The sequence below is a fragment of the Gossypium hirsutum genome, chromosome D04 (genome assembly GCF_007990345.1).
Source record: "Gossypium hirsutum isolate 1008001.06 chromosome D04, Gossypium_hirsutum_v2.1, whole genome shotgun sequence".
In the NCBI taxonomy this organism is placed as follows: domain Eukaryota; kingdom Viridiplantae; phylum Streptophyta; class Magnoliopsida; order Malvales; family Malvaceae; genus Gossypium; species Gossypium hirsutum.
Genome location: NC_053440.1, coordinates 55,960,933 through 56,033,021, shown reverse-complemented (window position 1 = coordinate 56,033,021; position 72,089 = coordinate 55,960,933). Strand labels below are relative to the sequence as shown.

The 72,089-nt window shown below is 34.9% G+C and overlaps 1 pseudogene; it reads right to left on the bottom strand.

Annotated features, from left to right (window-relative positions):
- Positions 1–28,797: 28,797 nt before the first annotated feature.
- Positions 28,798–70,813, bottom strand: LOC107898041 (cytochrome P450 CYP82D47-like; annotated as a pseudogene).
- Between the last annotated feature and the right edge of the window lie 1,276 nt (positions 70,814–72,089).

The following is a 72,089-nucleotide window of genomic DNA, read 5'->3' as shown; positions in this document are numbered from 1 at the left end:
GCAACTGAAATTTGGGTGGATAATCAGTCTGCAGTTGCAATAGCCAAGAACCCTGTGTTCCATGGTAAGACTAAGCATTTTAAAATCAAACTGCATTTTGTTAGAGAGGCTGAGCAAGCAAAGGAAGTCAGCCTTGTGCATTGCAGCTCAGGAGCACAATTGGCTGACATAATGACCAAGCCCTTAGGGGCTGCTCGATTTGAATCTTTGAGAAGTGCAATTGGAATGTGTTGCATACAGTCCAAGGAGGAGTGTTGAAAGCTGGACTGCAATGCAACATGGAGCAGGAAGCATGCTACTATCGAGACCAGCAGCTATCGAGCTCAGCTCATTTTGCTTGGTGTGCACGGATGCTTTTCAGATCAAATGAAGCAACCGATATTGCTGTTTTGTTTTGATGTAACTTAGTTCAGTTTAATTGTAACTAGCTTTAATAGTTAGTTGGATTAAGTTTGTGATTGGATTGATGATGTAAAAGCTGATATGTCAGCTTGTTTTGTATTTGACTTAAGCTTGTATTAGTTTAGTTTAAGTGGGAGTAGTTATGCCATTAGGTATCTGTCAAATGAACTAAAGTTTGTAGCTCTTTTATATATATTCAAATCTTGAATGAAGAATGTAATGTTCAGTTACAACTTTGCTGAGTATTCATTTTTGATCAATTTTTGCTTTGCTTTGCTCTTTCTTTGCTTCGATTCTTCTTGCTTCAGTCTTGCAAACACTGTGTTGTAACTTGGTTTGATGCTTGCTGCTGCCATTGTTCCAACACCCAAGTCAGCTCTTCTAACTCGAGCCAACAAAGACAAATGAATGGGGTGAATGGGGTGTGTGATGTGTATACAATCATTTACTTTTTCCAATAAGGGAGGTGAATGGGGTGTGTGATGTGTTTCGGGTAAAGAGATTAACATCACCAATAATGAAGCATATTTCTGATTACATAACTAAGCTTAAGCATTAGAAAAGAAAACGACATTTTTTTTAAACCATGCAACAGCAGAAAGCAATGGTGCCTGACTTGAACAAAGTTGCACTAATAAAACCAGAGACCAACCATGATAATATCATATATTTTCATTCCTACACCCTTACACAAATAAGCTCCCTAGTTCCTTCTCATTGTAACCTTCATTCTGTGGAAGTTCTCACCGTCTTGTTGAGCATAAAGAGTGAGCCTAGCATCCATCATTGTAGAAGTCATATACTAAATGTATCAGCTTTCGATTCATTATTTATATAAATTTAGGCTTTTACTTACATCAAAGTATACGAGTTATGCATGTGTAGTCCATCACCCACTCAGGATTAAGGTATGCCACACTATAAACGTCAAAAGTGAATAAATCTATAAACGGGTCTAGGATCTATTCTACTTGGGTCCTATCTGATGTACTATTAGTCTAGTTTGTCACATTTATGTCTCTATCTTCTAGGAGTCAAAAGCTAATAAAATTTTCGAGTCAAACTAACGAATCCTATTATTTATACTCAATGTTGCATTTATATAGACCGATTATTTAACTAGTAGACAATATAATTTACTTAATAATTACATGTAAAGAATTATTTTAGGTGTGCAAGGTAACTATACATAATGCTACAAGACGATCATTGTCGCCATAATTTGAGTCAACTACATAAGCTATTACACCGCACACATAATTATAGTTACATAGTGCATAATTATACATCAAGAACTATCCTATATACAAGATAACAAAATGATATACCAAAAGTATGAAATAGAGATTCGGGAAGGAAATGAAGTGTACAGGCAAAGTAAGGCGGATAGGTTAATGGCTTTAATTTTTAACTTTTGAAAAGTTAAACATTTATTAAAAAAACGTAATTTTACCTTTTTTTATTCATATTTTTAGATAACTTGAATGGTATAATTTATATTTGAGTTAAATAAAAAATTAATTTTTTATTTAAATTAATCCGAATAACTCAATTAATTAAAATTATTTAATTCAAAATTTAAAATTTTTATAACATTTTTAAATTGAATCAAATTTTACTCGGAAATGAACTCAACATCTCATACAATTTTATTATTATAAAAAGTTGTCATGGTTGTATACTCCAACCCTCCCAACCAAATCTTCCCAATGGTAGACAGGAAAACAAAGGCGGTAGCAAAAGGACAATCCAACGCAAGGCTTCTCTCTCATGGTGGATGTGTGGACCCTAATTACCCCAAAGCAGCAGCACCATTTGTCAGTACTTGGTTTGAAAGCTCACCCTCGGCCGTTTTCTCTCTCTTTCTCTCTCCATCAAACCCCATCGTCTCTTTCTACCCCATATTTATTATTCTCCCCTATGAACGTCTTTAACCTTCCAAAACCCTCACGTGCTGTTCGGTCCTTATTCCGTGGGCCCTATTTATTCCGCCGTTTGGTTGAATGTAACGGGCATGCTATTACCGTCCTATTTTTTTCCAGGCCCATATTTCTGGTCTATATTTTTACACGAACCCTCCCATATTTCGGGCAAGCCATCGAGCAGGGCCGCCTGATCATGAGCACCTCTAGTTTGCATTAATTAATACCCTCGGACGGGTTTCGTCATTCGTGTTCTTCAATCTAGACTCTAGAATAAATTTTATGATCAAAATTGCAATTTTGATAAATAATAGGATAATTCTAGATTCCCATTAGGGTTTCGGTCTTAAAAGTGGACCCTTGATGAGGATTATATTTTGCTTTGAATGATAGTCTAATTAGTTCTTAAACATATGATATTATGCGCTAGTGATGAGATTTTTTTCTCTCGCAATTTAGGCTTCTCTTTGAAATGTGAAACGCTTGGTTTAGTTACCTAGAGACACAATTTACTTTACATAAAGTTTTGGTAATGTCAATCACCATAGGCCAGAAACATAGTTTAGAGTAAGCATCTTAATTCATACATTCTTAGACATGCTTTCTGTCTTTTATTTTTGAATCCTATGCGGTTAAGTATATCTATTCTGGGGCTTTTATCAATGACATGGCTTTAAAAATATGTAAAGCAATTGCAAACAAATGAGTGTGTCTTTGATGATGCACTGGGTATGGAATGTTTACTACAAAGCTTGCTTTGTTTGCACTTAGGTAAGTTGTAAGATTGTAGTTGTATTATAATTGGTGTTTCGTGCTTCAGTTGAAACAATGCCTTAAATTATGTTCTTGAATTTACTTTAGTCAAATATTTCAGGGTTTAAGTGTGAATAATATAAATTATGTATAATACTTCTTGCTTGTGATGGTGATCATCAAATGAAATTTATCTTTCTTGTCTTAAAAACTTCGGACTTGACAGATACTTGGAACTGACAAATTTGGTAAAGTAATTGATTTTTTGAGTCGGCAATTGCACCGTGATACACTGGTAATTGATCTGTATTTATTGTAGTTTTACCGAAGTAATTTCAATCTGCGGTTTCTTGTTCGCTTAGTATTAATTCTTTTCCTTTTCTATGCAAGCTTATCGTTATCAAAGGCAACATGTTATTCATATACTCCAACTCTATGGCATTTAACTTGGTCATATAATACATTTTCTGATGACTTAGATGGGATGCTTTTTCTGATTGTGTGTATTATCTTCATGTATAGAGATGATTATTTATCTTAAATCTGCAACTATTTCCCTTCATGTAACACTAGTATTGAGGCCTAGAATGGCAGAATCAGATGTGATTTCACATGAAATGGTCCATTACTTCTCAGGCTCAGTAGTTTGTCTGTATATTCTGATAGAAATATTTATTACAGTGGAAGTAATTCTTCTTTATGAACATAATATATCCACCGTTACGCACTTTTTGGTCTTTATGATGTCTGCTATATACCAGCTGTTGCACATTGCAATTGAAATGTAGAGAAGTTTTCGTCATTGTATTTAATGATTACTGAACAATGGAGTGAGCCTTTTTCTTAGAGGAGGATACCACTCGCCACTCCGTGTTGTGCTTGTCCCCTACTAAAGTTCAAAATACACATAAGTTACATAGTTAATAACTGGTGGTTAATTATGCCTAGTCCAACCCTTGCTGCTTTCGCATTGCAGAATTTTGGTTTTGATGGCAAACTGGTGATTAATTATGCCTGTTCTATGGCATGGGGCTAACTCTTGATGATGGATCTTCAGAGAGATGAGATAAAAACTGTGAACTCTGTAACTGTTTCCTACAATTCTCCATTATGCATATTCCTCATAGAACCATCTTCTATAAATTTTTTTCCCCCCTTTTTCTCTGAGAAACTGGTGATCCTGTAGCAGATACTAACTTCTTGCTTCTACTCAAGCAAGGGAATATTGGTGTTCTGAAGATTCTGATAATGGCGACATCAATTTGAACCGCAGTTGATGTACATCTATCACACTGTTTTTTATTTTCTTTTTTGTACATTCCACTTGTACGTTCCAACTTGTTTGTAATTCAAATCTGGAAAACTTCTCTTAGTTCACATGCATCGAGACGTAAATTTCTCTGTTGGATTTGGAGCAGTTGCTGAATGTTATTTGTTTTTCTTTTGGTTCAACGCTGAATATGTTTTGATGCCAGAGAAATTGTCTTTGGAATTCTTCCTGCTTACCTTTGCTCCCTTGAGAAACTATTACTCTTCAGTGCTTTTGATCTATATCCTTACCAAATGTTTGCCATGCATCGGAAACTTTATTGAATGTGCTTCAAATGTGTAAGATCATTGTACCCATTATGGCTAATAATTTTATAGTTCTGAGATGCCATTTTAGACTTGCTTCTGTGGGGTTAACTTAGCTATTTATTCAAACATTTATTGAGAAACTATTTTTGAAGTAAAATGACATTTTTAATCATAATTTACGATTTAATGTATTTTATATAATATTTATGTGAGATATACAATTATTTCCTTTACTGAAATTTGTTTCCAATATATAATATTATATATTTGAATTTGTAATAGTTATATTTTAAATATTAAAATATAGTCTATATTATTTGAATTAAATCTTACAAACAATTGACATTAATTGTTTAAAAAATTTAAATTTTATATCTTATATATCAAAATATTAATAATAAATTATAATAAGTTATTTATATATATACACTAAAATATCAAAAAAATAGATTATAATATTGTAGAAACAATCTTTTGGCCTAGTGACAGAGTATTATGTTGTAGGCATGAGTATTTGGGTTTAATCCTAGGTAACCCCATTCTTCATCCCCAAGTATTATATATTATGAATTTTAGTAAATTCATATAAGAATACTTAATACTAAGAATTTTATTAAATTATATATTTTTGTTAAATTATATTTAATAATAATTATTTTAAATTATATTTTATAGTATTATATATTATGATTTTAAAAAATTCATATATTTTATTAAATTATATATTTTTATTAAATTATATTTAATAATAATAATGTTAAAATATGATTAAATTATTTATTATTTATATTAATAATCTTATTAATATTTAATAACAATAACAATAATCATCTACCTAAAAAAAATTCTGCTAAGGGTATTTTAGTCTTTTTAGTTTTTTTCCTTATGTTATTACAACATCATTCCATTTAACCAAACACAAGAATACTATTACAGTTCTATTCCATTCCATTCAACCAAACAAAAAGATTAGCTATTACACTTCTATTCCATTACGCCTCTATTCCATTACAGCGAATCAAACGTGCTCTTATTCTCTCTCTCTCAAATCTCGGCCCCCATCTTTCTTGCTCCTTCCCATATTCTTTTTCTTCAATTTTTAAAACCAAACAACTTCAATCTTTTTTTTATTACTAAATTCTACTTATTGAAAAAAAATTATTTGTTTTTTTATTATCTTTTATACACAAATATATATAAAAAAATCCATTTACAAACATGAAAGGTGAATATTTAGAATCCAAAAATCAGAACTCCAATAACATGTTCTCAAAGCTCCACCACCACCAGCACCACCTTCATCAACATCAACATCAACATCAACATCAACCCCAACACCAAACTCACCCTTTCTCTCATCACTTCCAACTCTCTCGTGATTCTCAGACTCCCGACTCTGATGACACTACCCACACCCCTCCCAAAGATCTTACCACCAACCACAGCCCTTCTCTCCCCAGTGGTGGTGGCAACGGCTGAGATGACCGAATTTACAAAGCTGAGGTTTGGTTGGATTTTGGCCCAGGAGTTGGCGACTTACGTTTTCAAAGTCTCTTTTGATTTGCGTATATATATAGCCCGACCTTTTTGCAAGAAAGCTTTTTATTTATTGGTCCAATACTAAATTTAGACCTCCAACATTTACACATTCTGTCAATTTAACCCCATTGCATATTATCGGACGAACCCATTGCTTATTACTTTTTCAAACTCTGTTTTGATTTGTATATATAGATCGCCATTGCTTAGTATTGTTTTCAAGCAGGAAGTATACCGCTACGATCACGAAACCTCCACCTTTGCACATGGTGTGCTACTAGATTAACTGTGTCGATCTCCTACATTTCCTCAGCTCTGCTAAAACTAAACAAGTTTTTGTTTCCCCAAAACTCAGAACAATAGTGTAATATGATTTGCAGTCCTCAAGCAATCCTTGAATGCGTATTTATAGCCCAACTCAGCTCTTCTAACTCGAGCCAACAAAGACAAATGCATGTTAAACAATGCACATTGATCGCGATTACAAGCTCTGTTTTGCTATTTTGCTATTTTGCTAGTGAGATGCTCAAAATCCCCCGAACCCTTAGCTTATTATTATTTTAAAGATGTTCAAGATTCATGTTTTCAAACTCTGTTTTGATTTGTATATATATATATCGCACGACAGAGAAAACCTCTGCAATAACAGGGGAATGACGAATTCAACTCTCCAATACTTATTGGCCTAATAACAAATTTAACTCTCCAATATTTACACATTCTATCAATTTGATCCTACATCTACAAATTCAATAAATTTAACTTCAATGTTTATGAAATTTGTCGATCAATATAATTAATTTGTTTAATTGAAAGATATTGCGGCAGTGAGTGATGGTTTCAAGTTATAATCATGTGCTTTGCTCGCTCTTTAAGTTGAAGGAATGAATATCGAATTTCACCAACAATTTTTAAATCTACATTGATGAACCCTTATGGTTAAACTCTGCCACTAGTCCTTGTACTACACATAAGGTTTAGTTCCTATGATTTCATTTGGTCATCTATAGCCTCGGTAATTTATGTATTTTAAACTTTCAATCCTTATCAAACACCAACTATTAATTTCATTAAGTGATTAAGTTATGTTGTTTTCAAACTCTGATGTGACGAATATAATATTGCATATATAATGTCATGTCAACTTGTTGTTTCTATATATTACTCATAAAAAAGTTATCGTTGTAGTTTGCATCAAGATTGGAATTTTAAAATTCGAAAAATATTGAAACTAATAAATAATCTAATTGGTGAACATGTGTGGGGTGTGCCTCGCATTCTTTTTCCAATTAAACTTTGCTATTTTTTCCCATCTTTGTTTTGACATGCCAATCAGTAAGAGCTTTTTTTGAGAACGACAAGATTTAATCACATATGAGTTTTGGTGAGAGTTTTGTGGTGATTATAGATAGTATTTTATAACTCTTTTGTGAGTGCGCTCTGAGACTTAAGATTTTGTTTACAGGTTTGCTCTTTGGGATTTTGAGCTTTTTATTTGGGGTTTTAGGTAATGTACAGGTTGTACATCTAGGTTTATTTTCTCTATATTGTACCATTGTTTGTTTACTTATTTAGTGAAAAGCTAAAACCTTCTTTACCTGTAATTTTTTCCTCTTTGAGGGTTTTTCACATAAAATATTTACATTCGTTCTTCTCTACTTTTACAATCTCGTTATTTATACAAGTCGATCTCCAATAACATGGTCTAAATCGACCACTTTAGGCATTTTTTTTAGAAAAAGCAAAATATCGTTTCATTTTAGTTCTAATTCTAAAAAATTTAATAAATTTAGCGCTTGGCGTTCACAATTTTTTTTTCAATTTAGTTCTAATTCTAAAAATATTTTTTTTTTGAAAAAATTCATTTTTAACTCTTTATGAAGCCAGCCAATTTCATTCGTGATAAATTCCATTTGGACCAATATCCATCAAATTTAAGTGTTAGACAGAAGCTTTTAACTAATAAGTATAGGATAGATAAGTGAATTTTAATGACCAAATAGCACAATGTTGAAAGGTTGAAAGAGAAATAGGAGGTGGGAACATTGAAAATTGCTATCCAAGCTTACCCGTCCAAGGAAGTACATTGCATTTCTAGTTAAAACAGAAATACAACACAATCATTAATTAAACATCACCAATAATGACACATTTTTCTATTTAGATTTCATTGATAAGCTTAAGGATTACAAAAGAAAATCACTTTTTTTTAACCTTGCAACAGACTAGAGCAATGGTGCCTGGCTCGAGTAAAGTTGCACCTTGTCTTTTTATTTTGTGAATTCAAAGCAGAAACCAACCATGATCCTTCATCTCATAGACAGACTAGTCCCTCCGTATCACCCTCACTCTGTGGAAGTTCTCATTGGCTTGTTTAGCATAAAGAGTGAGCCTCGCATTGATCCTTGCTCTAACAAAGTCGCTCCATGCAGAGCAGCGGATGCAGTAGGTGTTGTCTCCTTCTTCACTCCGGCAGCACTCAAACTGCCACCTTTCATTCCCGTCTGTAACCGTTAAATCAGTCCGGCGACCAGAAAGTGTACGGCTATGATCACGAAACTTCCACCTTAGTACATGGCGTGCTTCAAGATTAACTTCGTCCATGATCACCTCCATTTCTTCAACTCCACTAATACAACTCTTTTCTCAAAACTCAGAACAATGTAATGTGATTGCATTGGCAACCCTTGAATGTGTTTTTTATAGCTGAACCAACCAGCTCTACATAGTCGAGGCGACAATGAAAAATGCATGTTAAACAATGTACGTTTATCGCGATTAAATGCTCACTACATTCTTTCCACTCCACTGTTTTGTTTTATGATTGCAATAACTAAAATGTCGACAACCTTAAAGTTTTCATGCATATCATATCATTCTATAGCGTGATTTGGCTTTCAAGTATTGCGCAGCTTTTTCACCCAACAGTGAAAGCCTCACGAGACCGCTCCATAGCTTGCTTGAGAAATCTCTAAAGCCTTCTACTTTTTGATTTTAAAGATAAAGAGATTTGCCCAAAACACACGAGTGAGTGCCAGGTTTTTTTTTTTAATTATGTATGTATGGTCCACAGATAAGACACACCCTTAATTTATACAAAAGGACAGAAAAAGGGCTGACTTACGATTGAATAAGTTTTCTTTATTATCAATTTGTTTAATCCAAAGATATTGCAGCGGCAGTGAGTGAGGTTATAATCCAGAAGGTTTTATTTTGATTGGGAGAACTAAAATCTCGAAGCTCATCCTTAAAGCTTTCTTGCATGTCTGCTGGTCTGGCTTTCATAAACTTACCAGCTTATCGTAATCTGTCATAACGCGAGACCGATATCTAGCTAGTGAGGCTTAAAAATCCCCAAAGCCATTGCTTCTTATTATTGTTATTTTAAAGACGTTTTTTGGAAGCATGCGCCTACCCACCTTTATCGATTGTTGTGAAAGAAGCCTCTCTTTGACTTTATCCAAACTCTGGATGGGGCCCAATGAAGCACCTAAGTCTCTATATAAGAAACTCATATGTCTCTTATTAGGCAGCAATTAGAAAAGGAGAGAGACTCATTTATAGCTTTGTAATTTCATTCAAAGTTATAAATACTTGGCCCTTATTCAGAAAATCTTTGCCTTTGTTGTTTAAAAACTTTCTAAGTTTGATATATAAAGAGAGAAGCGTAAGGCCTCTATCTAGCAATCATAGCCAAGAGAAGCCGCACCGGTGAAGTAGAGGGCGCAGGCTCTCGCAAGATTGAGACTCTCATATCTAGACGACGACTTGGAGAACTAAGTCATAAACTTATCAGGTATAACTCTCTTTCCCTAACTTTAGATAGTATATATAGAGATGCTCAAGCTTTAGTCAATAAACATCCACCTACCTGTTGATAAGTTAAATTAAAAAGGGGTTGAAAAGTCAAAAATGGTGGGAGGTGCAATTGGCACCGAAAGAAAAAAATAGTTGGCAAGTTGTTTAAAGTTGAAAGGGATAATTGCAATTTTGGTCCCTAATTTTTTAGGCCATTTGCAAGTTAGTCCCTGAACTTCAACTATAAATAGGCCTAACCATTTCTCATTTCAACCATCCCAACCAATCTTTCTCTCTTAGTTTTCTCTCTTCTCCCATTTGAGAATTCTTAAGGAATTCTATTTGTTTGTAATACTTTGGAGATAGTAAAGTTATCATCTGGTGTTAGTGCCCGAGGACGTAGGTATAATTTACCGAACCTCGTTAAAACTCTTGTGTTCTTTCTTGTCCTATTTTTCTTTCAATATTTGAGGGTATAATAGTAGTATTTAATTGTGCTATTAAATTACTATAGAAGGGATATTCTGTCTAAGGAAAGACTTGGTATTTAAGAGATCCATGTGATCCACCTCTCTTCCCTGGGAATTGAACTTTGTGTGATTTTTTAGTACAATAATTTACACGCTTCCGACCCTATTGGAACAACAAGTGGTATCAGAGCCGAAGGTTAATCGTAGTATGCTCTGTGGTTGCAGTTTAAATTGATCTTCCACATCAGAAAAGATTTCCTTAGGTATATTGAAAGATTATGGAGAAAACGGTCGGTGTAGGAGCTTCAACATCGTCCATGTGGACAAGACCGACAATTGCAAATGCAAGATTGGCCGTGGAGATCTTTGATGGCACGGGCCATTTTGGTATGTGGCAAAGTGAGGTTCTAGATGCCCTTTTTCAGCAGGGTCTAGACATTGCCATTGATGAAGAGAAACCAGATGATGTACAGGAGAAAGATTGGAAGGCGATCAATCGGTTGGCATGTGGCACAATTCGATCATGCCTTTCTCGAGAGCAGAGGTATGCTTTTTCAAAGGAGACTTCTGTAAATAAGTTGTGGGTGGCACTTGAAGAAAATTTTTTGAAGAAAAACAGTCAAAATAAGCTCCACTTGAAGAAAAGACTGTTTCGCTTCACATACGTCCCAAGTACCACAATGAATGATCACATCACCAAATTTAATCAGTTAGTCACTGATTTGCTGAATATGGATGAGACATTCAAAGATGAAGATTTGGCTTTGATGCTGTTGGGGTCACTTCCTGAGGAGTTTGAGTTCCTAGAAACTACTCTACTTCATGGCAGGAGTGATATATCTCTGAGCGAAGTCTGTGCGGCCTTATACAGTTATGAACAGAGAAAGAAGGACAAACAGAAAAACTCAATCAGAGATACAGAAGCTTTAGTAGTCCGAGGTCGTTCATACACTCGGAAGAAAACTCAAAAGGGGAGATCAAAGTCAAAGTCCAGACTCGGGAAAGATGAATGTGCTTTTTGTCATGAGAAAGGCCACTGGAAGAAAAATTGTCCAAAGCTGAAGAATAAGGGAAAAGCTGCTGTAGATGCTTGTATTGCTAAGCATGATACTAGTGACTCTGAACTATCACTGGTTGCATCATCATCGTCATTCCATTCAGATGAGTGGATATTGGATTCGGGTTGTACCTATCATATGTCCCCTAACTGGGAGTGGTTCTCTGATTTAGTAGAACTAAATGGAGGAGTTGTTTATATGGGCAATGACAATGCCTGTAAAACTGTTGGGATAGGTTCAATCCAATTAAAGAATCAAGATGGATCAACCAGAGTTCTGACTGATGTTCGGTACGTGCCCAGTTTGAAGAAAAATCTCATCTCATTGGGAGCCTTGGAATCCAATGGTTCAGTTGTTACTATGAGAGATGGGATTTTGAAAGTGACATCTGGCGCACTTGTGATATTGAAGGGCATCAGGAAAAATAACTTGTATTACTACCAAGGTAGTACAGTTATTGGAGCAGTCGCTGCAGCTTCCGGTAACAAAGACTTGGACTCAATGCAGTTGTGGCATATGAAGTTGGGACATGCCAGCGAAAAATCCTTGCAAATTCTGGCAAAGCAAGGATTGTTGAAAGGTGCAAAGGCTTGCAAATTAAAATTTTGTGAGCACTGTGTTCTGGGAAAGCAAAAGAGAGTGAAATTCGGCACTGCTATCCATAATACAAAAGGTATTTTGGAATATATTCACTCAGATGTGTGGGGGCCTTCCAAAACACCTTCGTTGGGAGGAAAACACTAATTTGTTACTTTTGTTGATGACTTTTCCAGAAGAGTTTGGGTGTATACCATGAAAACTAAAGATGAAGTGCTTGGAGTTTTTCTTAAATGGAAAACTATGATCGAAAACCAGACTGGCAAGAAAATCAAGCGGCTTAGGACGGACAATGGAGGGGAATATAAAAGTGATCCGTTCTTCGATGTGTGCCAAGAGTATGGTATTGTTCGACACTTCACAGTTAGGGATACACCACAGCAGAATGGATTGGCAGAGCGTATGAATCGAACATTGCTGGAGAAAGTTCGATGTATGTTGTCCAATGCTGGGTTGGGCAAGCAATTTCGGGCTGAGGCTGTGACATACGCTGGCCATCTTGTTAATCGTTTGCCATCATCTGCATTAGAAAGAAAAACTCCTATGGAGGTATGGTCTGGAAAACCGGCTACAGATTATGATTCCTTACATGTGTTTGGATCCACTGCATATTACCATGTGAAGGAGTCAAAGTTAGATCCGAGGGCAAAGAAAGCTCTCTTTATGGGACTCACTTCTGGAGTGAAGGGATTTCGTCTTTGGTGCTTAAGTACAAAGAAAATGATCTGCAGCAGAGATGTTATCTTTGATGAATCTGCCACATTGAAAAAGGTAGCAGATAAAGATATTCAGACGAGCAATACTCCACAGCAGGTGGAGTGTACTCCAAAACAGGTGGAGTTTGAGCAGATGGGGATTTGCCCAGTTAATAAGTCTAATTCTCCAGCCACAATGGAGGAATTAGAGGTTGAAGAGGTTCTGACCCAAGAACCACTAAGTACACCAGAACCAGTTGCAGTTGCAAGGCCACGGAGAGAAATTCGTAAACCTGCTTGATTTACTGATATGGTGGCTTACGCCCTTCCCGTTGTTGATGATATTCCTATCACTTATCAAGAAGCAATGCAAAGCTTAGAAAGTGATAAATGGAAAAGCGCCTTGGATGAAGAAATGCAGTCTCTCCGGAAGAACAATACTTGGGAGTTGGCGCAATTACCGAAAGATAAAAGGGCAATCGGATGCAAGTGGGTATTCGCAAAGAAAGATGGATCTCCTAGCAAGAAGGATATTCGCTACAAGGCAAGATTGGTAGCTAAAGGCTACGCTCAGAAGGAGGGAATTGACTACAATGATATATTTTCCCCTGTTGTGAAGCATTCCTCCATTAGAATTTTGTTGGCCTTGGTAGCACAGTTGAATTTGGAGCTAGCTCAACTTGATGTTAAGACGGCTTTCTTGCATGGTGAGTTAGAAGAGGAGATCTATATGACTCAGCCAGAAGGATACACAGATGCTGGTGGTAGAAATTGGGTTTGTAAGCTTAATAAATCGCTATGTGGATTGAAGCAATCCCCGAGGCAGTGGTACAAGCGATTTGATAGCTTTATGAGAAGGCAGAAGTACACAAGAAGCAAATATGACAATTGTGTGTATTTGCAGAAGCTGCATGACGGATCTTTCATTTATCTACTCTTGCATGTTGATGATATGTTAATCGCTTCGAAGAGCCAAAATGAGATAGATAAGCTGAAGGCTCAGTTGAATCAAGAGTTCGAGATGAAAGATCTAGGTGAGGCCAAGAAGATTCTCGGCATGGAGATAAGTAGAGATAGACAGAGAGGCAAGCTTTGTTTGAATCAGAAGCAATATCTGAAAAAGGTATTACAATGTTTTGGTGTAAATGAAAACACAAAACATGTAAGTACCCCACTTGCTTCTCATTTGAAACTTAGTGCTCAATTATCTCCGAAAACTGAAGAAGAAAGAGAATATATGGCGAAAGTCCCATATGCTAATGCAGTTGGGAGTTTGATGTATGCGATGGTGTGTACGAGGCCTGACATTTCACAAGCTGTTGGAGTTGTGAACAGGTATATGCATGATCCTGGAAAAGGACATTGGCAAGCTGTGAAATGGATTCTACGGTATCTTCGAAAAACCGTAGATGTTGGTTTAATTTTTGAACAGGATGAAGCACTTGGTCAGTTTGTAGTTGGATATGTTGATTCTGACTTTGCTGGTGATTTAGATAAACGTCGTTCAACTACGGGGCATCTGTTTACTCTTGCGAAAGCCCCAGTGAGTTGGAAGTCTACCTTACAGTCTACAGTAGCTGTGTCTACTACAGAGGCAGAATATATGGCAGTTACAGAAGCTGTTAAGGAGGCTATTTGGCTTAATGGATTATTGAAAGACTTGGGAGTTGTTCAAAGTCACATTAGTCTATATTGTGACAGTCAAAGCGCTATTCATTTAGCGAAAAATCAAGTCTATCATTCAAGAACCAAGCATATCGACGTAAGATATCACTTTGTGCGGGAAGTCTTTGAAAAAGGAAAAATTCTACTTGAGAAGATTCCGACAACAGATAATCCCGCAGATATGATGACCAAGGTGGTAACAACAATCAAGTTTAATCATTGTTTGAACTTGATTAACATCCTGAGAATTTGAGCACCTTTAGGTGTATGGCGCTCGAGAGCGCATTTGGAGGCACTACAAAAGATAGCTTTATCGAATTTGGGGAGTTGAAGGAAGTGTGTGAAGATGTGATTATCCTAATCAAATCTTCAAGGTGGAGATTGTTGATAAGTTAAATTAAAAAGGGGTTGAAAAGTCAAAAATGGTGGGAGGTGCAATTGGCACCGAAAGAAAAAAATAGTTGGCAAGTTGTTTAAAGTTGAAAGGGATAATTGCAATTTTGGTCCCTAATTTTTTAGGCCATTTGCAAGTTAGTCCCTGAACTTCAACTATAAATAGGCCTAACCATTTCTCATTTCAACCATCCCAACCAATCTTTCTCTCTTAGTTTTCTCTCTTCTCCCATTTGAGAATTCTTAAGGAATTCTATTTGTTTGTAATACTTTGGAGATAGTAAAGTTATCATCTGGTGTTAGTGCCCGAGGACGTAGGTATAATTTACCGAACCTCGTTAAAACTCTTGTGTTCTTTCTTGTCCTATTTTTCTTTCAATATTTGAGGGTATAATAGTAGTATTTAATTGTGCTATTAAATTACTATAGAAGGGATATTCTGTCTAAGGAAAGACTTGGTATTTAAGAGATCCATGTGATCCACCTCTCTTCCCTGGGAATTGAACTTTGTGTGATTTTTTAGTACAATAATTTACACGCTTCCGACCCTATTGGAACAACACTACCATCATCGGAAGTGATATAAAGAAGGATACTATTCTGATATTAAGAGAACACGATAATGATAAGAATCTAATCAACAATATCCAGGATTGATTTACACAAGCTTTAGAAAAACAAACTACTGTTAAGGAACTAGTACAAAACAACCAAAGCACGATCAGTAGGAACTTTAACATATACCATCCACCACACAGCTTTATAATAAACGACAAAAGACAATTAAGATGTTGAAGCCTTTTACAGGACAGTCAAAGACTGTATATGAAGGTTCTAGTAGTTCTGGAACCAATAAAGAAAAAGAGAATAACATATTCAAGCCAGTATTTAGCACCAAAAAGAAAAACGAAGAAATAGAACTAGCAGAAACAATAGATATAGAAAAAGATCTAGAAAACTTTAAACAAGCAAATCATAAACTTTTTAACCCACATAACCTATATACCAAGGGAAAATTCTGGGAAAAAACCCAACTCATACAAAAAATGGCAGAAACTCCTATAAAATGTGGAGATAATGACACAGTTATAATACCATTATTACGAAAAGAAACATGTAAAATGCTTCAAGAAAATCATATGAATTATACTCATTTAGGATTAATAGTAGTGGGGATAAAAGGAATGACACGACTAGATTTAGGAGCCCATGTAATAATGACCCTATTTGATGACTCAATAGAAGACAAACAGAAAAAGATTATAAGCTTTATGGATGTAGACATGAATAACAATAGAGGACTCTTTTATTGCGCCCCAGAATTCTTCCTCAGAACAAAAGACATTCATAACATAAAGTTAGGAATACTATCTTCAGGATATGGGTTAATTAATAGAGAAAACCTAGTCATAACCTTTGGATTTATTGGAAAAGCTACTCAAAATACTAATATTAATTATAAATGCGGAATAAAAGATGTCATCGAAGCTATAGCCTCAAAAGGAGTAAGGTTCATAAAACCCCCAAAATTTTCACCCGAGCTTCTAGCAGGAAAAATATGGAACTTAAATAAATTATTTGAAGAACAAAGACCCAAATTAACCCCCCAAGAAGGAGAAATATTTCAAGACTTACTAGGAAATATAAATATAAGATTCACAGACTATAACCATAGACATTCAATATCGACAGAATGCCCCACTTCAGCTGAAGGTACAAATCAGACTTTGAAAGAGACAACGAGTTAGTAGAAATAGATCTAATAGATGATGAACAAGATGAAGAAACAATAATAAGATATGTAGAATTCTTTAAACCCGCAAATACACGACGATTTTGATTTATGTTATAATGTCCCAATATGTAGAAACCCGTCAGGAATACATGAATATTTGATGCTAGTAAAAATAAAATAAAGGAAAAAGAAATAGAAGGAATGGCCCTAATAGATACAGGATGTACAAGGACCAAAATAAATGAAAAAAATAAACTAAAAGGATCAAGAATAAGATGACAAACGGATGGTTCGATAACATATACATTCCACCAAATAGACAAAATAGAAATAAAACCAATATATTGCCCTAAGAGACCTAACTATCCATAAATATATAACAATCTTCGGCCTCGACTTTATACTATATAAGAATAATATGATGATTCTAACTAAAGACTACGTAACTTTTAGTCAAAATCAAACTTCTTGTCATACCAAACCAAATCAAAATATTAAAAGACGTGATGAAGCCCATAAAGAAAATTGTCAATGCCAAAAAATATCAAAATGGAAGAATATATGGAAGAAGATCTTTGCTATATAGGATAAATCCTCAGGAATATAAATAAATAATAGATGTAGAATTAAAACAGATGCAGAATAGACTAGAAAAATTAGGGATAATTGGAGAAGAACCATTAGCCCATTGGGATAAAACAAAAACAGAATACAAACTAGAAATTATAAATGAAGCTAAAGAAATAAGAGCTAATGCGATACCTGCATCTAACCAAGAACTAGAATGGTATAAACAACAAATAACTTAACTAGAAAAGATGAAACTAATACGAAGAAGAGAATCAAAACATAGGTGTGCATTATTTTTTGTTAATAATCACTCATAACAAGTACGAAAAAAACCCAGAATGGTAATAAACTCCAAACCATTGAATGATAACACCTATTGTAATGGATATAAAAAGTGACATAAGCTATCTAATAAAAGAGAAGAAAAAATATGTAGATACTCATCATGTTCTTATAAAGAGAAGTGGAATATAGCTAGCATAGATGTCGAATTACTAGCCATAAGATATGCATTAGAATCATTTGAACTCTTTATACTAGGAAAAGAAGAATTTACCATAAGAACTGATTGTATTGCAATAGTAAAATATTATAACAAAATGAAAACAGAAAAGAATAGATCTTCTCTTAATAGATGGCATAATCTAACTAGTTATATAATAGAAAAAGGATTAAAACATCATATAGAACATATTATAGGAGAAAATTATAAAATAGTAGATATATTATCTAGATTATTACAATTCGAATAAAAGTTACTAATGGATATTGATTGCTGTTGATGCAACAGCAGAATCAAACAGACTCAGCAAGTATCTTGTCGAGCAAGCCTCGAATCTTGCTGAGCAAACAAACAATTTCGAGTTGAAGAAAGAAGAAAATAAGCTGAGGAAATTTGAGAGAATATTGATGAACAAAGCTGATTTCATTCATATATTGAACAATGGCATAATGCCAATACATAAACCAAGCAATTTGCTTGTCAAAATCTGCATAATGATATCTAATCATCACCTACTACCACTAATACATTGAAACTTGAAAAACTAAGCTTACACACTTAAACAAAGCTGACTTAACAGCTCAATTGTCATCAAAATTACATCAATCATAAACCTAACATAGTTTTAAATGAACTAAAGTACATTACATTAACTTAAGATTACTAGATGAACAAAATAGGAATAGTTCAGCTCGTTCCAGCAGCTCCTGCACGACTTGGTCTTCATGGCCTGCATGCTGTCGAGTTTGCTGCATGCTGAACCAACTTCATCACTCCTCCTTGGTTTGCATGTAGCAAACACCTAGCTTCTTTCTTAGATATTCAAACCTTGTGACACTAAGAGCTTTGGTTAAAATGTCAGCAAGTTGATCTTCTGAATTACAGTAGATCAGCTTTACTTCCTGAGCTTGCTCCATTTCTCGAACAACATGCAACTTGATGCTGAAATGTTTTGTTCTTCCATGGAACACTGGATTTTTAGCAATTGCTACTGCAGATTGGTTGTCACAGAAGATCTCAGTAGCTTCCTCTTGATGCACATTCAAGTCAGCCAATATTTTTCTTAGCCATATGGCTTGGTTGACAGCACTTGCTGTTGCCATATACCCTGCTTCAGCAGTAGATTGAGCTACTAGACTTTGCTTCTTTGAGCTCCAACAAAACATGGCTGAACCAAGGTTAAAAGCATACCCTGAGGTGCTTTTCATGTCATCTATCGAGCCAGCCCAGTCACTATCAGTGTAGCCAACCAGCTTCAGATTTCCTTCTTTGCTGTACTTCAAAACATAGTTTAAAGTGCCTTTGACATATCTCAGCACTCTCTTTGCAGCTTGGAAATGCTTCTCATTGCAGCAATGCAAGAACCTTGAGAGCAATCCTACAGCATACATAATGTCTGGTCTAGTGGCAGTCAAGTATAGCAAGCAACCAACTAGACTCCTGTAGGTTGTTTCACAAACTTTCTTAAAATCACCTTGGCTCGATAGTTTTTCTCCAACAGCAACAGGTGTTTTAGTTGCCTTGCTGTTTTGCATGGAGAACTTGGTCAGAATCTTTGTGGCAAAGCTTCTCTGGCTTAGAAATATCTCATTCTGTACTTGAGACACCTCCATTCCAAGAAAGTATGACATCTCCCCAAGATCAGACATTTCAAACACTTCCTGCATCTTGGTCTTAAAATCAGCCAGCACTACTCGATCTCCTCCTGTCACCAGAAGATCATCAACATACAGGGACACAATGAGTTGTATTTGTGTCCCTTGTTTCTTGACATACAGTGTTGGCTCACTCTTGCTTCGATCGAATCCTAGATCAGTCAAGTAGCCATCAATTCTGCTATACCAGGCCCTTGGAGCCTGCTTTAATCCATATAGGGCCTTCTTCAGTTTGTAGACCATATGCTCTCTGCCAGCTATTTCAAACCCTTGTGGTTGTTCAACATAGATGTCTTCATCTAAGAAACCATTCAGAAAAGCTGATTTCACATCAAGTTGATGGATCTTCCATTCAAGCTGTGCTGCTAAGGCAATCAGCAGTCTGATGGTGTCGAGCCTGGCCACTGGTGCAAAGGTCTCCAGGTAGTCCAAGCCATACCTCTGACTGAACCCCTTGACAACTAGCCTTGCTTTCAGCTTGTTCAAGGTACCATCAGCATTCTGCTTGGCTTTGTACACCCATTTCACCCCAATCACTTTCCTTTTGACTGGCCATTCAACCAATTTCCAGGTGTGGTTCTTCTCAATCATGCTGATCTCCTCAGCCATTGCCTGCTTCCACCCTTGCTGAGCCTCAGCCTCTTCAAAGTTGCTTGGTTCAGCTATGGCTACATGAGCCCTTTCATAAATTTCAGCCAATGGCCTTGTTCCTCTGACTGGTTCATCATCAATATCTATTTCAGGGACATCTTGGTCTGGCTCAGCTTGGTCTGTTGCAAGTTCTTCAAAAACTTCTTCAGGTTCATGTCTTTCCCAGTTCCAACATGACCTCTCATCAAATACCACATCCCTGCTTACTGACACTTTGTTTGTTGAAGGATCTAAAATCCTATAGCCCTTCTTAACAGTGCTATAGCCCACCAAAACACCAGGTCGAGCCCTTTCAGACAATTTGTCCCTTTTAACAGCAGGTACATGTGCATAACAGATGCATCCAAAGACCTTCAGATGAGCCAGTGATGGCTTGAAGCTAAACCAGGCCTCGAATGGGGTCTTTTGATCCAAAGCCCTGGTTGGAAGTCTATTTTGAATGTATGTTGCAGTGTTAACTGCTTCTGCCCATAGTGCTTTAGGCAGATTCTTCTGAATCATCAAGCACCTGGCCATATCCATCAAACTCCTATTCTTCCTTTCACTTACCCCATTCTGCTGAGGTGTATATGTGTTGGTAAGTTGATGTTTGATGCCTGCCTTATCACAGAAGGCTTGGAACTGAGCTGAGGTGTACTCAGTCCCATTATCAGACCTTATGGTCTTCACCTTGCAGCCTGTTTCAGTCTCAGCAGCAGTTTTGAACTTCCAAAACACAGTGGCCACCTCTGATTTCTGTTTTAAGAAGTAAATCCAGCAATATCTCGAGAAATCATCAATGAACAGTATGAAATACCTGTTTCCACTCAATAACTCAGTCTTCATAGGTCCACACACATCAGTATGCACCAGTTGGAGTTTTTCAGAGGCTCTCCAAGCTTGATTCGAGGGAAATGGGAGTCTGGCCTGCTTTCCTAGCTGACATACTTCACATACATCATCATGGTCTACTGAGTTGATGAAGTTTTCAGCCAGGTCTTCTCTGATCATTCGGGCCATCGATCTGAAGTTGGCATGTCCCAGTCTTTGATGCCACAGCTTGGATTCATCTGAAGTGGCTGTGTAGGCAATGTCTGACTTTTTTGTCCAGTCAACCACAAAGCTCTTATCAGCCATAGGGACTGCCATCAGTTTGGATCCACTTGGATCACTGATTTGGCATTGGTGGTCTTTAAACACAACTGAGTAACCTTTTTCCAGCAACTGAGCTATGCTGAGCAGGTTTCTGTCAATTTCAGGCACCAACAGCACATTTGAAATTACTTTGGTACCTGTAAGGGTGCATATCAGAACATCACCCTTGCCTTCAGCTTGAATAAAATGACCATTTCCTATCTTGACTTTAGTTCTGCAGCTTCTGTCTAAAGACTTGAAGATTGCAGCATCAGGTGTCATGTGGTTGGTGCATCCACTGTCTAGGAGCCAACCAGATGAGGACCTTTCCTGAGCAGCTGAGCATGACACAGTAAAGACTTGCTCCTCTTGGTCACTGTCCTCCTTAGCTACTCGAGCCTCAGCTTTCATCTGTTGAGACTGATTGCGCCTTGATTTGGCCTTGCTCTTACAGACTCTCTCAACATGACCCTTTTTCTTACAATGCTGACACACAGCATCTGGATTAAACCAGCATTTTTCTTCTGAATGACCAGCCTTTCTGCAGTGCTTGCAAGTCTGACCTTCTCTCCTTGCAGCATCATCCTTTGGCTTGTCTCTCCAGGCCTTCTTGCCTTTGTAGGCAGTATTTGTTCTTGCCTGAAAGGCACCTTCTTGGTGCTCCTCCAGTCTGCTTGCTCTCCTCTGCTCTTGAGCATATAGAGCATTGATCAACTCTGTCAGGGAGATGGTGGACAGGTCCCTTGAGTCCTCGAGAGATGAGATTTTTGCCTCATACCTCTCAGGCAGAGTTGCTATAACCTTCTCCACTATCCTAGCTTCATTGAACTGCTCTCCAAGGAGCCTGATGCTGTTAACCACAGCCATAATCCTATCAGAATATTGCTTGACAGTTTCTTCTTCCTTCATCTTCAAATTCTCGAAATCTCTCCTCAAGTTTAACAGCTGTTGTTGCCTTGTCCTCTCAGTCCCTTGAAACTCTTCCTGCAACTTGTCCCAGGCCTGTTTTGGTGATTCACAGGCCATAATCCTTGTGAAAATCACATCAGACACTGAGTTTTGGATGCAAGACATAGCCTTGTGCCTCTTGGTCCTTTCATCAGCATGCTGCCTGATCTGAGCCACTGTTGGATTAGCTCTAAGTGGCTCTGGTTCAACATCAGAGTTGACCACCTCCCACAGATCGAAAGCCTGCAGGTAGGTCTTCATTTTGACCACTCATATGTGATAGCCTTCTCCATTGAAGACTTGAGGTGCAGCTGGTGAAAAGCTTGATGAAGCCATGGATTTGTATAACAGGTCCCTTAAGAAATAAGCTCTAGATACCAATTGTTGATGCAATAGCAGAATCAAACAGACTCAGCAAGTATCTTGTCGAGCAAGTCTCGAATCTTGCTGAGCAAACAAACAATTTCGAGTTGAAGAAAGAAGAAAATAAGCTGAGGAAATTTGAGAGAATATTGATGAACAAAGCTGATTTCATTCATATATTGAACAATGGCATAATGCCAATACATAAACCAAGCAATTTGCTTGTCAAAATCTGCATAATGATATCTAATCATCACCTACTACCACTAATACATTGAAACTTGAAAAACTAAGCTTACACACTTAAACAAAGCTGACTTAACAGCTCAATTGTCATCAAAATTACATCAATCATAAACCTAACATAGTTTTAAATGAACTAAAGTACATTACATTAACTTAAGATTACTAGATGAACAAAATAGGAATAGTTCAGCTCGTTCCAGCAGCTCCCGCACGACTTGGTCTTCATGGCCTGCATGCTGTCGAGTTTGCTGCATGCTGAACCAACTTCATCAATTGCAGCATGACCACTCAAAGACAAGGAAGATTCCTGGAATCTTCTCGATTAGAACCAACAACAAAAGCTATAATCTCCTATACATCTTCAGAAGAATTTCCAAAAGGAGCAAGAAACCTCTGGAAACCTACGGGAAAGCCGCTTATACTTTCAGAGAAACTTACCTTCACAGATTATAAAGGTTCTAGTCAAGAATTTAACTTGACAGAGAATACGATTATAACATCTGCAGAAAGAATACTCATAGATAATATATTCATAGCTCATAAAAAGGGAGATATCAAACACCAGATAGCCTGTCTTAATGGGCTCTCCTTATATTTTCATAACATCCATAATAATGAGTTATGTTATATCTTATTCACAGGAGATAATAAAGGAATATACAAAGAATGGACTGAAATTATCCATTATACAAAATCCCAGAAAAACCCAAAACATAAAAAAATACAACTCTCTATCAGCTGCATACAAAGATGCCCAGATATACCTCGGACACAAATATAATGTATCAGAGAAACTCAAGACTAAATGGGTAGAAATATATGAAAATCCTCAACTAGAAATGGAAACTTCGGCAGAAAAGGCAACACTCCAAGATCAAATTATAAAACACAAAGAACAACAGCTCCTCTTGGAAAAACAACTCCAGACCGAACAGCAAGGAACATAGAGCTCATAAAAAGGATGGAAGATCTCCAAAAAGAGGCCAAGCATAAAGAAGAAATGATCTCATACGCCGGGGCCACCGCCAGACAACCTATAACAAAAGAAGACAAGAAAATAGAAAGACTCTCAGAAATTCAACAAGACTTATCAACCGTCATAAGTGGGCTAAACCAATTTGATGAGAGGCCCTCTGAAGGATGGGATCAATGGTGGCTCGAGATGGCATGTCGGGCTAACATAATAGAAAAGATTCCAGAAAGCATAAAAACTTAAGAAGCCCGAGACGAAGAATACCGAGACGGAGCCCTAGAACAATATGTGGCCTCTATAAAAATGTAAAGAGTGTCATGAGATAAAAGTTGTAGATGCTCAGCTAAAAGCATATTAACTGTATTTATTTTAAATTTTTATTTCTGGGAAAAGCGTCTTTAGGAAGCACACGCCTACCCATCTTTATCGATTGTTGTGAAAGAAGACTCTCGTGACTTATATTCAGGTTGTCGATGGCGCCCAATGAAGCACCCGAGCCTCTATATAAGGAACTTAGATGTCTCTTATTAGGTAGTAGTTGGGAAGGGAGAGAGAGACTTATTACTTTTTAATTTCATTTAAAGTTATAAAAACTTAGCGTTTGTTCAGAAAATCTTTTCCTTTGTTCTTCAAAAACTTTCTAGGTTTGAGATATATAGAGAGAAGCCTAAGGCCTCTATCTAGTAACCATAGCTAAGAGAGGGCGCACCGGTGAAGTAGAGGGAGCAAGCTCTCTCAAGATTGAGACTCTCATATCTAGACTACAACTTAGAGAACTAAGTCATAAACTTATCAGGTATAACTCTCTATTCGTAACTGCCAGGCAGATCCAACTATCTTGAGGCACTATTTACGATGTGTATGCTTCTTGCAGTATAAATCCGATTAGGAAAAACAAAAACACTGTAAGCACTGACCATTCTTTGGACCCTTCATATTCTGGTATCAAAGCTAGCAAATCAAACCTCAGCTCTGTAAATTCGTCGTTCCCCTGTTATTGTAGAGGTTTTCTTTGTCATGCGATATATAAATACAAATCAAAATAGAGTTTGAAAACATGAATCTCGAACCCCTAATTTTCTTTTTTGAGGGTATAACAAACCTCATCTTTAAAATAATAATAAGCAATGGCTTTGAGGATTTGTAAGCATCTCACTAGGCACTAGCAAGATAGCTAGACCAACAGACATGCAAGAAAACTTTAAGGATGAGCATCAAGATTTTAGTTCTCCCAATCACCAAAACAAACCTTCTAAAAAATAGAGCTTGTAATCGCAATCGATGTACATTTTTTAACATGCATTTGTCTTTGTTGGTTAGAGTTAGAAGAGCTGAGTTAGAATAGCCAGTAATTGAATAGTAATTGCCAGAAAAACTAAAAATAATAGCACCAATGAGAGGTTGCAAAGATATGAAGAGAAAATTTTAATTAAGGTTGACTAATTTTTAATTGAGATTTTAGGGATTAATGGTTAAAAAATTAATTAAATGATGTGTGAATGACATGTAAAATTTAGCTGACATGTCATTAAATGATTGGGAAGGGATACAGATAATGTGGCGTCATTATTTCATACAATTCTTTCCTATATATATACCGCACAACAAAAAACTAACACAAGCTTTTTTTATTATCTTAATAATAAATTTAGCCCTCTAATATTTATACATTCTATCAATTTGATCCTAAATCTACAAAAATTCAAAAAATTTATGTTAGTACAAAACTCCGGTGAGAAAAATCTTGAACACACGAACAGAACTCGAACAGAAAAAGAAGAAATAGGACAAGGCTCCAAGGCGTGTATCAAGCCACTATCTTTAAGGTTGTATTCGCTCCCACCTATCTTCGGTGTGCAAATGAGTTCCAAGCAAATTAACCTCGAGGATACAATGAAGCCAATGATTATTTGCGTTTTGCACTGACGAGAATAGTCCACTACGCACTGAGCAATGTATAACAAAAACTCAATTTCTACAAAGGATTTCTGCAGTAATGCTTTATAGAATAATCTAATAATATTAGAAAATGAAGTAAGGAAAGAAAGAATATTTAGAATTTGTTGGTGTGTTTTCCAAATGAAATTCCATTCCTATTTATAGGAATTTTCATGTCTCTTCATAGAGACATCTTTCATCAATAGGTGTCTTTCTGAATAATAATGTCTTTAAAATAAACACATAATTATTCATTTAATATTATAACTATTCAAATAATATTATTTAAATAGTTATAATTCTTTTCATAAAATCAAATAATATAATCTTTTGATTAATTACACCTATTCATTTATAGTTATTGGAACACTATAAATATTTGAAAATGTTCCAACAATCTCCCCCCATTTTCAAAATATTTTAGATTTTGATATTTTTGGAAATCAATTTGCATAAATGAAGTATCTTACGATTAAACCTTCACTTAGTGAATATATGTTAAAATTAACCGAAATTGCATGGTAGGCTAAACTTTGAACCAACTATTCCATTTGATTAACCATACACATCTCACACAATGATTTCAACATCGGTCAATGCATAGTATCTAGGGACACTATTATGGCCATGTGTCTATGTCCTCTTTTCATGAGTGCTATCAGAGCCAAGCCCTTAAGCTCCTAGAAGCGGCCACACTTCCACTCACATAGGTAGATCCTATCAAGAGTGTTCCCGTAATTAGAACACTCTAACATATTTATGTTATGGGTCCATTAAGAGTACATTACTCATTCTTCCCTGATCATTAAGGGTACCTAACACTTTAATCTTAGGATGAATTTATTTATAGTGCTACCAGTGACATACTAATGATGTACTTTGTCTCATTGAACTCAAGACTTGACGTTATACCAAGCGTTGAGTCGAGTTTCCATCATGGGTGACTCTAATTAATGGGCTTGTGTCTCATCCCTTTTGAGGTCATTTTTACTGTATCTCTAGCAAGACTTTTTGTCAAAGGATCGGCCAAATTTTCACTTGACCTCACATAATTAATAGTGATAACTCCATTAGAGATTAATTGTTGGACATAACTATGTCTTAATCCAATGTGTCTAGACTTTCCATTATATACTTGGCTATATTCCTTTACTAGAGTAGCTTCACTATCACAATGGATAGAAATAGGTGAAATTGGCTTAGGCCATAAAGGTACATCATAAAGCAAATTTCTTAATCATTCTGCTTCTTTAAATGCAATGACTAATGCAATAAATTCTACTGCCATAGTGGAATCAATAATACACGTTTGTTTCTTGGAACCCCAAGAAATGACTCATCCACCAAGAATGAAGATCCATCCACTAGTAGATGCATGATCTTCCAAACTTGTAATCCAACTAGCATCTGAATACCCTTCTAAAACTGGAGGATATCCATCATAACACAATCCATGGTTAATAGTTTTCTTTAAGTACCTAAGTACCCTATTCAAAGCTTGCCAATGCAAACTACTTGGATTACTTGTGTACTTACTCAATTTCCAACAACATATGCAATATCTGGTCTTGTACAAGTCATTATGTACATAAGACAACCAATTAGACTTGCATATTTCAATTAATTAATTTTCCTACCAACATTAGATACTAATTTTATTTGAGGATCCATGGGTGTAGATGCTGGTATACAGTTGAAAAGATAAAACTTTTTAAGCATATTTTTAATGTAATGTGATTGTGATAAAGCTATTTTGCTTTCATCTTGGGTTATTTTAATCCCAAGAATAACATGATTTACATCCATATCCTTCATAGCAAAGTTGATTGACAACAAATTCTTTATGTTTTCTATTTGTTCCAAATCCGTGCCAAAAATAAGAATGTCATCTACATATAAGCAAATTATGACACCTTTTCCATTTTCAAATTTGCTATATATGCACTTATCGGATTCATTTATTTTATAACCATTAGCTAAAACAACCTTGTCAAACTTTTAGTGCCGTTGTTTTGGTGCTTGTTTTAGCCCATATAAAGATTTAACAAGCTTACATACCTTATGCTCTGATCCTGGAACAACAAATCCTTCTGGTTACTCTATGTACACTTCCTCTTCCAATTCACCATTTAAAAATGCAGTTTTAACATCCATTTGGTGAACAACCAAATTATATATAGATGTAAGTGATATTAAGAGTCTAATTGTAACAATTCTTGCTATTGGAGCATAGGTATCAAAGTAATCAATACCTTATTTTTGTGTAAAACCTTTGGCTACCAACCTTGCTTTAAATTTATCAATGGTTCCATCAACCTTTATTTTCTTTTTGAAGATCCATTTACATCCTATTGGTTTAGAACCTGGTGGAAGATCAATTAAGATTCAAGTTTGATTTCCCATTATTGAATCCATCTCATCATTTATTACTTCTTTCCAAAAAGCAGAGTCTTGAGATTTCATTACCTCTTCAAATGTAGTAGGATCAGATTTCGTATTATAACAATAATGTATCTTATTGTATATGCTTTCACCTTTTCCTTCTACAAGAAACATAATGAAATCTGGTCCAAAATTTTTGACCTTTTTAATCCTCTTACTTCTTCTTAGTTCTTGACAAGATTCATCAATATTATCAATTTGTTCCAATGGAATCTCATTCTTATTTGAAGAATGAATCAATTGTTCTGGCTGTAATTGTCTTGATATAGAATTAAATCTATTTTCATCAAAAATAGCATCTCTTGATTCAATAACAGTATTAGTTGAAATTGAATCATTTGGTTCAATTATCATGAACCTATATGCCTTGCTATTATGTGCATAACCTATAAATATGCATTCAATTCCTTTTTCACCTAACTTTTCACGTTTAGATGTTGGAACTTTAACAATAGCTCTACAACCCCAAACCTTCAAATAATTAAGGTTTGGTTTCCTTTTCTTCCATTGTTCATAAGGGGTTATTTTAGTTTCCTTATTAGGGACTCTATTCAATATATGACAAGCTGTTAGAATAACTTCTCCCCCAAAATCCTTGTCGAAGACTTGAATATGATAACATTGAATTTACCATTTCAGTCAAGACTCTATTTTTCCTTTCAGCTACACCATTTTGTTGTGGTGTGTAACGGGCTGAAACTTGATGGACAATTCCAATGGATTCAAAATAACTTGGATATTTCTTTCCACATAATTTTATTCATGAGACCACATTATTGAACGCAAGCTTACTAATAACATACAGAAGGTAACTTTGGTTTAAGAGTAACCTCTAATGGTGTAGCTTTAGGAACAATTATTCTGGGCCTTTCACTTATGTCGACGCCTTTATCCGAGACCATTCCCCATTCAATCCATGAAGCAGTTGAGCCAAAGCTAAGTGTTGGAAATGAAGGGCGAAAGTGATACCAGGACAAATCCTTCTACCAGCACCAAATGGTATAAGCTCAAAATTTTGACCCCTCACATCAATGTTAGCATGGTCACTGAGGAATCTCTCAGGGAGGAAGTCTAATGGCTTATGCCAAATTCTGGGGTCACGGTGTAGCTTCCACAGGTTAAGCAATAGTTGAGTGCCAGCTGGAATGTGGAAATTGGCTACGGTGTAGTCATCCATAGCTTCTCTTACGACCGATACTGGCGCCGCTGGGTATAACCGCATTGTTTCCTTGATAATTGCTTGTAAGTATACCAAGTTAGCTATGTCTGATTCTTCCACTTGTTGTTGCTTCCAAACATGGATGTCAAGTTCTTCTTAAGCCTTCTTTAGAATATAGCGGTTATGCAATAGCAAGGAGATTGCCCATGAAAGTGTGGCCACATTTGTATCGATGCCACCCAAGGCAAGAGTCTACAATCACTATTTCGTAATCAAAGATAATGCTATAGCCTATAAACTACATGATTCTACTTAATAATAACATACCAGGCAATTAGGTCTAATGGTAACATCAGCCTCTTGAGTTGGTACATTGTTTTCATCCATGATAGACAACATGACATCAATGAAATCTTGGTTCCCTTCGATGCCTTTGTCGAGCCTCCGTTCGCAATGCTCGTTTACCCAGCTTCCTATTGCAAAATCCAACTCCTTTTCTGTCCTCTTTATTTTGCCTATGATCCCCATCACAACATCAAGCCAATCGAGAAAAGGAATTGTATTCGAGACCAAAAACAACCCAGCAAGATAAAAGAAATCACTCAAGGCCTTTAGGAATCGTCTCGATTCCTCGCTAGTACCATGATATATTTTTTCAGCAACCATTCAGACTATAATATTGGTTGCTAATTCACCAATTCTCTCCTTTATTTCCAAAAGTGCAACACCTCCGTTTTTCAATGATTGCACATACAATTCCTTTATAAAGCTACCGATTTTATTGTCGTCAACATGCTTGAGTAACTCGAGCCAATGACTAGAGAAGAGCTCAACCATTGCTAGCTTCCTCATATTACGCCAATAAGGTCCGTAATGAGCGAAGCCTAACATCTTATAGTCATACCCCATATAATTTACAGCTATGGACTTTCGATGTGTAGGGAAGACCTTATCGTTGGTCGTGAAACATTCTTTTGCAACTTCCAAGTTACTCACCACAAGTGCTCGATGAACCCCGAGACGGATCAAGAAGGTCGGTCCATGCTTTTAGCCATGTCTGCAAATATCCTATGTAGTAGCTAGATTTTTCCAAAAAGATGAAGATGACCAATAAAAGATAATGCCCCATCTGGCTCTGGGGGTCTCCTCTTTAGTCTCTGTTGCCTTTAACGAGGATGGTGACCACTAAAATGGCAATGGTTTTGGTGAAAGCAAGTGCAAAATGGAGCTGTTCTTGAAATTCCATAGCTTGTGCTTCAATGAAATGAACCATTTTGCTGCATGAAGGGCTAATCATAATGGTTTATTTTATCTAAACAAAATTCAGGACCCACTATGTGTAATTGTTGTGCGAGTCTTTGAGCCCCATTATGTGCGATTGACATGTAGTAGGTTTTCGTCCAATTTGTGAGCTTTAGTTTGAATTCTATTAGTTTTTATTCTGATTATGTTGTAATGATTTGATTCTACTTTGTGATTTCTTGAACAGCTCATGCTATAATAATTTGATATTTGTGGTTTCTCATACATGTATTTGTGTGTGTTTAACTTAGAATTACTCATATTGTCAACAATATTTTTAATTGACCTACTTTAAATTGAATTAAAATGATAAATAGGATTCATTAATTTAATTAATTTGATCTTTTTCTCGATTCAACTCGATTTGATCGTACATGCCACTGGTTGTTGGGGTTGAAAATGAGAAATATGGGCCAGCAAGTTTAGTGATAGCCCAAATTACAAAGGGTTGAGACAACTTCACTTGCTCTAACAGGGAATGCATTCATTACTTTATATGCCCAGATTTAAGGGTGAATTTACAAAAGTAAATCTATATAACATATAAAACAAACTGCCCTATTAGAAAAATTTAGGGTTTAGAAATTAGAAATAGAGGCAATTTAGGTATTAAAAATAAAGAGAATTTAAATACTTTGAAGAAAATAATTGAAAAAAAATATTAAATTTAAGTTATATATTTTTAATATTAAATGAAATTATTATTGTGTATTGATTTATTTCTTAATAAATTATTATTAGATAAATGTTTTTGAACATTAATTTCATTATAGGTTATTATTATATCTGTTATTTTTTATAAAATGCCTAGAACTACTCACAATCCATTTCCAACCCTTAAATAGGTTATTATTATGTCCTCATGCACTGACAACAATGTCAATGTCAATCAAGTTGGGACTTGGACAACCCAACAGTGACGTGCAACCCAAGAACCAAAATACTACGTGGTCGAATTTAATATTTAGGGGGAGGGGTTAAAGAGCAAGCAAATTAAGCACGTGGTTGTCACTGTTGCAAAATCCTTCAGTCAAACAATTAATTTTGTTGGTTGAAAATGAGAAGTATTCAACACTTTTTCCTTTAGTAGAGGATACTATAATATATATATGGAGCGTTGAAAAATGAAACTCGCGATCCATGTTTTTTGGCGTGTACTACTTGAGCTTTAAGATAACAATTATAATGGCTTTGGAAACTCACCATCTCTCGGGCAAGCTGGTGAGCCTCCCATATCTCCTTCTCTCTGAGATTTTGTCTGTCGATTGAGAAAAACCTTTGCGCAACACTACCAAATTGAGGCTAGCTGTTTGACCAAGTGAATTAAGGTTGAACATCTAGCTGTCCTTCTCGCGATGACCAAAACAAAGAAACTAGAAAGATTTGCAGTACATGCAAGAATGTCGCAAGATATTTAGCGTTTTCTCGCAATGCAAGAATGCTTCATCGAGCAAGTAGAGGTGGTTCATTCACCTATATAAACCCCCCCCATCCCATGGAGGGAGGGTGCTAAATTAACCCCACTCCTTATTCAGTCACACAAGTTTAGAGTTGATTTGAGAAGTGCAATCATAGTCGTATCTTATTTGGGGAGCTGAAGAAATGGCGGAGATAGGGACCGTTACTCTTGCAGCACACCATGCAGCAGGGTGGTATGTTGACACTCCACTTCCACATGGTTTCACGGTTACCGTCGGGTCTCAACGGTTCAAATTTCCTTGCAGACCTCGCGGAAACAGGTATCGCATAGGTGGCGAAAAGTGGAGCGCTTTTGTTAATTCAAATTTGGGAGCAGTGGTTACTCTTTATGCCGGAGAATAGGGTGAGACTTCCACAACCTACAAGTGACGGGGGGCCGGAGGGGAAGAGCTTGATAAGCGTCTACAAAGCTTCATATTAATATATATTAACTAAGTTTTTATTTTTGCTTTATTTTCTTTTTTATTTCTGAGGAAATGCTAGGCTCACTCTTTGTGCTCAACAAGACGGTGAGAACTTCCACAGAATGAAGGTGATAATGAGGAGCAAATAGAGAGCTTATTTATGTAAGGGTGTAGGACTGAAAGTATATGATCGTATCATGGTAGGTTTCTGCTTTTCTTAGTGTTCCTTTGTTCAAGCCAGGCATACAGAAGAGCTCCGGCTCCAAGATTTGCCTTTGTTTTTATTTTTATTTATTTAATCTACTATTATGTTATTTTAAAACAAAAGAAAAAAAAATCAATCAAGAATTTGAAAAAAAAAAATATTAGTAGATTTATTTTTATTACCTTAAAAAAAGTTTTAAAAAAAATTGATTGAAAAGAAAATTGAAAAATTAAAAAAAAATTGTCCACGTGGTCTGAGGTGATCCACACGGCTTGGATACATGGGTGTGTCTCAAGCCGTGTGCATACTGGAGTTAATTTTTTTAATTTTAATTTGACTCACATGAGCACAGAGAGTTACACGAGCTGGAGACACATCAATTACGATTATAGTCCTCATCAAATACACATCAATTTCCATAATAGTCTTTATCAAAGTAGCCTAAAAAATATTATTAAGAATATTCTAATAGAGTTTAAGATAATTCAATAATAACTAATATAAGTTTTCAGAAGTTCAATCCATTCTTCTCAATTCAAGGAATTCGATTTGCTTGATCCCAATCGATCTAATCTACAATGATTTGCTTCTCCAAATGACCAATATTCACATATGAGCCAACACTCGTCCACTAGATCAACAAGGTTATAACCCAACTATTTTTTGTTTCAAAAGATTGTCGATTTCAAATAATACAAGTTATGAAATCTAAACAATTTCAAGTATAATTGTAACTATCGGGTGGCCCAGAATGAGGATGATAGTGAGGAGGAACTAGATAGCTTATTTGTGTAGAGGTGAAGGGATGAAGTATATCATATTATCATGGTTGCTTTCTACTTTTATTTAAACCGAACCTTTTAAGTAGGAGACCGTCTAAGCCTAAGTCATACAATAAGTATAATCATAATATGTATTCCATTTATTATTTTTATGTATTCTTTTAATAAAATGATGCAATTTGATATCTCTTGCTTCCCATTTCTTAATTTAATAATTATGTTTTACCGTTCAACACCATTTTTTAATAATATTTTTGTGCAATAAGCAATGGGTTGGTTTGGGGTTAAATCGATAGAATATGTAAATATTGAAGGGTTAAATTTATTATTAGACCAATAAATAAAAGGCTCGTGCTAGTTATGTGTTGGGCGAAAAAGTCGGGCGATATATTCGTAAATCGTAAATCGCCAACTCCTGGGCCTAAATCCAACCAAACCCCAGCTTTGTAAATTCGTCATCTCCCCTGTTATTGCAGAGCTTTTCTCTGTCGTGCGACATATATATATATAAAACATGAATCTCGAACCCCTGTTTTTGAGGCTTTGGGGATTTTTAAGCTTCTAGCGATCTCGCGTTATTACAGATTATGATATGTTGGGAAGTTTATGAAAGCTAGACCAGCAGACATGCGACAAAACTTTAAGGATGAGCATCGGGATTTTAGTTCTCGCAATCACCAAAACAAAACCTTCTGGAAAACAAAGAAGAAAAAACAGAGCTTGTAATCGCGATCAATGTACATTGTTTAACATGCATTTGTCTCTGTTGGCTCGAGTTAGAAGAGATGAGTTTTGCTTTAAATGTCCACTCATTGGACAAATCCTTCTACCAGAACTGCAAATCACATTACATTCTTGTTCTGAGTTTTGGGAAAAGAAAACTTGTTTTAGTTTTAGCAGAGCTGAAGAAATGGAGCAGATCGACGCAGTTAATCTAGTAGCTAACCATGTGCACAGGTGGAAGCTTCGTGATCGTAGCGGTACACTTCCTGCTGGTCCGATAGTTTTAAGGGTTACGGAAGACGAGAAGCAATGGTGGCGGTTTGAATGCTGCTAGATTGAAGGAGGCATGCACTGCATCAGTGGCAGTGCATGGAGCGACTTTGTTGGACCAAGGGTCCATGCTAGGCTCACTCTTTATGCTCAACAAGACGGTGAGAACTTCCACAGAATGAAGGTGATAATGAGGAGGAACTAGAGAGCTTATTTGAATGAAAATATAGGATATTATCATGGTTGGTTTCTGCTTTTGTTACTGCAACTTTGTTCAAGCCAGGCACCATTGCTTTCTGCTGTTGCATGGTTTAAAAAAAACTGTCGTTTTCTTTTCTAATGCACAAGCTTAGTTATGTAATCAGAAATATGCTTCATTATTGGTGATGTTATATATTAGAATCTCTTTAATTGAGCTCAAACATATAAGAAACTTAGATATATATTATTAACAAAGACAGAGTTCGCCCAGAACACAACACAACACACAGCCCATTCACCTCCCTTAAAATATTGGAAAAAGTAAATGATTGTATACACATGATCCTTTCATGCTTTCTCCTTTGAAAACTTAGATCGGGTGCAATAGGCCTCGACAGGATCAATGCTATCTTCCTTTCTTACTTTGTGCTATTTCGTCACTAAAATCCACTCATCTAGCTAAGATTTATTTGAAGAGTTCGAGTTCCTGTGATCGGCTTGAAATTTTGTTATCCACTTTTCTCCTTTATTTATTGATGTTTGTGAGTCTCTATTCTACTAGCTCGTCATATTATTTATGATAAATTAATTTAACCATCTTGGTAAAAAAATATGAAGAGAACAATCTATTTTTAACAAACTGAGTAGTTATAAGTACTATACATAAAAAGTCAACAACATAACATATAAGCAATTGGTTATGCAGTTAAGTTCTCAATCATGTCTAGGTGTCATGGGCTGCAGTTTAAAGCCTGTAACCATAACATACAATGCATCTTTTGGAGGTCTATCATCCACATGAGCATCATTTGGCCCACGAGAGCTGACCCGATTCAAAGAGCTATTGGTGAAATTTGTCCATTTAAAGCCTAGATGGCTCTATAATGCAGATATGAAAACATAGGCTACCTGAGTAAATAGAGAAACTAATTTTAGAAGATTGAGGGGAGCCATATCTTGTAAGATTAGATATGTAAATCGATTATGTAATCTTGTAAATCCCTTGATTTTAGGGATAGACTAATCTCGTTCGTCGATGTAACTCGATCTAGACCGCCGGTTTTGGGGGAGTTCAACTATAAATAGAGAGTCTCCCCCTCCCTTGTAAATCATTCAATAGAATCCATTCATCCATTGTATTTTGTATTCTTTGAGAGGAAGTAATACAATTGAGATCATTTACTCAAGCACCTCTCATGCATAGTTTTCTGTGAGTTTCTGTTTTTTTGTGCCTTATTTTGGCTAAAGTTATTTTCGCTATATAAATTGATACATTGGGGAATTCTTTGTGAATCCTCACTTTGTGGTGGTTAGGCTGACTTTGGCGTATTTGAAACGAAAGGATCGCCTAAGTCCACACAGATTGCGAGATGAAAGTTCCAGTCCCGTGACATAGGAACCTTGTGTAGACCAACAATCCACTATCTTTTATCTCGTGCAAAATAATTATTTAAGTCTTACTGCTCACTAGTGTAGCAACCTCACCTTTACACTTAAGATCTAAATCTCTCTTTACTAAACTTTTCTCTGAAAAACTTAGTTTATAAAATCAAATGACTCACTTATTTTACCTACAAAATGCAATCTTTAAAGTAACTCACAAAGAACAGATAAAGTGTTAAACTCCCAATGCTCTATGCAAATCTTGAGTATGTAAGAACTTTTGGTTCCAGAACTAGTAGAACCTTCATATATAGTCTTTGACTGTCCTATAAAAGGTTTCAACATCTTAATTGTCTTTTATCATTTATTATAAAGTTGTGTGGTGGATGGTATATGTTAAAGTTCCTACTGATCCTGCTTTGGTTGTTTTGTACTAGTTCCCTAACAGTAGTTTGTTTTTCTAAAGCTTGTGTAAACCAATCCTGGATATTGTTTAGTTTATCCTGTTCTCTTAATATCAGAATAGTATCCGATGATGGTAGGAGGATGTTTATTAACTAAAGCTTGAGCATCTCTATATATACTATCTATTCTTCCTTTTATGTTTTCTATATTGAACTTCAACTACTTCTATAATTTTTTTAGATGGGAATTTATCAGCTTTATTTAATGTCTTTTCTGTCCTTTTAGTTAAGTCTTCTATTTGTGCCTTTATAAACTTTTAATTGTTTATTATCTTTTGTGATAAATTTATTTCTAATGAATTATTAGAAGATATTTTGATCACTGAAAGATTAATTAATAATTAGGTCTACAATCGTGTTTAATTATTTATTTTCTGGAGTATAGTTAATGTTTTGCTATATGTGAGTGTATTTTTTTCTCCTTTTCGTTTAAAATTACAATGCAAGATCTAAATAATAGAGCATACACAATATAAATCGTGTCTCAAGATAGTTGGGACTGCCTGCCAGTTAGGGAAAAAGAGTTATACCTAATAAGTTTATGACTTAATTCTCCAAGTCGTCGTCTAGATATGAGAGTCTCAATCTCGCTAGAGCCTGCTCTCTCTAATTCACCGGTGCGTCTTCTCTTAGCTATGATTACTAGATAGGGGCCTTATGCTTCTCTCTTTATATCTCAAACCTAGAAAGTTTTTGAACAAGAAGTTTTTATAACTTTGAATGAAATTACAAAGCAATAAACCAGTCTCTCTCTCCTTTCCTAATTGCTGCCTAATAAGAGATGTAGAGGCCCAATTTAGCCCCGGCCCAGGCAAACAAAAAAACAAAAAAAAATACAAGCCCAAATAAAATGGCCCCAACAGGCCCAAAACCTAAACAAATTTCAGTAAAAGAAGAAACCCTAGTGCCCCTTTGCGCCGCTGCCCCATGTGTGGTGTCAGCACACCCACCGCCCGAGGTAGCTTCCTTTCACCAAAACGGCAAGTTGACCTTGCCATGTACCTGCAAACAGAAGACAAAAGTGGAAGAGCAACAGGGACGATGGCAGAAACGAAAGCAAAAGAGCAGCAGAAAATCGCAATGTAAACGGCTATAAAAGCCGAATCAAACAAATGTAAAATGAGAGATTTTTACGAGCATTCAGAAATATAAAAACAGAATAGAAGTTTTAAAGGTTGATTTTTTACTGTTTCTTTTTATTTTTATTTATTTATTTATTTTACAATTTCGTTTTAACGAAAATAGCAAAAAAAAAAAAAAGGAAAGAGCGCACCTAAATCGCTCTGTGGCTCCGTCGACGGAGGTCCACTCGCCGTCGTCGGAATCGGGTCTAAATGGGGTGCAAGGCTCTTCGTTCCCTCCGTTGAATCCAGACCCCATAGCCCGCCTAGAACCGGGCTTTAAAAGCCCTTCATCACGCTTCGTCGGCCGTCAGTTTAGTGGCGGTGCGGTGGACGGATGAGCGGCGGTGTGAAGTCCAACCGTCGGAAGGCATGGGGGAGGCTTTGAGAGGGTTGCTGCAGTTTTTTAGTATGAAGGGTGGGAAAATGAAAAACTAAAAAAAAAAGGTTGTTTAAATAAAGACATTAAAACGGCGCCGTTTGGAGGAGGAAGACCTGTGCATGCTTGCTCTGATGGGTAATTTACGTCTTTGGTCCTTCCTTGTTATTCACGCATTCAATGGGGTCCTTTTCCTTTAATTTATTTGCGATTTGTCCCCAAATTTTGTTTTTTGTTTTACTCAATTTAGCCTTCTGTTTATATCTTGGTTATTTTATTATTAAAACTAATAAGTTATTATTATTATCATCAATATTATTATGATTATTATTAATATTATTATTATCTATGTCTTGTTAATTTCAAATTTTATTATATATATATATATATATACGCGCATACATACATATTTATAATATATATACGTACATAACCCCTTTTTTAATATATATAAATACTTATATGTTATATATACTTGGCACTTCATATATATATGTACGCATATGCATATATTTTTCAATTTATATCTATATATATACATACTTATGTTTTTTTGTGCTTTATAATTTATATATATATACATAGATATGCATATTTGTTTTTTATATATGTATATACATTCATATAATTTATAATTTATAATTTAAGTATATAGATACACATACATAAATATTTCATCTTTTATAATTCATATTGTTATCATTGTTTTATTTGATATTTATTTATTCATTTATTGAAGTGTTCATTATTTTTATGAAATGCTTTAGATTTTTTATTCATTGATTATTTCATGTATCTTTGATTCGTTTATTATGTATTTTATTTGTTGCTCATTTTAGTTGTGCTTGTATTATTTTACTTACATTATTATAGTTGTTATTCTATGACGCTCATTTTTATTTAGATTTCAAAAAAAATAAATTTTAAAAATATAAGTAATATTTGGTATTTTAGATCTTCGAGAGAATCGAGCTCTAACGTATTGGGTTTTGACTTTCTTCGTTGAATTTAAATAATCGAGATTACTCTTTTAAAAATGATAAAAGGCTCGTTATCGAGAATTTAATACGTTGTGTCCTAATGCATTGGATGTGACACGTTGTTTTCTCGAAATGAGGATTTTTCGAAATAAATGCAATATTCAATGTTTAATAGTTTGAGAAATTGTGCCCTAACGTATTGGGTTACGATTTCTTCATTTGATTTAAACATTTGAATATTCTTTTAAACTTTATTACACGAATCTTTTCAAACTCAAGTTTTAAACGATATCGGGAATTAAAAAAAAGATCGTGTCCTAACTTGCTGGTCGTGATCCTTTTTTAGTCCGAGATAACTAAATACCTTTTAAGTAAACAAATTTTTAGCATTCATTCGCGTTTCGGGAATTCGAGACATCGTGTCCTAACTTATTGGATATGATTCTTTTTCTCGATTAAAAAATACCTCATTTTCCCGAAATTTTCAACATCCCCATTTTCCCGAAATTTTCAACATCTTAATACAAGGATCGTATTTTTTTTAAAAAAATTCTTCAAAGTTTTCAAATTTCGACTTAAGACATTAACTAATCAACTAGGTATCAATTTTTGGGCGTTATGAGGGTGCTAACCCTTCCTCGTACGTAACCGACTCCCGAACTTATTTTTCTGAATTTCATGGACCAAAACCGTTGTTTTAATAAAATCAAATCGTTTATTAAAAACAACCACTTTTCAAGGTGATCCGATCACACCTCATCAAAAAATATCGGTAGCGACTCTCATTTTTTTTATTTTTTTCTTAAATCCAAGTCGACCCCGTTTCATAAAAAAAAATGGTGTCAACAAGAGACATATGAGTTTCTTATATAGAGGCTCAGGTGCTTCACTGGCCCCCTCGACAGTTTGGATGTTTCACAACAATCGATAAAGGTGGGTAGGCGCATGCTTCCTAAAAACATCTTTAAAATAATAATAATAATAAGCAATGGCTTTGGAGATTTTTAAGCATCTTACTAGCAAGATATCGGTCTCGCGTTATTAAAGCCAGACCACAGACATGCAAGAAAGCTTTAAGGATGAGCTTCGAGATTTTAGTTCTCCTAATCACCAAAATAAAACCTTCTGGATTATAACCTCACTCATTGCCGCCGCAATATCTTTGGATTAAACAAATTGATAATAAACAAAACCTATTCAATCGTAAGTCAGCCCTTTTTCTGTCCTTTTGTAGAAATTAAGGTTGTGTCTTATCTGTGGACCATACATACATAATTAAAAAAGAACCTGGCACTCACTCGTGTGTTTTGGGCAAATCTCTTTATCTTTAAAATCAAAAAGTAGAAGGCTTTAGAGATTTCTCAAGCAAGCTATGGCGCGGTCTCGTGAGGCTTTGACTGTTGGGTGAAAAAGCTGCGCAATACTTGAAAGCCAAATCACGCTATAAAATGATATGATATGCATGAAAACTTTAAGATTGTCGATATTTTAGTTCTTGCAATCACTAAAACAAAACAGTGGAGTAGAAAGAATGTAGTGAGCAATTAATCGCGATAAATGTACATTGTTTAACATGCAATTTTCATTGTCGCCTCGACTAAGTGGAGCCGGTTGGTTCAGCTATAAAAAACACACTCAAGGGTTGCCAATGCAATCACATTACATTGTTCTGAGTTTTGAGAAAAGAGTTGTATTAGTGGAGTTGAAGAAATGGAGGTGATCATGGACGAAGTTAATCTTGAAGCACGCCATGTACTAAGGTGGAAGTTTCGTGATCATAGCCGTACACTTTCTGGTCGCCGGATTGATTTAACGGTTACAGACGGGAATGAAAGGTGGCAGTTTGAATGCTGCCGGAGTGAAGAAGGAGACAACACCTACTACATCCGCTGCCCTGCATGGAGCGACTTTGTTAGACCAAGGATCAATGCGAGGCTCACTCTTTATGCTAAACAAGCCAATGAGAACTTCCACAGAGTGAGGGTGATACCGAGGGACTAGTCTGTCTATGAGATGCAGGATCATGGTTGGTTTCTGCTTTGAATTCATAAAATAAAAAGACAAGGTGCAACTTTACTCGAGCCAGACACCATTGCTCTAGTCTGTTGCAAGGTTAAAAAAACAGTGATTTTCTTTTGTAATCCTTAAGCTTATCAATGAAATGTAAATAGAAAAATGTGTCATTATTGGTGATGTTTAATTAATGATTGTGTTGTATTTCTGTTTTAACTAGAAATGCAATGTACTTCCTTGGACGGGTAAGCTTGGATAGCAATTTTCAATGTTCCCACCTCCTATTTCTCTTCCAAACTTTCAACATTGTGCTATTTGGTCATTAAAATTCACTTATCTAGCACTTAAATTTTATGGATATTGCTCCAAATGGAATTTATCACCTTTTACATTGGGTGCAAAGAATCAAATTGGCTGCCTTCATAAAGAGTTAAAAATGAATTTTTTAAAAAAAATATTTTTAAATAATTTTTAGAATTAGAACTAAATTGAAAAAATAAATTTATTGAATTTTTTAAAATTAGAACTAAAATGAAAAAATATTTTGCTTTTTCTAAAAAGAATATGCCTAAAGTGGTTGATTTAGACCATGTTATTGGAGATCAACTTGTATAAACAACGAGATAGTAAAAGTAGAGAAGAACAAATGTAAATATTTTACGTAAAAAACCTTCAAAGAGGAAAAACTACAGGTAAAGGAGGTTTTAGCTTTTCACTAAATAAGTAAACAAACCATGGTACAACATAAAAAAATAAACCTAGATGTACAACCTGTACATTACCCAAAACCCCAAATACAAAGCTCAAAATCCCAAAGAGCAAACCGATAAATAAAACTTTAAATCTCATAGGGATTCGCAAAAGTGTTATAAAATACTAATTATAATCACCACAAACCTCTCACCAAAAGTCATATATGATTAAATCTTGTCGCTCTCAAAAAAAGCTCTTACTGATTGGCATGTCAAAACAAAGATGGGAAAAGATAGCAAAGTTTAACTGGAAAAAGAATACAAGGCACACCCCACACATGTTCACCAATTAGATTATTTATTAGTTTCTATATTTTTCAATTTTTGAAATTTCAATCTTGATGCAAACTACAACGATAATTTTTTTGTGAGTAATATATAGAAACAACAAGTTGACATGACATTATATATGCAATATCATATTCGTCACATGAAATTTTCAAAAGAACATAATCACTTAATGAAATTAATCGTTAGTGTTTGATAGAGATTGAAAGTTTAAAATACATAAATTCCCGAGGCTATAGATGACCAAATGAAATCATAGGAACTAAACCTTATGTGTGGTACAAGGACTACTGGCAGAGTTTAACCGTAAGGGTTTATCAATGTAGATTTAAAAATTGTTATTCATTCCTTCAACGTAAAGAGCGAGCAAAGCACATGATTTTGAGCATCTCACTAGCAAAATAGCGATCTCGTGTTATTTACAGAGGTTTTCTCTGTGAGATGCGCAATCTTTTGGGCCAACAAGCTAGAAATCACGCTTCCATATGAAAACTTATCCAGTTTTCAGTTCTCGCAATCACCAAAACAAAACCTTCTGGAACAAAAAAAAAAACAAAAACAGAGCTTGTAATCGCGATCAATGTGCATTGTTTAACATGCATTTGTCTTTGTTGGCTCGAGTTAGAAGAGCTGAGTTGGGCTATAAATACGCATTCAAGGATTGCTTGAGGACTGCAAATCATATTACACTATTGTTCTGAGTTTTGGGGAAACAAAAACTTGTTTAGTTTTAGCAGAGCTGAGGAAATGGAGGAGATCGACACGGTTAATCTAGTAGCACACCATGTGCAAAGGTGGAGGTTTCGTGATCGTAGCGGTATACTTCCTGCCGGCCGGATTGTTTTAAGGGTTACGGAAGACGAGAAGCAATGGTGGCGGTTTGAATGCTGCCGGATTGAAGGAGGCATGTACTGCATCAGTGGCAGTGCATGGAGCGACTTTGTTGGACCAAGGGTCCATGCTAGGCTCACTCTTTATGCTAAACAATACGGTGAGAACTTCAACAGAGTGCGGGTGAGAACAGGGTAGAGAGAGAGTAGAGGTGCTCATGGGCCGGGTTTGGGCCGGGTCCTAGGCCCGGGCCCGGGCCCGGCCCAAAATATGGGCCTAGAATTTTTCTCAGGCCCGGCCCGGGAAAAAATTCATAAGCCCGGGCCCGGCCCGTTTTTTAAATAAATATCAAAAATTTATTTTAAAAATTAAAACAAAAATAAAAAAATTTATTTTAAAAATATTTTAAAATTAAAAAAAATAAAAGTATTTAAAAATATTTTTAAAATATTTTTAAAATTAAAAAAATTTAAAAAAAGTATTTTAAAAGTATTTTAAATTTTAAAAAAATAAAAAAATTATTGTATTCGGGCCGGGCCGGGCCCGGGCCAAAAAATGGTGCCCGAGGCCCGGCCCGTTTTTTAATCGGGCCTCATTTTTTTGCCCAAACCCATATTTCGGGCCTATATTTTTACCCAAACCCTCCCATATTTCGGGCAGGCCGTCGGGCCGGGCCGGGCCGCCCGGCCCATGAACACCTCTAAGAGAGAGCTTATTTGCTCAAGGGATGAAGAATATCATGGTCTTTCAAAAAAATTATAAGTATTAACTGTCTGCTCAATTTACAACTTTGTTCAGGGCCGGCAGTGTTCTTCTTCTTCATCCTTTTCTGTTGCATTGTTAAAAAGGTGTTAAATCTAAATGGAGAATGCTATATGTCTTTAATGTAGCTCAAACTATAAGATTATTAAATATCGACTAAATTGACAATTGCACGTATACTAATTGAATTTAATCAAATAAATTTAAGTGCTATTGTTTGAGCTTGACTAATTCAAACGGCATTGAAACTAAAATTGATCAAATTAAAATATATGGACTAAATCCATGACTTCTACAAAGCCGAATTTAACCTATATTGAAAAAGGGTTTGAAAAATGAGCATCGCACCTCTCAAGCTTAAGGTTGTGAGAGATTTCATTATTGCAAAGGTTTACTCTGTTTGGTGAAAACGGTGCCAAAGATCACACTATATACTCGCTATTTGACCAAGTTTATGATCTGATTATTGAAACCAAGAAATATAGGCCTGCTTGCCATCCACCCCAGAATAAATGGAGTCTTCCGAAAAAACCTACTAGTGGAGGAAGACCTCCTAGAGATAAGAGATATAGAGCCAAAAAAGGATCTTTTGTATATAATCTTACATAATATCGAATGTTATCAGTGTCGATACGTAGACCAAATAATACAATGCAAGCAAAAGTTCCTGGATTCATGGAGATATAGAACAACATATAAATTATCATCCTCGCCTATCCACCATTCAAGTCTCCAACAATTAAATATGCAATCATACGATTTATGTTTTCTTGAGTAATAGCAATGAGATCCCTAATATCATGCTAAGAATAGTTAGGATTTTCAGAAAAAAATGTGGAACCATTTTACTTGAATTTTCTTTATTGATAAATAAAAAACACGTCTTTTTATATACTTCTTTTAAATGTTTAAAATTTAAAAAATTGAAATTCTTTTGGATTTCTATTTTTTTTTTGAATTTTTGTATTTTTCACTTACATGAAAATATAATATAAGATAGTGATAAATTAGAAATAAAAAGTTGAGAGACAATTTGTTGCAAATGAAATAGAAGAGGCTAAATAAAAAATGTGTAAAAGTTGAGCGTTAAATTTATTATTATGTCATGTATGTAAAACACAAAATAAGCATTTAATGGCTTAATTTTAATGGAAGGTCATTTTGCTCATTCATCTAATGTGTAGAGACCAATTTGCTCATTTTTTCAATAATAAGAACATAATTTAATCTGGGATATAGTACATGGACTTACAATACTTTTACCTTGATTAGAGATATATAAATTGAGGGTATTTGGGTCTCCAAAATTTTTAACTTTATTCCTCCAAACTTTTATAATTGTATCTTGACCTCCAAAATAAAATTTCTGGTTTTGCTCAGACTAATTACGAATCAAATTTTAATACAACTAAATCAAATTTTGAGAATAATGCAGGTATGATCATTTTCCACTATCTTAGATTATACCATTCTTCTCCAAGTTAGCTGACTCACTTTCTCATGCTCTCACAACATGGCCAGAAAGAGGAGAAGTGATCGTGCAATATGTACGTATATATGGTCATATATGTTATTACAGTGACGTGCAACCCAAGAACCAAAATACTACATGGTCGAATTTAATATTTAGTGGGAGGAGTTAAAGAGCAAGCAAATTAAGCACGTGCATTAAGGTTGAACATCTAGCTGTCCTTCTCGCGATGACCAAAACAAAGAAACTAGAAAGATTTGCAGTATATGCAAGAATGTCGCAAGATGTTTAGCCTTTTTCTCGCAATGCAAGAATGTTGCATCGAGCAAGTAGAGGTGGTTCATTCACCTATATAAATTAACCCCACTCCTTATTCAATCACACAATTTTAGAGTTGATTTGAGAAGTGCAATCATAGTCGTATCTTATTTGGGGAGCTGAAGAAATGGCGGAGATAGGGGCCGTTACTCTTGCAACACACCATGCAGCAGGGTGGGATGTTGACACTCCACTTCCACATGGTTTCAAGGTTGCCGTCGGATCTCAACGGTTCAGTGTTCGTTGCAAACGTTCCGGAAGCAGGTATCGCATCTGTGGCGAAGACTGGCGCCGTTTTGTTGAATCAAATGTGGGAGCAGTGCTCACTCTTTATGCCGGAGAAGGGGATAACGCCACCTACAGACTCGAAGTGAGGCGGTGAGCTTCATAAGGGTCTACAAATTAAAGAAATGCTACCCGTGGAGCTTCATAATATATATATGAATTTAATATTTCATTATGCATTGTTTGTTTGTTTTTAATTTCTGAGAAAATGCAAAATGCTTTTGTTTTTCATTTTCTCAGGATTAGTAATGTTTAATGATAGTGTTGTATTTCTATTTTAAATGGGATTTTCTTTTTTCTCTTACCTTGACACCTTAGGACTTTATGGCTCTTCTGTTTTTGTGCATACGGTTGTTTAATTTGATACATCTTGTTTATCTTAATAAACTCCAATGGTGGCTTATGTATAAAACTTTCGTTAATTCTAATTAATTAAAATACGAATTTAATCTAACTATCTTAATACACATGTTGCTATCTTCATTTCTTACTTTGTGCTATTTCGTCATTAAAATCCACCATTCTAGTTAAGATTTATTTGAAGAGTTAGAGCTACAAAATGCAATCTCTAAAGTAAAAAAAATAAAAAATCAAATGTTAAATTCCCAATTCTCTATGCAAGTCTTGAGTGTATAAGAATTTTTGAATTTGTTAACATACACATCAATTACAATCACAGTCTTCATCAAAGTAGCCTAAAAAATATTATTAAGAATATTCTAATAAAGTTTGAGATAATTCAATAATATCTGATATAAATTTTCAAGTCATTCAATCCATGCTTCTCCAAATGATCATGCTTCAAATATGAGCCAACAATTAATCCACAAGATCAACAAGGTTCTAGCCCAACTGTTTTTTGTTTCAAAAGATTGTTGATTTCAAATAGCACAAGTTATGAAACCTAAACAATTTCAAGGGTGGGATGTTGACACTCCACTTCCACATGTTTTCACGGTTGCCGTCGGGTCTCGACGGTTCAGAGTTCATTGCAGACTTTACGGAGGCAGGTATCGCATGTATGGCGATAACTAGAGCTCTTTTGTTGAATCAAATGTGGGAGCAGTGGTTACTCTTTATGCTACAAGTGACGGGGGGCCGGAGGGGAAGAGCTTGATAAGCGTCTACAAAGCTTCATATTAATATATATTAACTAAGTTTTTATTTTTGCTTTATTTTCTTTTTTATTTCTGAGAAAATGCAAAATGCTTTTATTTTATTTTATTTTTTTGCATTTTTTTCAGTATTAATAATATTAAATGATTGTGCTGTATTTCTATTTTAGTTTATATTTTAAATAGGAGTTTATGAGAAATTAATTACTTTTAAAATTCATACTTCACTCCGCTCTAATGAATAATAGTCTTCATTGGATTAAAAAATTGGACTTGATGAGATGTTTGCATTAAACTTGAATTTTGTTAATTGACAAATTTTTATAAATTTTTTAAATTTGATAGATTTAAAATTAAATTGACAGAATGTATAATTATAAAGGAGCTAAATTTATTATTAAATGAAGAAAAGAGCTCGAGTCAATTTTTTATCGGACGATATATATATATAGAAAGCAAAACAGAGTTTGAAAACATGAATCTCGAACCCCTGTTTTCTTTTTCCAGGGTATAGCAGACCTCATCTTTAAAATAATACTAAGCAATGGCGATATATACATACATATCAAAACAGAGTTTGAAAAAGTAATAAGCAATGGGTTCGTCCGATTATTTGCAATGGAATTAAATTGATAGAATGTGTAAATGTTGGAGGGCTAAATTTGGTATTAGACCAATAAATAAAAAGCTTTTCTTGCGAAAACGTCGGGCGATATATACAAACCAATCAAAAGAGAGTTTGAAAACGTAAATCGCCAACTCCTGGGCCAAAATCCAACCAAACCTCAGCTTTGTAAATTCGTCATCTCCGCTGTTATTGCACAGCTTTTCTCTGTCGTGCGACATATATATATGTATAAATCAAAAAAACATGAATCTCGAACCCCTGTTTTTGAGGGCTTTGGGGATTTTTAAGCATCTAGCGGTCTCGCGTTATTACAGATTATGATATGTTGGTAAGTTTATGAAAGCCAGACCAGCAGACATGCGACAAAACTTTAAGGATGAGCATCGAGATTTTAGTTCTCGCAATCACCAAAACAAAACCTTCTGGAAAAAGAAGAAGAAAAAACAGAGCTTGTAATCGCGATCAATGTACATTGTTTAACATGTATTTGTCTTTGTTGGCTCGAGTTAGAAGAGCTGAGTTTGGATTTAAATACCCATTCAGAGGACCAATCCTTCTACAAAAACTGCAAATCACATTACATTCTTGTTCTGAGTTTTGGGGAAAAAAACTTGTTTTAGTTTCAGCAGAGCTGAAGAAATGGCGCCGATCGACGCAGTCAATCTAGTAGCTAACCATGTGCACAGGTGGATGCTTCGTGATGGTAGCGGTACACTTCCTGCTAGTCGGATTGTTTTAACAGTTACGGAAGACGAGAACCAATGGTGGCAGTTTGAATGCCGGAGTGAAGGAGACAGGCACTGCATCACCGGCAACGAGTGGAGCCGCTTTGTTCAACCAAGGATCAACGCTATGCTCACTCTTTATGCTCAACAAGACGGTGAGAACTTCCACAGAATGAAGGTGATAATGAGGAGGAGCTAGATAGCTTATTTATGTAAGGGTGCAGGACTGAAAGTATATGATCTTATCATGGTTGGTTTCTGCTTTTATTAGTGTAACTCTGTTCAAGCCAGGCATACAGAAGAGCTCCGGCTCCAAGATTTGCCTTTGTTTTTATTTTTATTTATTTAATCTACTATTATGTTATTTAAAAAATAAAAAAAAATCAATCAAGAATTTGAAAAAAAAACATTATTAGTATATTTATTTTTATTACCTTAAAAAAAGTTTTAAAAAAATTGATTGAAAAGAAAATTGAAAAATAAAAAAATTAAAAATTAAAAAAAATTGTCCACATGGTCCGAGGTGATCCACACGGCCTAGATATATAGGTGTGTCTCAAGTCGTGTGAATACTGGAGTTAATTTTTTCAATTTTAATTTGACCCACATGAGCACATAGAGTTACATGGGCTGGAGACACATCAATTACGATTATAGTCCTCATCAAATACACATCAATTACAATAATAGTCTTTATCAAAGTAGCCTAAAAAATATTATTAAGAATATTCTAATAAAGTTTAAGATAATTCAATAATATCTAATATAAGTTTTCAAGACATTCAATCCATTCTTCTCAATTCAAAGAATTCGATTTGCTTCATCCCAGTCAATCTAATCTACAATGATTTACTTCTCCAAATGACCAATTTTTAAATGTGAGCCAACACTCGTCCACTAGATCAACAAGGTTATAACCCAACTTTTTTTTTTGTGCTATTTCGTCACTAAAAACCACTCATCTAGCTAAGATTTATTTGAAGAGTTCAAGTTCCTGTGATCGGCTTGAAATTTTGTTATCCAGTACTTTTCTCTTTTATTTATTGATGTTTGTGCGTCTCTATTCTACTAGCTCGTCATATTATTTTAGATAAATTAATTTAACCATCTTGGTAAGAAATATGAAGAGAACAATATATTTTTACAAGAACAAACTGAGTAGTTACAACTACTATACATAAAAAGTCAACAACATAACACATAAGCAATTGGTTATGCAGTTAAGTTCTCAATCATGTCTAGGTGTTACTGGCTGCAGTTTAAAGCCTGTGCCCATAGTATACAATGCATCTTATGATTAAAAAGAAAATTAGAATTAGAACTAAAATCAAAAGATTTTTTTTGCTTTTTTTTTAAATATGCCTAAGGTGGTCGATTTAGTCAATGTTCACCAATTAGATATTTATCGGTCTCTATATTTTTTGAATTTTAAAATTTTAATTTTGATGCAAACTACTGCCTTTAAATCTATAATTACCTTTTTTGGTGAGTTATATGTAGAAATTGTTGAATACTTCTCATTTTCAACCAACAAAATTAGTTGTTTGACTGAAGGATTTTGCAACAGTGACAACCACGTGCTTAATTTGCTTGCTCTTTAACCCCTCCCACTAAATATTAAATTCGACCACGTAGTATTTTGGTTCTTGGGTTGCACGTCACTGTAATAACATATATGACCATATATATATATATGTACATATTGCACGATCGCTTCTACTCTTCTGGCCATGTCGTGAGAGCATGAGAAAGTGAGTCTGCTAACTTGGAGAAGAATGGTATAATCTAAGATATTGGAAAGTGATTATACCATTATTCTTAAAATTTGATTTAGTTGTATCAAAATTTGGTTCGTAATTAGTCTGAGCAAAATCAGAAATTTTATTTTGGAGGTCAAGATACAATTATAAAAGTTTGGAGGGAATAAAGTTAAAAATTTTGGAGGCCCGGATACCCCTCAATTTATATATCTCTAATCAAGGTAAAAGTAATTTAAGTCCCTGTACTATATCCCAGATTAAATTATGGTCCTATTATTGAAAAAATGAGCAAATTGGTCCCTGCACGTTAGATGAATGAGCAAAATGACCTTCAGTTAAAATTATGCCATTAAATGCTTATTTTGTGTTTTACATGCGTGGCATAATTACAGATTTAACCCTCAACCTTTACACTTTTTTTATTTAGCCTCTACTATTTCATTTGCAACAAATTGTCTCTCAACTTTTTATTTCTAATTTATCACTATTTTATATTATATTTTCATGTAAGTGAAAAATACAAAAATTAAAAAAAATTATTATCCCAAACATTATAAAAGAAATAGAAATCCAAAAGAATTTCAATTTTTTAAATTTTAAACATTAAAAAAAAGTATATAAAAAAACGTGTTTTTTTATTTACCAATAAAGAAAATTCAAGTAAAATGGTTCCCCATCTTCTTCTGGAAATCCTAACTATTCTTAGCATGATATTAGGGATCTCATTGCTATTACTCAAACAAGCATAAAACGTATGCCTGCATATTTATTTGTTGGAGACTCAAATGGTGGATATGCGAGCATGATAATTTATATGTTGTTCTATATCTCCATGAATCCAGGAACTTTTGCTTGCATTGTATTATTTGGTCTACGTATCGGAACTGATAACATTCGAGATTACGTAGGATTATACGCAAAAGATCCTTTTTTGGCTCTCTTTAGCTCTATATCTCTTATCTCTAGGAGGTCTTCCTCCACTAACAGGTATTTTTGGAAGACTCCATTTATTCTGGTGTGGATGGCAAGCATGCCTATATTTCTTGGTTTCAATAATCGGATCATAAACTTGGTCAAATAGTGAGTATATAGTGTGATCTTTGGCAGCGTTTTCACCAAACAGAGAAAACCTTTGCAATAACGAAATCTCTCACAACCTTTAGCTTGAGAGGTGCGATGCTCATTTTTCAAACCCTTTTTCAATATGGGTTAAATTCGGCTTTGTAGAAGTCATGGATTTAGTCCATATGTTTTAATTTGACCAATTTTGGTTTCAGTGCCTTTCGAATTAGTCAAGCTCAAACAATAGCACTTAAATTTTGTTTGGTTAAATTCAATTAGTATGCGTGCAATTGTCAATTTAGTCGATATTAAATAATGTTATAGTATAGCATTCTCTATTTAGATTTAATTGATGGATTATAAAAGAAGACACCTTTTTAACAATGCAACAGAAAAGGAAGAAGAAGAAGAACACTGCCTGCCCTGAACAAAGTTGTAAATTGAGCAGACAGTTAATACTTGTATATTTTTGAAAGAAAACCAGAAAGGCAGAAACCATGATATACTTCATCCCTTAAGCAAATAAGCTCTCTCTCACCCGCACTCTGTTGAAGTTCTCACCGTCTTGTTTAGCATAAAGAGTGAGCCTAGCATGGACCCTTGGTCCAACAAAGTCGCTCCATGCACTGCACTCAAACCGCCACCATTGCTTCTCGTCTTCCGTAACCCTTAAAGCTATCGGACCAGCAGGAAGTGTACCGCTACGATCACGAAACCTCCACCTTTGCACATGATTTGCTTGTAGATTAACTGTGTCGATCTCCTCCATTTCTTCAGCTCTGCTAAAACTAAACAAGTTTTTGTTTCCCCAAAACTCAGAACAAGAGTGTAATGTGATTTGCAGTCCTTGAATGTATTGGATTACAATAAATAGAGCCCAAGTCAGCTCTTCTAACTCGAGCCAACAAAGACAAATGCATGTTAAACAATGCACATTGATCGCGATTACAAGCTCTGCTTTTTTTTTTTTCCAGAAGGTTTTGTTTTGGTGATTGCGAGAACTGAAAACTGGATAAGTTTTAATGCATATCTGCTGGTCTGGCTTTCATAAACTTACACAGGATATCGGAATCATATGGAAGCGTGATTTCTAGTTTGTTGGCCCAAAAGATTGCGCATCCCACAGAGAAAACCTCTGTAAATAACACAAGATGGCTATTTTGCTAGTGAGATGCTCAAAATACCCCGAACCCATTGCTTATTATGATTATTTTAAAGATGTGGTCTGCTATACCCTCAAAAAAAAGGAACAGAGGTTCGAGATTCATGTTTTCAAATCTGTTTTGATTTGTATATATATATTGCACGACAGAGAAAACCTCTGCAATAACAGGGGAGATGACGAATTGAACTCTCGCCTAATAACAAATTTAACTCTCCAATATTTACATATTCTATCAATGATCCAACATCTACAAAATTCAACAAATTTAACTTCAATATTTTTAAAATTTGTCAATCAACGTAATTTCTCCAGGCCTATCGAAGCTGATCTAAGTTTTCAAAAGGAGAAAGCATGAAAGGATCATTTGGAATTTGCAACATGTGTATTAAGATAATTAGATTAAATTCGTATTTTAATTAAATAGAATTAACGAAAATTTTATACCTAAGCTACCATTGGAGTTCATTAAGATAAACAGGATGTATCAAATAAAACAACCGTATGCGCAAAAACAAAAGAGCCATGAAGTCCTAAGGTGGCAAGGTAAGAGAAAAAAGAAAATCCCATTTAAAATAGAAATACAACACTATCCTTAAACATTACTAATCCTGAGAAAATGAAAAACAAACAGACAATGCACAATACAAATATTAAATTCATATATATATTATGAAGCTCCACGGGTAGGATTTCTTTAATTTGTAGACCCTTATGAAGCTCACCGCCTCACTTCGAGTCTGTAGGTGGCGTTATCCCCTTCTCCGGCATAAAGAGTGAGCACTGCTCCCACATTTGATTCAACAAAACGGCGCCAGTCTTCGCCACAGATGCGATACCTGCTTCCGGAACGTTTGCAACGAACACTGAACCGTTGAGATCCGACGGCAACCTTGAAACCATGTGGAAGTGGAGTGTCAACATCCCACCCTGCTGCATGGTGTGTTGCAAGAGTAACGGTCCCTATCTCCGCCATTTCTTCAGCTCCCCAAATAAGATACGACTATGATTGCACTTCTCAAATCAACTTTAAACTTGTGCGATTGAATAAGGAGTGGGGTTAATTTACCACCCTCCCTCCATGGGATGGGAGGGGTTATATAGGAGAATGAACCACCTCTACTTGCTCGATGCAGCATTCTTGCATAGCGAGAAAAAGGCCAAATATCTTGCGGCATTCTTGCATATACTGCAAATCTTTCTAGCTTCTTTGTTTTGGTCATCGCGAGAAGGACAGCTAGATGTTCAACCTTAATTCACTTGGCCAAACACCTAGCCTCAATTTGGTAGTGTTGCGCAAAGCTTTTTCTCAATTGACAGATAAAATCTCAGAGAGAAGGAGATATGGGAGGCTCACCAGCTTGCTCGAGAGATGGTGAGTTTCCAAAGCCATTATAATTGTTATCTTAAAGCTCACGCCAAAAAACATGGAGAGCGAGTTTCATAACGCTCCATATATATATATATTATAGTATCCCACAGAGAAAACCTCTGTAAATAACACAAGATGGCTATTTTGCTAGTGAGATGCTCAAAATACCCCGAACCCATTGCTTATTATGATTATTTTAAAGATGTGGTCTGCTATACCCTCAAAAAAAAAAACAGAGGTTCGAGATTCATGTTTTCAAACCTGTTTTGATTTGTATATTTAAAAACACTTTTAATGGTAGTGCTTAAAGTGCAAACTTTTTTTTCTTTTTGTGCCTAAACAAAAACTTCTGAACGTTCGATGACCGATTGTAGAATTTACCCCTTTAATTTATTGTACAAGTCCTTGTGCTATATTGGTCCTATTATTAAAAAAATAGACAAATTGATCCCTGCATATTAGATGAATGAGCAAAATGGTATTCCGTTAAAATTATGCCATTAAAATACTTATTTTGTGTTACATGTGTGGCATAATAACAAATTTAACCCTCAACCTTTAGAATTGGCTCTCAACTTTTAATTTCTAATGTATAACTATTTTATCTTATATTTTCTTGTAAGCGAAAAATACAAAAATATAATGGAATTGATGTAGTTTGGTTCCACAAGTTCAAAGATGTATATGTCCTTTAATTCAATATGGGAAGCAGAGTAGGCAGCATGTTTATGTTCCACCATCAGTTTCCCGAAGCCATGCCACTCTATTCTTTATTTATTACTCGAGAAGTCAACCTGCATGGCATGTTGGCTGAGTGAGAATTGCGGCATGACCTTGGAATTTGGCATAAGACATTATATTTCACGTTCCTCACTGGCCATGCTAACATAGATGTTAGGTGTCAAAACATTAATGTATCACTCTTGAGTTTTGGTTCTCGAAATGTCTCTGCCTGTACCACACATACCTAACCCGAGATGAGTTTAATTGTTATTGAATTAATAATTTAATATAAATATATATAATTATTATTTAACATATATAATTAATATAATATTTTTTATAACATAATATATTCATGCCGAGTTTGAGCAAAAAATTTTGTCCAAGGCCCAACTTGATTGACATTGACATTGTTGTCAATGCATGAGGACATAATAATAACCTATTTAAGGGTTGGAAAGGGATTGTGGGTAGTTCTAGGCATTTTATAAAAAATAACAGATATAATAATAACCTATAATGAAATTAATGTTCAAAAACATTTATCTAATAATAATTTATTAAGAAATAAATCAATACACAATAATAATTTCATTTAATATTAAAAATATATAACTTAAATTCAATATTTTTTTTCAATTATTTTCTTCAAAGTATTTAAATTCTCTTTATTTTTAATACCTAAATTGCCTCTATTTCTAATTTCTAAACCCTAAAATTTTCTAATAGGGGAGTTTGTTTTATATATTATATAGATTTACTTTTGTAAATTCACCCTTAAATCAGGGCATATAAAGTAATGAATGCATTCCCTGTTAGAGCAAGTGAAGTTGTCTCAACACTTTGTAATTTGGGCTATCACTAAACTTGCTGGCCCATATTTCTCATTTTCAACCCCAACAACCAGTGGCATGTACGATCAAATCGAGTTGAATCGAGAAAAAGATCAAATTAATTAAATTAATGAATCCTATTTATCATTTTAATTCAATTTAAAGTAGGTCAATTAAAAATATTGTTGACAATATGAGTAATTTTAAGTTAAACACACACAAATACATGTATGAGAAACCACAAATATCAAATTATTATAGCATGAGCTGTTCAAGAAATCACAAAGTAGAATCAAATCATTACAACATAATCAGAATAAAAACTAATAGAATTCAAACTAAAGCTCACAAATTGGACGAAAACCTACTACATGTCAACCGCACATAATGGGGCTCAAAGACTCGCACAACAATTACACATAGTGGGTCCTGAATTTTGTTTAGATAAAATAAACCATTATGATTAGCCCTTCATGCAGCAAAATGGTTCATTTCATTGAAGCACAAGCTATAGAATTTCAAGAACAGCTCCATTTTGCACTTGCTTTCACCAAAACCATTGCCATTTTAATGGTCACCATCCTCGTTAAAGGCAACAGAGACTAAAGAGGAGACCCCCAGAGCCAGATGGGGCATTATCTTTTATTGATCATCTTTATCTTTTTGGAAAAATCTAGCTACTACATAGGATATTTGCAGACATGGCTGAAAGCATGGACCGGCCTTCTTGATCCGTCTCGGGGTTCATCGAGCACTTGTGGTGAGTAACTTGGAAGTTGCAAAAGAATGTTTCACGACCAACGATAAGGTCTTCCCTACACATCGAAAGTCCATAGCTGTAAAGTATATGGGGTATGACTATAAGATGTTAGGCTTCGCTCATTACGGACCTTATTGGCGTAATATGAGGAAACTAGCAATGGTTAAGCTCCTCTCTAGTCATTGGCTCGAGTTACTCAAGCATGTTGACGACAATAAAATCGGTAGCTTTATAAAGGAATTGTATGTGCAATCATTGAAAAACGGAGGCGTTGCACTTTTGGAAATAAAGGAGAGAATTGGTAAATTAGCAACCAATATTATAGTCTGAATGGTTGCTGGAAAAATATATCATGGTACTAGCGAGGAATCGAGACGATTCCTAAAGGCCTTGAGTGATTTCTTTTATCTTGCTGGGTTGTTTTTGGTCTCGAATACAATTCCTTTTCTCGATTGGCTTGATGTTGTGATGGGGATCATAGGCAAAATAAAGAGGACAGAAAAGGAGTTGGATTTTGCAATAGGAAGCTGGGTAAACGAGCATCGCGAACGGAGGCCCGACAAAGGCATCGAAGGGAACCAAGATTTCATTGATGTCATGTTGTCTATCATGGATGAAAACAATGTACCAACTCAAGAGGCTGATGTTACCATTAGACCTAATTGCCTGGTATGTTATTATTAAGTAGAATCATGTAGTTTATAGGCTATAGCATTATCTTTGATTACGAAATAGTGATTGTAGACTCTTGCCTTGGGTGGCATCGATACAAATGTGGCCACACTTTCATGGGCAATCTCCTTGCTATTGCATAACCACCATATTCTAAAGAAGGCTTAAGAAGAACTTGACATCCATGTTGGGAAGCAACAACAAGTGGAAGAATCAGACATAGCTAACTTGGTATACTTACAAGCAATTATCAAGGAAACAATGCGGTTATACCCAGCGGCACCAGTATCAGTCGTAAGAGAAGCTATGGATGACTACACCGTAGCCAATTTCCACATTCCAGCTGGCACTCAACTATTGCTTAACTTGTGGAAGCTACACCGTGACCCCAGAATTTGGCATAAGCCATTAGACTTCCTCCCTGAGAGATTGCTCAGTGACCATGCTAACATTGATGTGAGGGGTCAAAATTTTGAGCTTATACCATTTGGTGCTGGTAGAAGGATTTGTCCTGGTATCACTTTCGCCCTTCATTTCCAACACTTAGCTTTGGCTCAACTGCTTCATGGATTGAATGGAGAATGGTCTCAGATAAAGGCGTCGACATAAGCGAAAGGCCCGGAATAATTGTTCCTAAAGCTACACCATTAGAGGTTACTCTTAAACCAAAGTTACCTTCTATATGTTATTAGTAAGCTTGAGTTCAATAATGTGGTCTCATGAATAAAATTATGTGGAAAGAAATATCCAAGTTATTTTGAATCCATTGGAATTGTCCATCAAGTTTCAGCCCGTTACACACCACAACAAAATGGTGTAGCTAAAAGGAAAAATAGAGTCTTGACTGAAATGGTAAATTCAATGTTATCATATTCAAGTCTTCGACAAGGATTTTGGGGGAGAAGTTATTCTAACAGCTTGTCATATATTGAATAGAGTCCCTAATAAGGAAACTAAAATAACCCCCTATGAACAATGGAAGAAAAGGAAACCAAACCTTAATTATTTGAAGGTTTGGGGTTGTAGAGCTATTGTTAAAGTTCCAACATCTAAACGTGAAAAGTTAGGTGAAAGAGGAATTGAATGCATATTTATAGGTTATGCACATAATAGCAAGGCATATAGGTTCATGATAATTGAAACAAATGATTCAATTTCAACTAATACTGTTATTGAATCAAGAGATGCTATTTTTGATGAAAATAGATTTAATTCTATATCAAGACAATTACAGCCAGAACAATTGATTCATTCTTCAAATAAAAATGAGATCCCATTGGAACAAATTGATAATATTGATGAATCTTGTCAAGAACTAAGAAGAAATAAGAGGATTAAAAGGTTAAAGATTTTGGACCAGATTTCATTATGTTTCTTGTAGAAGGAAAATGTGAAAGTATATACAATAAGATACATTATTGTTATACTACGAAATCTGATCCTATTACATTTGAAGAGGTAATGAAATCTCAAGACTCTGCTTTTTGGAAAGAAGCAATAAATTATGAGAATACTTTTACCTTGATTGGAGATATAAATAGAGGGGTATTTGGGCCTCCAAAATTTTTAACTTTATTTCCTCCAAACTTTTATAATTATATCTTGACCTCCAAAATAAAATTTCTGATTTTGCTCAGGCTAATTTCGAATCAAATTTTAATACAACTAAATCAAAATTTGAGAATAAGGGTATAATCATTTTCCAATATGTATCATAGATTATACCATTCTTCTCCAAGTTAGCTGACTCACTTTCTCAAACTCCAGTATTCACACGACTTGAGACACACCTATATATCTAGGCCGTGTGGATCACCTCGGACCATGTGGACAATTTTTTTTAATTTTTAATTTTTTTATTTTTCAATTTTCTTTTCAATCAATTTTTTTAAAACTTTTTTAAGGTAATAAAAATAAATATACTAATAATGTATTTTTTTTCAAATTCTTGATTGATTTTTTTTATTTTTTAAATAACATAGTAGTAGATTAAATAAATAAAAATAAAAACAAAGGCAAATCTTGGAGCCGGAGCTCTTCTGTATGCCTGGCTTGAACAGAGTTACACTAATAAAAGCAGAAACCAACCATGATAAGATCATATACTTTCAGTCCTGCACCCTTACATAAATAAGCTATCTAGTTCCTCCTCATTATCACCTTCATTCTGTGGAAGTTCTCACCGTCTTGTTGAGCATAAAGAGTGAGCATAGCGTTGATCCTTGGTTGAACAAAGCGGCTCCACTCGGTGCCGGTGATGTAGTGCCTGTCTCCTTCACTCCGGCATTCAAACTGCCACCATTGGTTCTCGTCTTCCGTAACTGTTAAAACAATCCGACCAGCAGGAAGTGTACCGCTACCATCACGAAGCATCCACCTGTGCACATGGTTAGCTACTAGATTGACTGCGTCGATCGGCGCCATTTCTTCAGCTCTGCTGAAACTAAAACAAGTTTTTTTCCCCAAACTCAGAACAAGAATGTAATGTGATTTGCAGTTTTTGTAGAAGGATTGGTCCTCTGAATGGGTATTTAAATCCAAACTCAGCTCTTCTAACTCGAGCCAACAAAGACAAATACATGTTAAACAATGTACATTGATCGCGATTACAAGCTCTGTTTTTTCTTCTTCTTTTTCCAGAAGGTTTTGTTTTGGTGATTGCGAGAACTAAAATCTCGATGCTCATCCTTAAAGTTTTGTCGCATGTCTGCTGGTCTGGCTTTCATAAACTTACCAACATATCATAATCTGTAATAACGCGAGACCGCTAGATGCTTAAAAATCCCCAAAGCCCTCAAAAACAGGGGTTCGAGATTCATGTTTTTTTGATTTATACATATATATATATGTCGCACGACAGAGAAAAGCTGTGCAATAACAGCGGAGATGACGAATTTACAAAGCTGAGGTTTGGTTGGATTTTGGCCCAGGAGTTGGCGATTTACGTTTTCAAACTCTCTTTTGATTTGTGTATATATATCGCCCGACTTTGTCGCCCAACAGATAACTAGCACGAGCCTTTTATTTATTGGTCTAATAATACATTTAACCCTTCAATATTTACATATTCTATCGATTTAACCCCAAACCAACCCATTGCTTATTGCACAAAAATATTATTAAAAAATGGTGTTATAATTAAGAAATGGGAAGCAAGAGATATCAAATTGCATAATTTTATTAAAAGAATACATAAAAATAATAAATGGAATACATATTATGATTATACTTATTGCATGACTTAGGCTTAGATGGTCTCCTACTTAAAAGGCTCGGTTTAAATAAAAGCAGAAAGCAACCATGATAATCTGATATACTTCATCCCTTCACCTCTACACAAATAAGCTATCTAGTTCCTCCTCACTATCGTCCTCATTCTGTGCTACCCGATAGTTACAATTATACTTGAAATTGTTTAGATTTCATAACTTGTATTATTTGAAATCGACAATCTTTTGAAACAAAAAATAGTTGGGTTATAACCTTGTTGATCTAGTGGACGAGTGTTGGCTCATATTTGAATATTGGTCATTTGGAGAAGCAAATCATTGTAGGTTAGATCGACTGGGATCAAGCTAATCGAATTCCTTGAATTGAGAAGAATGGATTGAACGTCTTGAAAATTTATATTAGATATTATTGAATTATCTTAAAATTTATTAGAATATTCTTAATAATATTTTTTAGGCTACTTTGATAAAGACTATTATGGAAATTGATGTGTATTTGATGAGGACTATAATCGTAATTGATGTGTATTTGATGAGGACTATTATGGAAACTAATAAGTGTAGGATAGATAAGTGAATTTTAATGACCAAATAGCACAATGTTGAAAGGTTGAAAGAGAAATAGGAGGTGGGAACATTGAAAATTGCTATCCAAGCTTACCCGTCCAAGGAAGTACATTGCATTTCTAGTTAAAACAGAAATACAACACAATCATTAATTAAACATCACCAATAATGACACATTTTTCTATTTACATTTCATTGATAAGCTTAAGGGTTACAAAAGAAAATCACTTTTTTTTAACCTTGCAACAGACTAGAGCAATGGTGCCTGGCTCGAGTAAAGTTGCACCTTGTCTTTTTATTTTATGAATTCAAAGCAGAAACCAACCATGATCCTTCATCTCATAGACAGACTAGTCCCTCCGTATCACCCTCACTCTGTGGAAGTTCTCATTGGCTTGTTTAGCATAAAGAGTGAGCCTCGCATTGATCCTTGGTCTAACAAAGTCGCTCCATGCAGGGCAGCGGATGTAGTAGGTGTTGTCTCCTTCTTCACTCAGGCAGCATTCGAACTGCCACCTTTCATTCCCGTCTGTAACCGCTAAATCAATCCGGCAACCAGAAAGTGTACGGCTATGATCACGAAACTTCCACCTTAGTACATGGCGTGCTTCGAGATTAACTTCGTCCATGATCACCTCCATTTCTTCAACTCCACTAATACAACTCTTTTCTCAAAACTCAGAAGAATAACGTAATGTGATTGCATTGGCAACCCTTGAGTGTGTTTTTTTATAGCTGAACCAACCAGCTCTACTTAGTCGAGGCGACAAGGAAAAATGCATGTTAAACAATGTACATTTATCGCGATTAAATGCTCACTACATTCTTTCTACTCCACTGTTTTGTTTTAGTGATTGCAAGAACTAAAATGTCGACAACCTTAAAGTTTTCATGCATATCATATCATTTTATAGCGTGATTTGGCTTCCAAGTATTGGGCAGCATTTTCACCCAACAGTGAAAGCCTCGCGAGACCGCTCCATAGCTTGCTTGAGAAATCTCTAAAGCCTTCTACTTTTTGATTTTAAAGATAAAGAGATTAGCCCAAAACACACGAGTGAGTGCCAGGTTCTTTTTTAATTATGTATGTGTGGTCCACAGATAAGACACAACCTTAATTTCTACAAAAGGACAGAAAAACGGCTGACTTACGATTGAATAGGTTTTCTTTATTATCAGTTTGTTTAATCCAAAGATATTGCGGCGGCAGTGAGTGAGGTTATAATCCAGAAGGTTTTGTTTTGGTGATTGGCAGAACTAAAATCTCGAAGCTCATCCTTAAAGCTTTCTTGCATGTCTGTGGTCTGGCTTTAATAACGCGAGACCGATATCTTGCTAGTAAGATGCTTAAAAATCTCCAAAGCCATTGCTTATTATTATTATTATTTTAAAGATGTTTTTAGGAAGCATGCGCCTACCCACCTTTATCGATTGTTGTGAAACATCCAAACTGTAGAGGGTGCCCAATGAAGCACCTGAGCCTCTATATAAGAAATTCATATGTCTCTTATTAGGCAGCAATTAGGAAAGGAGAGAGAGACTGGTTTATTGCTTTGTAATTTCATTCAAAGTTATAAAAACTTCTTGTTCAAAAACTTTCTAGGTTTGAGATATAAAGAGAGAAGCATAAGGCTGAGATATAAAGAGAGAAGCATAAGGCCCCTATCTGGTAATCATAGCTAAGAGAAGGCGCACCGGTGAAGTAGAGGGAGCAGGCTCTCCTGAGATTAAGACTCTCATATCTAGACGACGGCTTGGAGAACTAAGTCATAAACTTATCAGGTATAACTTTCTTTCCCTAACTGCCTGGCAGTCTCAGCTGTCTTGAGGCACGATTTATAGTGTGTATGCTCTATTATTTAGATCTTGCCATACCTAATAGTAATAATCAAATATATTGTAATTTTAAACGAAAAGGAGAAAAACATTACACTCACATCTAGCATAACATTAATTATACTCCAGAAATAAATAATTCATTAAAAATAAATTTATAAACAATCAAAAGCTTATAAAGGCACAAATAGAATACTTAACTAAAAGGACAGAAAAGACATTAAATAAAGCTGATAAATTCCCATCTAAGAAGATTATAGAAGAAGTAGTTGAAGTTCAATATAGAAAACAAAAAAGGAAGAATAGATAGTATACATAGAGATGCTCAAGCTTTAGTTAGTAAACATCATCGGATACTATTCTGATATATAAAACAACCAAAGCACGATCAGTAGGAACTTTAACATATACCATCCACCACACAGCTTTATAATAAACGATAAAAGACAATTAAGATGTTGAAACCTTTTACAGGACAGTCAAAGACTATATATGAAGGTTCTAGTAGTTCTGGAACCAATAAAGAAAAAGAGAATAACATATTCAAGCGAGTATTTAGCACCAAAAAGAAAAACGAAGAAATAGAACTAGCAGAAACAATAGATATAGAAAAAGATCTAGAAAACTTTAAACAAGCAAATCATAAACATTTTAACCCACATAACCTATATACCAAGGGAAAATTCTGGGAAAAAACCCAACTCGTACAAAAAATGGCAGAAACTCCTATAAAATGTGGAGATAATGACACAGTTATAATACCATTATTACGAAAAGAATCATGTAAAATGCTTCAAGAAAATCATATGAATTATACTCATTTAGGATTAATAGTAGTGGGGATAAAAGGAATGACACGACTAGATTTAGGAGCCCATGTAATAATGACCCTATTTGATGACTCAATAGAAGACAAACAGAAAAAGATTATAAGCTTTATGGATGTAGACATGAATAACAATAGAGGACTCTTTTATTGCGCCCCAGAATTCTTCCTCAGAACAAAAGATATTCATAACATAAAGTTAGGAATACTATCTTCAGGATATGGGTTAATTAATAGAGAAAACCTAGTCATAACCTTTGGATTTATTGGAAAAGCTACTCAAAATACTAATATTAATTATAAATGCGATATAAAAGATGTCATAGAAGCTATAGCCTCAAAAGGAGTAAGGTTCATAAAACCCCCAAAATTTTCACCCGAGCTTCTAGCAGGAAAAACATGGAACTTAAATAAATTATTTAAAGAACAAAGACCCAAATTAACCCCCCAAGAAGGAGAAATATTTCAAGACTTACAAGGAAATATAAATATAAGATTCACAGACTATAACCATAGACATTCAATATCGACAGAATGCCCCACTTCAGCTACAAGTATAAATCAGACTTTGAAAGAGACAACGAGTTAGTAGAAATAATAGATCTAATAGATGATGAGCAAGATGAAGAAAAAATAATAAGATATGTAGAATTCTATAATCATAAAGAATTCTTTAAATCTTATAGAGAGTGTGAAAAAGACCGGATAAAGTTATAGGAATATTCAGGGTTAGACACGAAGAAATATGAGAACAAGTATCTATTAGAACAGAATCTAGAGAATCTAATAATTTAGTAAAAAATGACTACATACATTATACTGCTACATCTCAGAACATATATAATGAAGATTTGCAAAACAAGTTAATAAATAAATTACCTGGACCCTTAGGAAGAGAAATACAAGAATCTTATAGAATCATAAAACAAGCCAACAAAGGAACATATGTTGATAACGTAGTAACCTTACCATATTTACAAAAATATAAAAATAAACTAAAAGAATCAAGAATAGGATGACAAACGGATGGTTCGATAACATATACATTGCACCAAATAGACAAAATAGAAATAAAAATCATTGATCAATGTAACAAAACCAATATATTGCCTTAAGAGACCTAACTATCCATAAATATATAACAATCTTAGGCCTCGACTTTATACTATATAAGAATAACATGATGATTCTAACTAAAGACTACGTAACTTTTAGTCAAAATCAAACCAAATCAAAATATTGAAAGACGTGATGAAGCCCATAAAGAAAATTGTCAATGCCAGAAAAATAACAAAATGGAAGAATATATGGAAGAAGATCTTTGCTATATAGAAATAGAAACGGATTTGATAAATCCTCAGGAACATCAAAAAATAATAGATGCAGAGTAGACTAGAAAAATTAGGGATAATTGGAGAAGAACCATTAGCCCATTGGGATAAAACAAAAACAGAATACAAACTAGAAATTATAAATGAAGATAAAGAAATAAGAGCTAATGCTATACCTGCATCAAACCAAGAACTAGAATGGTATAAACAACAAATAACTTAACTAGAAAAGATGGAACTAATACGAAGAAGCGAATCAAAACATAGGTGTGCATTATTTTTTGTTAATAATCATTCAGAACAAGTACGGAAAAAACCCAGAATGGTAATAAACTACAAACCATTGAATGATAACACCTATTGTAATGGATATAAAAAGTGACATAAGCTATCTAATAAAAGAGAAGAAAAAAATATGTAGATACTGATCAGGGTCTTATAGAGAGAAGTGGAATACAGCTAGCATAGATGTCGAATTACTAGCCATAAGATATGCATTAGAATCATTCGAACTCTTTATACTAGGAAAAGAAGAATTTACCATAAGAACTGATTGTACTGCAATAGTAAAATATTATAACAAAATGAAAACAGAAAAGAATAGATCTTCTCTTAATAGATGGCATAATCTAACTAGTTATATAATAGAAAAAGGATTAAAACATCATATAGAACATATTATAGGAGAAAATTATAAAATAGTAGATATATTATCTAGATTATTACAATTCGAATAAAAGTTACTAATGGATATTGATTGCAGAATGACCACTCAAAGACAAGGAAGATTCCTGGAATCTTCTCGATTAGAACCAACAACAAAAGCTATAATCCCCTATACATCTTCAGAAGAATTTCCAAAAGGAGCAAGAAACCTCTGGAAACCTACGGGAAAGCCGCTTATACTTTCAGAGAAACTTACCTTCACAGATTATAAAGGCTCTAGTCAAGAATTTAACTTGACAGAGAATACGATTATAACATCTGCAGAAAGAATACTCATAGATAATATATTCATAGCTCATAAAAAGGGAGATATCAAACACCAAATAGCCTGTCTTAATGGGCTCTCCTTATATTTTCATAACATCCATAATAATGAGATATGTTATATCTTATTCACAGGAGACTATAAAGGAATATACAAAGAATGGACTGAAATTATCCATTATACAAAATCTCAGAAAAACCCAAAATATAAAAAATACAACTCTCTATCAGCTGCATACAAAGATGCCCAGATATACCTTGGACACAAATATAATGTATCAGAGAAACTCAAGACTAAATGGGTAGAAATATATGAAAATCCTCAACTAGAAATGGAAACTCCGGCAGAAAAGGCAACACTCCAAGATCAAATTATAAAACACAAAGAACAACAGCTCCTCCTGGAAAAACAACTCCAGACCGAACGAGCAAGGAACATAGAGCTCATAAAAAGGATGGAAGATCTCCAAAAAGAGGCCAAGCATAAAGAAGAAGTGATCTCATACGCCGGGGCCACCGCCGGACAACCTATGACAAAAGAAGACAAGATAATAGAAAGACTCTCAGAAATTCAACAAGACTTATCAACCGTCATAAGTGGGCTAAACCAATTTGATGAGAGGCCCTCTGAAGGATGGGATCAATGGTGGCTCGAGATGGCATGTCGGGCTAACATAATAGAAAAGATTCCAGAAAGCACAAAAGCTTCAGAAGCCCAAGACGAAGAATACCGAGATGGAGCCCTAGAACAATATGTGGCCTCTATAAAAATGTAAAGAGGGTCATGAGATAAAAGTTGTAGATGCTCAGCTAAAAGCATATTAACTGTATTTATTTTAAATTTTTATTTCTGGGAAAAGCGTCTTTAGGAAGCACACGCCTACCCATCTTTATCGATTGTTGTGAAAGAAGACTCTCGTGACTTATATTCAGGTTGTCGATGGGGCCCAATGAAGCACCCGAGCCTCTATATAAGGAACTTAGATGTCTTTTATTAAGCAGTAGTTGGGAAGGGAGAGAGAGACTTATTTATTACTTTGTAATTTCATTTAAAGTTATAAAAACTTAGCGTTTGTTCAGAAAATCTTTTCCTTTGTTCTTCAAAAACTTTCTAGGTTTGAGATATATAGAGAGAAGCGTAAGGCCTCTATCTATTAACCATAGTTAAGAGAGGGCGCACCGGTGAAGCAGAGGGAGCAAGCTCTCTCAAGATTGAGACTCTCATACCTAGACGACAACTTAGAGAACTAAGTCATAAACTTATCAAGTATAACTCTCTATTTGTAACTGCTAGGCAGACCCAACTATCTTGAGGCACTATTTACAATGTGTATGCTTCTTGCAGTATAAATCCGATGCCACCCAAGGCAAGACTCTACAATCACCATTTCCCAATCAAAGATAATGCTATAGCCTATAAACTACATGATTCTACTTAACAATAACATACCAGGCAATTAGGTTTAATGGTAAAATCAACCTCTTGAGTTAGTACTGTAACAGTCCGATTTTGGGCCTAGTCGGAATAGTGGTTTCTGGACCACAAATCCGACAAGGAAAATTTTATTTTTCTTATATATTTATGGCCTACGATTTCATGGAATGATTTTGTGAAAATTTCGTTCGAAAATTTCGACGTTTGGGCACTCAATTTAGTCAAAAGGACTAAATTGTAAAAAGTGTAAAAGTTGAGTTCTACAAGTTAGAGGTGTCTAATTATTATGAAATTTTAAATTGGAGGTCCTTAAATAGTAATTAGACCATTGGTTATTTATGGACAAAAATAGACATTGTTAGTAAGTAAGCTATTTAAGGGCATTTTGGTAAAATGCCTTAATTAATGAATAAAGACAAAATAACATGAAATAAATTATCATCTTCTTCAATTCTTTTCTTCATGGCCGTATGTAGAAAGGGAACACCATGGCTAGGGTTTGTTCATCTTCCAAGCTTCATGCTAAGTCCGTTCTAGCCTCGTTTTTCTTGTTCTTTGTATTTTTCGAATCCCGATAACTTGCTTAAGCTATCTCTACCATTAATTCGAGCTAGAATTTATGTTTGAAAAATTACCCATAGATGAAAAGTGTGAATTTTGATGTTTCATGCTAGAATATGAAGCTTAGAATTATGTTAAACGATTTTTGCTAAGCGGTTTTCAGCGAAAACGAGTAAAACGACTTAATCGATAAAAATACCTAATGTTCATAAGTGCACTTTAGATCAAGAATTTGATGTTTCTGTAGAAGGGAAAAATGTTCAGCATGTTATATTACATAATAAAAATAAATAAAGTTTAATTTCCGAGCCTAAGGACAAAATCGTAATTTTGTGAAACATTAAGGGCAAAAATGTAATTTTTCCAAAATGTGATTTTTGGACTGGATTGAATAATGTGAATGTTATATAAGCTAAATATGTTATTATAAGTTAAGAAAGACAAGGAATTGACTTTGATTAGTGAAAAAGAAAAAAAATGAGAAAAAGTGAGAAATTTCCCGATTGAACATTCGGAATAAAAATGGGTGTTTTGAATGAAGTAACAGAAATGATTACTTATGTGATATGGACTGTGTGTAGGCCACTATGTGAAAGTGAAAGTAATGGTTGAAGTGGTTCAAATCGAATTATTAAATTGGTTATGGAGTTGAGTGGAAAGATTGGTATTATACTGTGTTATGAAGAAATTGTAAATTATTGGGAAGTAAGAATCTTTGTGGAACTGTCGGAACGGTAAAGATTTGAGTAAGGTATCGATGAACACGTGTGTAGTACTGTGTGAAGGCTACTACGTGTATCGATAAATAATGGTCACATGTGTAGTACTAAGTGAAGGCTACAATGTGTACCGAGAAGCTTTGGTCACTTGTGTAGTGCTGTGTGAAGGCTACTACGTGTATCGATAAATAATGGTCACATGTGTAGTACTAAGTGAAGGCTACTATGTGTACTGAAAAGCTTTGATCACGTGTGTAGTACTATGTGAAGGCTACTTCGTGAACCGTAAAACTTGATCACGTGTGTAGTACTATGTGTAGGCTACTACGTGTATCAGAATGATAGGTCGCATGTGTAGTACTATGTGCAGGCTACTATGCGTACTGGATAACTTCGATTACGTGTGTAGGACTATGTGCAGGCTACTACGTGTATCGGATAGTGATGGTCACCTGTGTAGTACTATGTGCATGCTACTATGTGAACCGGTATAATTGATTACAAAGGGTGGTTGCTGTGTGCTGAATCCACCGTGTATATGTTATTATTCCGAAGTGTTCATCGGGAAATTGACTAAGTGTAATTGATTAATGAATATAGGTGTGGAATTGAATTGAATATCGACTTAGAAATGGAAAAGTGAATTTTGAATTGAATTGTGATTGAAAGTGAAAAAGTGAAATTATGAAAGTGTACATTTAGCAACAAAACAGTTTAGACAGCAACAGTTGTGTAATTTTGAAAAAGCACCAAAAATGGTGGAAATTGAATTAGAGACTGAATAATATATTAAATTGAAGCTGAATGAGTCTATTTTCACATAATAGAAATAGAGCAAGCAAATGAGTTTTATATTATGGGATATTTGAATTTTAGTGAGACAGAGCTAGAATGATTTTGGAATCCACTGTTCTAAATTTTAAAAATCACTAAAAATTGTACAAAAATAATTATGGCTTGTAATTTACATTATTGAATTCCTCATTGAGTCTATTTTCAAGAGAAACAAACGAGAACATCATTTGAATTCTGTACAAAGAGATAAACAATTTTTAGTGAAGAGGAGTCAGAGTTGTTGAGCAGTGAAACAGGGGAAAGTTTAAATAATAAACTGTACTAATTTGCTAAACCAAAAATTCTGAAAATTTTATGGCAAGAATATATATGAGTCTAGTTTCGGGGAAAATTAGTGGAACTTAATTCGGAGCTCTGTACCGCCAGATAAAAATAATTTGATGACTGTAACTCGATTAGACAGTTTTAAATTTAAATATAAGTGGATAGTGAAATTATGTATAATGCTATTTAAGCATGTTTTATACATAAAGGATGTGGAATGGAGAGGAGAAGGAGGACAATAAAATGTATGAAAGAATTGTGTATAATGGTCATATGGCCGATTATAATCGGTAAATGTTAAATTGAATGGTAAATACGTATTGGTACTGAAGGAACTATTACGGTATTAAAAGGCAATTGATCAAATGTTTAAGAAATTTAGTCATGACATATATATATATGTGTGTGTGTGTGTGTGATAATAATGATATATGGATGATTATATCATTGAGTTGCATTGATTAATTCGGTTTATGTGATGAAAATGTCAAGACCATTTGTCTTTGATATGTGATGATCATGGTTTAAGCTCATATGGGAAAATTAAAGTTTCATAGTATGAGAGTGTGGTATTGAAATATATATGTATTGGATTGAGAAATTGATTTGAATTGTGAACATGAAAGATTGTGAATTGAATAAAATGGAAATGGAGCTTTGAATTACATGAGAAAGTATCGGGTCTCGTAGGCCCTATTTGTTATGAATATAATATTTTGAGGATATGTTGTAAAGAATTATAAAAGCATATTAAAAATTTGAAGAGTTTAAATTTGAATGAAATTTTGTAACTCGATTTAATACGTTTACATGTGCAAGTGTTCTAGTAATACCTCATACCCTATTCCGGAGTTGAATACGGGTAAGGGGTGTTACAGGTACATTGTTTTCATCCATGATAGACAACATGACATCAATGAAATCTTGGTTCCCTTCGATGCCTTTGTCGAGCCTCCGTTCGCGATGCTCGTTTACCCAGCTTCCTATTGCAAAATCCAATTCCTTTGTTGTCCTCTTTATTTTGCCTATGTTCCCCATTACAACATCAAGCCAACCGAGAAAAGGAATAGTATCCGAGACCAAAAACAACCCTGCAAGATAAAAGAAATCACTCAAGGCCTTTTGGAATCGTCTCGATTCCTCGCTAGTACCATGATATATTTTGCCAGCAACCATTCGGACTATAATATTGGTTGCTAAGTCACCAATTCTCTCCTTCATTTCCAAAAGAGCAACTCCTCCGTTTTTCACCGATTGCTTATACAATTCCTTTATAAAGCTACCGATTTCATTGTCGCGAACATGCTTGAGTAACTCGAGCCGACGACTAGAGAGGAGCTCAACCTTTGCTAGTTTCCTCATATTACACCAATAAGGTCCATAAGGAGCAAAGCCTAACATCTTATAGTCATACCCCATATACTTTATGGATATGGACTTTGGACGTGTGGGGAAGACCTTATCGTTGGTCGTGAAACATTCTTTTGCAACTTTCCAGTTATTCACCACAAGTGCTCGATGAATCTCGAGACGGATCAAGAAGGCCGGTCCATGCTTGTTAGCCATGTCTGCAAATATCCTATGTAGCAGCTGGTTCTTTCCAAAAAGATGAAGATGACCAATAAAAGGTAATGCCCCATCTGGCTCTGGGGGTTTCCTCTTTTGTCTCTTTTTGCCTTTAACGAGGATGGTGACCACTAAAATGGCAATGGTTTTGGTGAAAGCAAGTGCAAAATGAAGCTGTTCTTGAAATTCCATAGCTTGTGCTTCAATAAAATGAACCAATTTGCTGCATGAAGGGCCAATCATAATGGTTTATTTTATCTAAACAAAAGTTAGGACCCACCATGTGTAATTGTTGTACGAGTCTTTGAGCCCCATTATGTGCGGTTGTCATGTAGTAGGTTTTCGTCCAATTTATTAGCTTTAGTTTGAATTCTATTAGTTTTTATTCTGATTGTGTTGTAATGATTGATTCTACTTTGTGATTTCTTGAACAGTTCATGCTATAATAATTTGATATTTGTGGTTTCTCATACATGTATTTGTGATTTGAACAACTTCACTTGCTCTAACAGTGAATGCATTCATTACTTTATAAGGCCAGATTTAAGGGTGAATTTACAAAAGTAAATCTATATAATATATAAAACAAACTCCCCTTTAGCCATTAGAAAAATTTAGGGTTTAGAAATTAGAAATAGAGGCAATTTAGGTATTAAAGATAAAGAGAATTTAAATACTTTGAAGAAAATAATTGAAAAAATATTGAATTTAAGTTATATATTTTTAATATTAAAAGAAACTATTATTGTGTATTATTTATTTCTTAATAAATTATTATTAGATAAATGTTTTTGAACATTAATCTCATTATAGGTTATTATTATATCTGTTATTTTTTATAAAATACCTAGAACTACCCACAATCCCTTTTCAACCCTTAAATAGGTTATTATTATGTCCCCATGCACTAACAACAATATCAATGTCAATCAAGTTGGGCCTTGGACAAAATTTTTTGCTCAAACTCGGCATGAATATATTATGTTATAAAAACTATTATATTAATTATATATGTTAGATAATAATTATATATATTTATATTAAATTACTAATTCAATAACAATTAAACTCATTTCGGATTAGGTATGTGTGGTACAGGCAGAGACATTTCGGGAACCAAAACTGAAGAGTGATACATTAATGTTTTGACCCCTAACATCTATGTTAGCATGGCCACTGAGGAACGTGAAATATAATGTCTTATGCCAAATTCCAAGGTCATGCGCAATTCTCACTCAGCCAACATGCCATGCAAGTTGACTTCTCGAGTAATAAATAAAGAATAGAGTGGCATGGCTTCGGGAAACTGATGGTGGAACATAAACATATGCTGCCTACTCTGCTTCCCACGTTGAATTAAAGGACATATACATCTTTGAACTTGTGGAACCAAACTACATCAATTCCGTTATACTTTTGTATTTTTCGATAAAATAGTTATACATTAGAAATTAAAAGTTGAGAGCCAATTCTAAAGGTTGCGGGTTAAATTTGTTATTATGCCATAATTTTAACGGCA